At 32.9% G+C, this 72,089-nt stretch overlaps 3 protein-coding genes across 4 annotated transcripts; 2 read left to right on the top strand and 1 right to left on the bottom strand.

The window, feature by feature from the left end:
- The first annotated feature begins 17,691 nt into the window (after nt 1-17,691).
- LOC115883515 lies at nt 17,692-19,359 on the top strand. The gene is made up of 2 exons (XM_030901884.1): nt 17,692-18,648; nt 18,850-19,359. Exons 1-2 carry the CDS (start codon nt 18,437-18,439, stop codon nt 19,145-19,147), a joined length of 510 nt encoding a protein of 169 aa, XP_030757744.1. The 5' UTR covers nt 17,692-18,436; the 3' UTR covers nt 19,148-19,359.
- A 31,362-nt stretch (nt 19,360-50,721) lies between these two features.
- Nucleotides 50,722-51,878, top strand: LOC115883513. The gene is made up of 2 exons (XM_030901883.1): nt 50,722-50,897; nt 51,206-51,878. Exons 1-2 carry the CDS (start codon nt 50,859-50,861, stop codon nt 51,845-51,847), a joined length of 681 nt encoding a protein of 226 aa, XP_030757743.1. The 5' UTR covers nt 50,722-50,858; the 3' UTR covers nt 51,848-51,878.
- Nucleotides 51,879-51,910: 32 nt separating this feature from the next.
- LOC115883512 (putative nuclease HARBI1) lies at nt 51,911-53,520 on the bottom strand. Of its 2 annotated transcripts, XM_030901881.1 has the most exons (5): nt 53,071-53,520; nt 52,823-53,019; nt 52,622-52,769; nt 52,427-52,571; nt 51,911-52,369 (listed from the first exon to the last, which is right to left on the bottom strand). In XM_030901881.1, exons 1-5 carry the CDS (start codon nt 53,296-53,298, stop codon nt 51,939-51,941), a joined length of 1,149 nt encoding a protein of 382 aa, XP_030757741.1. In that variant the 5' UTR covers nt 53,299-53,520; the 3' UTR covers nt 51,911-51,938. The 2 variants fall into 2 exon arrangements, with proteins under 2 accessions (XP_030757741.1, XP_030757740.1); XM_030901880.1 differs by having other exon boundaries at nt 52,823-53,520.
- Between the last annotated feature and the right edge of the window lie 18,569 nt (nt 53,521-72,089).

The raw sequence follows: 72,089 nt of genomic DNA, 5'->3' as shown, positions 1-72,089 counted from the left end.
CATGAAGGGCACGGAAATAGGGGAGCAGATGAAATAGGTTCATGTGTGCTTAATTTTATAGAAAAATAAGTGCGGATTTCTGATAACGAAGCTGGACTGGAATTCGTTTTCTTTTCAGACAACTGTTACGGGCAACAAAAAAATAGATTTCTAGTTGCTATGTATATTTATGCTTTAGCTAAGTACCCTAAAATACTCTCAATAACCCATAAATATCTAATAAGTGGACATAGTCAAAATGAAGGAGATTCTGTCCATTCAACTGTGGAGAAGGCTGTAAAGAAAAGTTTGAAATCCGGACCTATCTACGTCCCTAGTCAGTATGCACAAATCATACGTACGGCAAAAAAGAAGAAAGAACCCTACCATGTCAATGAACTGAGTTATTTGGATATTTATTCACTCAAAACATTGAGTGACGACATAGGCATGACCGGCTTCAAATCTTTGAAGATTACGGAAGTGAAGATTCTGAAGTTAACTCGCGAAAATCTTACTACCCTTTATTATAAAACGTCCTATAAAGACGAAGAGTTTAGGTCAGTAAATTTATGTCGAAGAAAGAATACCATCCCAAACACTTTACAACGGGCGTATAAAAATGCGCTTACTATAAAAGAGAATAAGAAAAAGGACCTCCTGACTTTAGTAGAGAATAATCATATTTCTAGTTATTATTCAGCATTTTATAACTCTTTATAATAAAAACAATGTTTTTTTACTTTATTTATGTGTTGTTTGGTCCACCTGTCTGATCCGTAAGAGTGTTAATTTTTTGTTCCAAAAAAGTGTCACAACATCAACATTTTTTTCTTTTTTACGAAAAACCAGAGAAATTAAAATTTCTGAAAAAACTACAACGCTAATATCATTAAGCTGTAATGTTCACGTTTACAATAAAGTACAATGTTAATTCGTATTCTGTAACAGTAACGGCCAAATAAACGTTTCAAATAAATAAAATACTTTGGCATCAATTTTCTCACAACGATGTTTTTTGAGTTGTAACTCTTTTTTAGCTGGGGTGCGACATCATTATGAGATTTAAGTCATAGGTGCCCATTATATGAGTCGTGGTATTGACGGTTTTTTGTTATGACGAAAATGTTGTGTGATATGAAAAAGCAACAAAATATATTATCGATTGCAGCAACTATACCTAGTTTACATTCAGTATGTCCAATTAATATAGAACATTATAGCTATGCATGATTTTAAAAATTTGCTACCATTATATTTTGATAGTTGAGTTTTTAAAATTATTTGTTAGCTTCTTAAACAAAACAGACCCATAATAATTCAAATCTTTATCATCCAAGACTTCCAAGAATTATAAAGTAATCTCACGTGAAAATTTTTTAAAATTATTGCATGCCTTAAATGTTTGCAAAGTTAACAAAAATATGTTTTTGATTACCTGCAATTAATATATTTAGTCCAATTTATCAGTTCTGCATCATATCCGAAATTCAGATTGTGTGTGACACAACGAAGAGTCAACGTGCAACGTGAACGACAAGAAAATGGTAATTAAAAAAAATTGTAAAGTCTTAATTACTAATTACACAGTCGTTCTCTTGAGTTCTCCTGCCTAAAATCTATATTGCCTTCCCTAAGATTTTAAATATAAATGATTGAAACTCATACCAATTTACCACAATTCAAACTTAAGATAATTATTTAATTATTAAATCCATAATTATATTAAAATATAACACTTACGAAGTTACTAAATATTAACTATTTCTACTTAATCATTTAATAATTCTGATAAAAACACGCTTGATTATTTATTTTAGAAATCATACGTGCTATAATCATTAATATGACTTTATTAACAATACTTAAATCAAAATTTATTTGAAGGAATGCTACTGTATTACAATAATTGTAAAACAAGTATGTAATAATAACTCAGAATAATTACTAAAAACTGCTCATTTTGTTATAGATGTCGGCGTCTTGTCTCTATTATTTTATTAGCCGTTTAGCTATAGTTTGATTTCAGATAATGCAGATTTTAATGTGCCATTTGTGTTTTTTTATTGGAATTATTATTTTTAGCATATTTGGTATACTCTATGAAGTTATTTTTAAGTACTCCTGTCAATTTTTCAATTATTAAAGTGCCTTTAAATACAATTAAAATTAATTAATTGGTGTATAGTATTCGCATTATGGGTTTGTTTATTTTTTATGAAATGATTTTTTTTCCTATTAAAATAAGCATAGCTTACTAAATCACTAGCTAGCCATTTCTAAATACAGGATGTTAATTAAGTATCTGGCCAAACTTCAGGAGGTGATTCTTTGAGTGTTTTTAAGGTAAAAAGTTCATATAAACATGTGTCCGGAAATGTATAATTTTAAAGATACAGGGGTGTCAAGGTGTTTTCTAATAGCCCTTTTTTATTAATATCTCAAAAATCCGTTAGCCGATTTTGTTGAAATTTCGCCGTGTTGTGAAATTTAATAAGTCAGCACTAATTAAATGATAATTATTATTTACAACAATATTTAAACGATAAAAACTTATTCCAATAAATATTTTGCACCGCCTTGAATTCATTTGTTTTATGTTGGCGATGGAAACCATGCAAGCTTTTTCTTTGTCCTAAGTTGTTAATTAAAAAAATTATTATCATATAAAAAAATATAGGTCAGCAGATCCGATGAGACCCGAATTATTATATGTTTTGGAACTTAATGATTTAATTAATTATTCCCTTTAATGCATCGATTGTGCGCATTATCCTACGCGCCAAGAAAAAAGTTGCATTAGTCTAAATTTATTATTTATGTTATTCCGCTCTTTCACGTATAATTTGCCCCCTGCTTCTCATACGGAAAGAGTTAGATTAAAATAGCCCAACTGTACTTAACAACCATGCCTTGACGCATATTCTTTTTTATAATAATATCGGCTTTCAGAGACTAAACATCCATATCCATAAAATAGTTAGCCCACACTAATAAGACCTCATTTCAGCCCTCGGACGGCCTTGCCCTATTCACGACTTACGTGTTGACAAGTTGATTAGCCAGGTTATTGAACTCCATGTCGCCTCTAGCATGTCGTTTTTTCAAAGATGGGTCCCATATAAACGCGGCTAGAAGTATTTTCAATACTAACAAATTCTTAAGGAATGATTTGGTTTTTCAACTATTTCAATGTTATTCACCCATTCGGTTGGTACATTTACTTATAGCGCTTTTCATCAGTAGAGCAGTCGTGGATATTTCACTGGAGAAAATCTAACCAACAATAATAAATCTAAAATATATATTGGGCGCCAGGCATGAACAGAGAAAGAAAACACACTTGTATATTATTTAAAACTAATGACTATATTTATTCACGATGGACTCTGATGGTAAATAACATTGTAAAATTTTAATAATTATAGTGGTAATAATGTCCAGGAAAGTTATGTTAAAAATAATATTTATTAAATATGTTGAATGAAAATTACAGTATAAATAAAGCTATTGGAAATATAAAAAAGGTAGCATTACTTTAATCAATTTGTTATATTTTATACAATATTAAATCTGAGATTTTGCAAGCCGTAGCTCATTGGTTAGCCGTAGCCGTACCTCATTGGTTACTGGTTATTCATCTGTCAAAATGACACTTTTTATATATAGAAAGTAATACTATTACAAGATATGTTCGTAATGGAGCTAAAGATTTAAATCATATTTTAAATACGAAATCGACATAAATAAGTTCTTAACGATCTAACCATTAAACTTAGTCTGTACGATATTATTTAAGACTGAGATGTAAAATATGTTGTAAAGCATAAACTAAGACTTAAACTTAAAACTTAGCTGTTCGTTCTTTAGGCAATCCTCCTTCAAACAGTACAGCGTGAGGTGGGACTTGTATCTCTGCACTGTCTCTCGGCTTCCCTGTTGGCCAATACAATGAAAGGGGCTAGACTGAGGACACCATGAACCAATATAGCCGTAACTATCGACTAGGCTTAAAAATAGGAGCAAAGCAGCATGGGGCTTACGCTAATCCATACTATGGCAATCTATACATGAGTTAAACTATACATACAATGGACACTCGTCCATAGCACATCCCTACATAGGACACTGTCCGCACCTTGGACATCTGTCCATAGGACCCACGAAATACTTCCGAGGGCTTAATAATAAACAAATTCATATGCCCTTTCTTCCAGTCAACATTCTGAAAGGCAAAACGAAACCAACGTGTCAGCAAACATCAAATACAAGTTGAGTTGGGCCAATCCAAAACTCTACCCTGTTGCTTTGAAATAGCAGCTGATTCAGATGAAGCAGCAAGATTTAAATAATTACCATTTCTAAAAACCGGGTTGCTGATGGTGACAGAGCGGCAAACCAAAAGAGAGGTTATATCGCGGAGAGCTTGAAATTAAATGTCCACAGACACAGCTCAGGGTTGTCGACTTAAGAACGTTAAAACTACACCAAGCGTTTCAAATAAATTAATAAATCAGGCCTGAACGCTACAGAATCCGGTGACAATACGCCAGACATCCTATATCATATATAAAATACATGTAACGATCTAAAAACGTTACATACTTAACAAATTATATCATTTTTAACTAGATCATCTAAAGTATTTTTTAATAAAGGTTTGACAGTTTCTGGCACCCTACGGCAAGAGCTTACAAACGGTTTGACATCAGTTTTTAACAAAATTTTATACGAAAAAGGTATCTTACCAGTACCCTTAAAAACCTCAGTATTACTTTTAACAAAAACATTTTTATCATTAAATGTTTCAACCAAATTAACCTTCTGTATTAAATTTAATTTTGTACATGCATTTAACTCGAAAATCGAACAATTGGTATTTTCTACTACCAAGAATTTAATTTTAACATTTTCATTTTTAACTAAATAATTTAATACAACACTACCCAGGGTTTTTCAATTTGTGCCATATCATATGTGCCATATTGTGAGAATAATAATGATATTGTCTACCATTAATGTATCAATTACAGAATACTTTGTTTCAGACTCAGAATTTTATCTCATCAACTCTCTTTTTATTATTATTAGAGCCCCTATTAAAGTTTATATGACATTTTGTTTCTTAAACTTACACCCTACAGCGAAATGATTGTGCTTACCACAGTTTACACACACTTTACCATAAGGTGGACACATCTTTTTCCCATGTCTCTGGCCACATTTTAAGCACATGTAGGTTTCCTCATTTCCTGTTGTTGTTCCATTATTTTTTTCCTGTCCTCTATTAAAATTCGGTTTCTTTATGGCTCCAGTTTGGATGTTAACAAGGATGTGTACGCCTGCTTTGTGGACTATGAGAAAGCATTTGACAGAGTCCGTCATAAACAACTTATCAAAATTCTGAGAGAAAAGCAAATAGATATCACAGATGCCAGAATTATTGAAAACCTATATTACGACCAAACAGCAAACATCAAGATAGACAATAAATACACGGAAAACAGCAACATCAAACGTGGTGTACGACAGGGATGTATACTTTCCCCGCTATTGTTTAATATGTACTCGGAAGTCATCATGAGGGAGGCATTACACAATGAAGCAGCTGGAGTAGTAGTAAACGGAGTTCCTATAAACAATATACGATACGCAGATGATACCGTACTGCTAGCAGAAAGTATACAGGACCTGCAACGAATGGTCCAAAAAGTGTATGAAACAAGTAGCCATTATGGCTTGAATATGAACCTTAATAAAACAAAATTCATGATATTTACCAAAACACCAAATCAAAATACTCAACTGATCGTAAACCATCAGATAATAGAGCGAGTCTATAAATATAAATATCTAGGAACCCTGATCAACGACAACAATGATTACTCATCAGAATTAAAAACGAGAATTGAAATAGCAAGTAACACCTTTATTAAAATGAAGCAATTCTTTTGTTTCAAAACTTTAAGTAACCACCTTAAAATACGAATGCTAAGATGCTACATATTTACAATAATGCTCTATGGTATAGAAGCTGCCACTCTAACAAAATAAATGCTTAAAAAGATAGATGCCTTCGAGATGTGGCTTTACAGAAGGGTACTCCAGATATCATATGTTGACAGAATTACCAATGAAGAAGTCTTACGAAGAGTCTCAAAAGATCTAGAATTGTCCCAAGAGGTGAAAATCAGAAAACTCCAATATATGGGCCACGTAATGAGAGGTACAAGATACAAGCTACAACTAATTATCCAGGGTAAAATAATAGGGAAGAGAAGCATAGGAAGAAGACCGATGTCGTGGCTTCGAAATCTCAGAGAATGGTTCAACTGTACATCAAACGGCCTGTTCAGGGCAGCAGTCAACAAAATAAAATTAGTCATGATGGTCGCCAACCTTCGCAAGAAGTCGGCACCTTAAGAAGAAGAAGAAGAAGAAGATGGCTCCAGTCTTCTTAAACGTAACTGCATCTACTTCCTTTTCACTACTAATTTCCTTTACTTGAAATGAACTTGCTTCAGCAGCTCTACAATGCGCCTCAGCTGTTTTTAATGTTAGGTTGCTTTGTCTTAACAATCTCTCTTGCAATGATAAGTCTTTTATGCCAGTCACAATTTTATCTCTTATAAGTGAGTCTTCCAATGCCCCATAGTTACAGGTCGAAGCTAGCGCTAGCCCTTACATCATTTTTACATCTGTGATAAAATGGTCAAAGGATTCTTCCTCTTGTACACATGTGAAAAATTTGTATTTGTCATGTTTCATTCCGTAACACCTTAGAGTGCTTTTTAAACGCATTTATAACTTTCTTGTAGTGCTTCATATCGGTATCTAATAACTTAAAAGTTTGGACTTTCTTCTGTGCTTCTTCACCTGCTAGATTCAGTAATATAGCTACCTTTGTTTCATCATCCTTCGTATCTAACCCAGTGGCATTTAAATAAAAAATTAAACTTCTTGGGAAATCGTTCAAATGAATCTGAATCAAATGAATATGTACATTTCTATCAAACACCAGGCTTCTTGATGGTTTGAAGGTACCCTCCATTGCCATTTTTACTTGTATCTTATTACCGTCACTTCTCATAAACGAGAAACCACGTTGTTTCTTCTTAGCCTTGCCCTTCCCCGCCTTTTTACGTTTTTATTTTAGTGCTTACAGCTTACAGCACCCACAACACATTAAAATCCTGACACCATGTTTCATGTTACTAAGACAAGGTGTTGTGTATTTAGTATTTAGAATATGGAAAACAAATTTCTTGCAGTAGAGGTATATAATAAAATTATATAAGGATTCTTATATCTACTCGATTCTACTCGACTCTTCTTTCTATATTTTATAATTTGGCTTGCCTGAAAAAAGCCTTTTACCATCCTTTTACTATCGATAGTTGCGCCTCGGTGGTACGAAAGTACTACCATTGCACGCAGGCCGCTATCTCCCGTTCGGGAATTAATATCTAACCGATACTTTCCGACAAGTCGGAATTAACTATCTCTGCGCTGTGGTTGTCATTTTGTGGATCTCCCAAGCTCACCTGATGATGGAGTAGGGCTCCGAAACCGGTAGTGAGAGCAGGTTGATCCGCATTATGACAAACACAGCGTAGAATTAAATTTCTATATTAGCAGTTAAGTGGCAAGAATCCTTATATAATTTTATTATTTAGTATTTAGTTTATTAACATAAAAGTTACATTGAGCGCGTTCCTCCTCTCTAAACATAACCTAACCTAAGCTTACTTCATTACATTCAAATAGGGATGGACGACAGTGTCGATACAACTTTATCCTAAGGGTAATAACATAGTGGAGCGACGAGGTAAGAGACAAGATAAGCGACGCGACAGGAGACACGTACATAGTAAGGAGACAAAAGTTGCGATTTATTGCTCGACTTTCCAAATTCAAAGCAGTATGTACAATGTTCTTCGACAGTGAAGATGAGATTTTATTCGATAATGCGGCGCTTCACGGACTTATAGTAGTGGGGAAATTGGACAGAAACTACTCTGTACATCCCATTAATCAAGCACGCAAACAGTTTGGACAGTATCATACATTATATTTTGATGTGAAACAACATCCAGTGCTATTTTTTCAATATTTGAGAATGGAGATTGCCACTTTTGACTATATTTTGGAGAAAGTGTCGCCATATCTACGAAAAAATTGGACAAACTACAACAAACAGCCCATTTTCGACTGGAAGAAAGACTGGTGATTACTTTAAGGTAAGTTGAATAATATATAGTTAATATTCTTTAGAAAAATAGAGAATTTTTATTATCAAACTGAAACAGCCTCATTTAAAAAAATAAACTTAAACACTGCAGAAAATAAACTAAAAATGTAGGTAATCTATTTTAACAAAAATAAAGTTTGAAATATTCAAGTAATCAAATAAAGTTCATTGTGACGAAATAAAAATTCAGTAGAGGCTGCGGTTGTAAAATTATAAGGTTGCAGCCCTCCATGTCTTTCGTTATAGCCATAAGCATATCTCTGAACTAAGTCTTGAACGTCATTTCTAAATTGCATAATATTGCCGTCCGGAATTTTTCTAACGTATGGCAGTAAACTTTTAAAAAATGACAAATGATCATCATCTTTGGTTTCCTCCAGGTTGGCTTTCTTGTTTTTTCCAATTTCTGTTTCTCGATGGCCACTAAAACATCAACTTGGTTGTTTCTTTTACGGAGTCGGCTCTTTAAAACTGTTCGAGGTTCAGCAAAACTAGTTGATGGGTCTGTGGACGAGCCCTCAGAATTTTCTGAGGAAGCAGGACTAGGTGTCGCTGTTTTTATGCGTTTGTGCTTAGGCATAAAAGTGCTTTACTTTTGTGCCTAGTAACCTTTTTATTTTGCCAGTCACGTCACAAAAACAAAAACTGTTACTGTGACCTTTGAAAAAAAAAAACAAAAAAAATATTTTTAAGTTTTTTATTTTTTTTCAGATATTTGGCTACAGGGGAATCTTTTAAGAACTCATCATTTATCTTTCGCATGGGAGCTACCAACGATTGGAATAATTGTTAAAGAGACTGTTGACCTTATATGGAATATATTACAGCCTATACATTTGCCCGTTCTAACAGAGGATGATTTAAAAAAAATCAGTGCGGATGACATAGATATCTGGAATTTTCCCAACTGCTTAGGAGCGGGATGCAACTGGATGGGAAGCACGTTAAAATTAAATGTCCTAGCCTAGTTAAACCTAAAGTTACTACCACATACATATGTTACACTATCCACTAAGCTAACTTTAAAAAAAAAATTATTAATTTTTTAATCCATGTGATTTTAAGGTTGGTTAGTAAAATTGAAAATTTAAATTTATTTAAATAATGACATTAAAATAACACCTACTTGTAGTACTAGTTCTACATTCTGGATCATCAGTTTCTCTTAGACTACTTGGACCAGCAACTGGTTCCACAAGTAAAGGCGTTTCTAAGTAGGAAGAAATAGGTATATTAGTTTAAATTTTATTTGATATTAATTTCTTTTTTTTATAGTTATATAATCGGTGGTCTCTCGAAATAGTTTAAATTATGAACCGAAAGAATATTAACTGTGACTTCAAAAAATACGTTTTTCTATTATCACTTACTTGTCAATTGAACTATGCCATCTTCTCGACCATCTTCTTTTTGTCATTTCCTTGGACCAGCAATTGTCTGATCATTTAGTAACGTTATTAAATATAAAAAAAATTGATTAAATAAAAATAACTGTTTTAAAAACAAACCCTGCAGTTTGTATAAACTTTGCCTGGTAGAGATGAGCGAAACTGCGATTGCGATACTTGACAAGATATTAAAATATATAAAAAATTGTATATTTAAAATTAAGAAAATTATATTTTAATAATGAAATTCAAAAATGATATTCTAATAATTACAAAATTAATTACGTAATTCGTCAACAATAAGTAAATAATATAATAAATCTGGTCTGATTATCCGATGCAATTCTAAGCTTTGGCTCGTCCTTCTGGATGGTATGTGGACGTTAGGGGTGGGAGCTCATCGCCAATCTACCACAGCCTCGAACAGCCCCTTACAATACCACCAGACATGTGAAAATCAAACATGGATCATAGAGATCAGGCTCTCGTATCTCAAACCACCAATTACGACATATAACTCGCCATGTAATTGGACGCTAAAACCCTGGAAACGACACAACTTATGCACAAAATGCATTTTAGAAGTTTTAGAACTTACCTCACGATGGTGAGGGTTTACTCAAAAATTAAATTCATGACAGGACAACCAAAACCACGTTTAGAAAATCTGTAAAGAGATAAGGTTGAACCAAAAGAATAAAAATGTGATGAAGATCAAACTTACCACAAAAATACCCATGAAAACTAAAAATTTATTCCTTCCCCAAATGCCAGGAATCATTAGAACTACATTCCAAAGTTTAATAGAATAAAAAGGTTGAAACTTTTTCGGATGACTTCAGATAAGTATGGTTGATGTTTAAGCCACGAAATCTGAATCAAAAATGGTGATTTCCGATAGTCAAAAAGATGCTCTAGTTCTGCGCCGACAAGGGCAAGTAGATCAACAGAGTGTCCGAAATTAGTCAGAACTAATTCGGTAGGCTGTATGTTGGGTTGCCAATGGTATTTTTTACGTTACGTACGAGTTTATAACGTTTTATTAAAACGTTATAAACTCGCAAATAGAAGAAATCGCAAATCGCAACTATAGTAATATTTATTTCCTAAATTGAAACTCGCAAATAGAAACAAATCGTAGTCGCAGTTTCTTATGAGAGTCGAGCAGGTTACGATTGCGATTTTAAAATCGCTGCGATTAAATCGCAGTTTGCGATTTGTAGCTCGTCTCTATAGTTTGGTGTCATTTTTAAAAGGTTTTTATTGTCACATAGCAATATCCACCTTTGAAATCTTTCCGGGTATTTGCCCGGATTAGGAAAACGATGTTTTGAAGATCCTTGAAAGGAACAATTCTTTACACTGCAGTAAATTTCAACCATATTCCTAACGTAAAAAAACAAATTAATTAAGCTTTAATATTTACTACCTACTTTGAGAATATTCAGTTTTAAATTATAATGCACTGATAAATTGTATTTTAACATTAAAAACTTATTAAACGAAAGGTATCACCGCTTCGCACTAAAAACTATTTGGATGTTCTCAGCCTCGGTTCAATCCACTAGTTTTTAACAATTTTGATCGTTTTGAAGGTATCTCCAGTGGGTTTAATGGCTATTAAAATCGCCAGCATATAATCTCGGATGAGATTTTACCGGGAGTAAGTTATTTGGCTACTGGACTGCAGGAGGCTTATAGACATTTACTATAAATATTCCAGCTACATCAATAACTATCTATGGTGAAAATATAATTGTCTTCGGAAATGGACACAAGTTGGACATTTTCTAAGTTAACCCGAGTGTTTTAAAAAGACAAAAATACCGGACACAAACATAAAATGAAACTAGATTTAAATTTTGACAATTAATATCAAACACCGCGTGTATGTAGCTACGCCATAATAGGGGTTGTACGTCGCTCCAACCATTCTATGCCGTGAATTTTCCCTGTTTTCTGGAGCTGTAATTCGTCAGCAATATGTGATTCCTGTAGCACATCACTATTACGATCCGAAAGAAATTTCGAGAGATATTCACTCTTGGACCTACTAATGCTCTCGATATTAAGTTGGCGAGTTGGCCTCTCGGAAGAACTGCTCGAACAATGGCGAAGTAAAGTACTCCATGGAAAACATCTTCCTTCTATTGAAAATGAAGCTATGTAGAAAGAGGCATCAAGAGCATCAGTTTCAACGCTTAAGTTGCCTTTTTTAGCCGAAGCTATCCACCAAGTTGTCTCCACAAGAGCTTATAGAAAGAGAATTTTGAAGGAAAATATTGTAAATTTCAAAGCCGTATGTGTAACTAAGTAGATCCAGCCCCAAGTTTAGATCCAAGTTTAACCAACTAGATCTAGTTCCTATCTAGGTTTATAACCAGTAGATCTAGTTCCAAGTTTCCATTTCTCGATCATTTGCTTATTTGTTGTTCGGTACTAGTACCGAAGGCTTACTTTGACCCTCATATAGGATTGGCAAAATCATACATCAAAATCTTTGGGAAAATTCATCGGTCTCACAGATATTGTTCCTTATTATAAATACCAACCACCAAATATATGCGAAGACGAAGTCCGTCTCTATTGGTTGAAAAAAATACTGATCGACCAATTTCAAATAAAACCGCCATCTGGTTCTTAAAGGAAAACATTATTGATGGATTTCGGATCCCACTTCCAGGGAGTATACTGTAATATCGTTTGGGGTAGAATAACAGACACCATTCAATATTAATGAAGTTTTAATGTCAAGTTATTCGTATTACAGCCCAGATATTACTGCCTGAACATTTGCAATACTTGCGAACTTCTGCGCAAAACTGAACAATGCTAGTAGTATAGAGGGCGGGGTTCTGTGACACTCGATGGCCTGTCCATCCTTATCAAACCACTCTTCAGCTGTCTTGAGCGAAGAGTTTGGTTCTTCAGCATTGACCTTGGATTTACCAACTAAACCAAACCAAACCAAACCACTCTTCAGCTGTCTTGAGCGAAGAGTTTGGTTCTTCAGCATTGGCCTTGGATTTACCAACTAAACCAAACCAAACCAAACCACTCTTCAGCTGTCTTGAACGAAGAGTTTGGTTCTTCAGCATTGACCTTGGATTTACCAACTAAACCAAACCAAACCAAACCACTCTTCAGCTATCTTGAGCGAAGAGTTTGGTTCTTCAGCATTGACCTTGGATTTACCAGAGGCTGTTGAAATCGTATTTGGTGTGGTTTAAGGCGAGAGAGAGAGAGAGAGAGAGATAGAGCGCGCGAGAGTGAGAGTGAGTGTTAGTGTGTGTGTGAGAGAGAGAGGGAGAGAGAGAGGGAGAGAGAGAGGGAGAGAAAGAGAGACAGATAAGTATGTATGACATAAGATTTGGGGAATTTTGTTTCGACAAGCCTAGCCTCGCCTAGTGTGATCTGTAGAAGATTTTTTTTTTCTTGGCAATTTATTTTTAACATTTCTGTTTATTATGTTGAGATGGGTGTTTAGGAAAGAAAAATAAAACGAAAGGAAAGAAAAATAAAACAAATTAGATTGAAATCGATATATATATATATATATATATATATATATATATATATATATATATATATATATATATATATATATATATATATATATATATATATATATATATATATATATATATATATATATATTTTTTTTTTTTTCTAATATGCAAGTCTCACAACAGAAATAAAAGTTTAAACCAATTTAACATTATTGGGTATTGATATAATAACATTTTTGTTGAACTAATCAAAACACATACACTCGAACTAATTGTGAGGTCTTTTTGAATTTTGATTGTTGTTATAATATTTGCATCTGTTTATATCTTGCCATATTTCAAATTTTACTCTAGACCAGTAACTTCGAGTAACGGCATCATTTATGGTAGCCTGGGTATATTCCTCTTGCATTTCATTCCATCGATACATGTAGTCATAGCAAGCAGATATACAAAAATACTTTCTGTTGAGATTGTCCACACAATTGCTTACCAAATTCCTTTTAATTTCTAGAAGCTCTACACCAGTTGGTAGTCTTGGCTGTAAAATTTGTATGTTTTAAGACTTTGGTAGAGTTTCTGTGCAGTATAGTTTAGGTATTTTAGTACTGTGTGCCTTAATGGATACAGAAAAAGCAAAACATTTTGCTGCACGTACAGCAAAACTGTATACCATTAGATTTTAAACATATGGGGTTTTGAATTACTAATTTTGGCTGAATTCTTCGTCTGTTCTCTTTTGTTGTTGTTGTTGTTGTTGTGAGACTTGTTCTTGACTTATCTTTAAATACCGGTTCCCATTTTTGTAGAGATTATCAGTCTGTATAAAGACAAAACAAAAAAGCATTAGTTTAAATCATTAAAATATTTCTATGAATTTACCTCATAATTTTGATCAGCCCCCCATAAGTGAAAAGTACCATTAAGTAGATTGCTCGAAATTAATCGTTATAACCCCAGGGTAGTGTGTCTGTGTAAATATAATTTACTATTCTTTTATCATCGTATGGGCTAAGAGCTGTTTTACTTTGGACCATGGTAAATACATCATGTTTATCGGATCTTATATAATTTTGTGATACTTCAAGTATGCTATTGTTGAATACACATTCATAATAATCGTTAAAAGATATAAATTTTATAGCTGACGATCGAATTCCTTTAGCCTTTTGACAATTCCAAAATTTGAAAGAGCATTATTTAGATATTTCTTTTCAATACCCCATTGTCTTAAATCTTCAAGTTTTTAGTTTTATCTTTATTTGTTGTATGTAAAGTAAAACAGTACATTTTTTATCGTAATCCAATAAACTCTTTCATTATCTTTCCACTATTTTCATCTTTCATAAGACCTAACACTTTTTTATTTTTTTGCGATATTTCATATACATTATCGGATGGGTAATCTGAGGTGTCAAACAAATGGATATCTTCTTTTATATGTGTATAAATATCATCCACAAAAAACTGGTATATTAAACTGTCTGTATCTGTATACAACAATTTAGCGTTTGAGTTAAATTTTGCTTTAATATAGTTATAATGGAAATCATACAAGATAGTTTTAGAAATATCAAGTATACACATACCAACATAAATGGGTTTATTGAAATTTACTTTTAATCTTGTCATTTCAACTAGAATCATATCTTTGGAAAATATATATACACAACTGTGAAAATTAGGTTGAGAAATATAATAGTTTGCTCCAAATTTTCCCCACCATTTGCCAACCAACTTAACATCTCGGTATTTTTTTACATTCTCAATAGTTTTACCAAATACTGCGTTATTCATTAGTTTGAAAAAATTCTTTTCAAATTCATTTTTACTTTTCTTCCTCAATTCTGTATTTAGATCGATATATTTTTTCAACCAAGGTGACTGTTGAAATTTTAAACATCTATGAATTTTTCCAATTTTAATGCCTAATGCAGCAGCCTGTTTTAAGTTTTTATAGTGAATTACGTACTTTTTTTTATCGTAGAGTGTTGTCAATAATTTGGATGTAAGAGACGATGAAGTTGGTGGCACTAAGTGTTCAGGACATAGTGGTAGATCTTTATGAAGATTAAACAATTCTTTCGGATAGTAAATATCTACTTCTAAAATATATCCGTACTGACTATCGTTAGGTTGATTTAAAATATTTTCATTGTATATATCTATTTCAGATATCCATTGAAAACTTCCTGTAGGTAGAGAACAACTCATTGCAGCGCCATAGAGATTGTTTACATCAAGATACATGAGATAAGATGAAGCTTCGTCTGAGTTATACTCTGTTCCCATGTACTTATTATTGGCCTTACCGTAACGATTCGAACATTGTGAAATGCCACCTCTTATTCCCTTTTCAATAAATAAAATCATATCAACATCAGTAAAAAGTTCTAATTCAACTTGTGTAATTTTTAACATACTATCAAATGCAAGGCCAGGGGCTGTGTAATAATGTAAACTATCAAGTTTATAAGTATCTAAACATACTTTTCTAAAATTTTTGAATATATCTACCAACAGTAACACATCAGTTTTTAGATATAATTCAGCATATTCCCTGATGTTTTGTATATATCGAAAATTTTCCATACATTACACGCGTGTTCATAATCCTTTTGTGATATACCCGATTCATTGATTTTACTATAAAATTTTTCTAGTGGTGGTAAACATTGTTCTTGTAATTTTTCCCAACAGTCAATATAATCATAGGGAAACACTCCTTTCCGAATAACTAAATTAAATTCTGTTTCGTTAGTGTAATGTTTTCTGGTTACAACTTTTTGATCATTATCCAAATAAGAGGATAATTTTTCCAAGCTACTAGCCATAAATCTATACGAATCCAGAAATCTAAAATTGATATTTGTGTCTTGTATGTATTTTGTAAATGATATATATTTTTCTTTATTTACGGGTAACAAATTAATAACTCCAGCGATTTCAGTACAAAGGGCCTTAATCAGGAAATGACTGTCGTAACCAGATAAATTGTGAAATATTACGGGTATGGTATGAGAATTTTTATAATTTAAATTACAAGACTTATGAGCGGCACCTCTGAAACTTCCAGTAAAATGACAATGATCTCTGACTTTCACATCGTCTTCACCGCCAGAAAAAGGTCTATCACAAATGTGACACGTTTGGGAATGATAGAAATCTTGTTTTTCTTGTTCTGATAGTATCATAGGGTGATTCATTGAATATATTTTGTGTAATTTACGTGCAATTTTTTCCAATTTTTTCACAAACCATATTTCACAGTTTTTACCAGTGTATGTTTTAAAAAATGATAACGAGTCATCAAACGAACATTTTACATAGAAAGCTATACTAAAAGGTTCATGCTTTTGGTATTTTGTAGATTTACTTTGAAAATTTTTATCTGTATATTTGACAAGAATGCATTCAATGTCTGCGTAAATTACAAATGGACATGATATTTTATTTGAATAATTTTTAAAACGTAGAATCTTTTTATTTTCCCTTGGTAAAATTATTTTTGATTTATTAAGTATTCTACAGTCATCCCCATGTTTTTTCAAAATTTCTTCAGTTTTAAAATGATTAAGACAACGTTCACAAAACCATTTTTTGTTTTTAACATTTCCACTTTGATTTCCTACTAATCGTGCCAAATTTTTTATATATGCAAAATGAAATATGGGTTGTGTACTTAAATCATCTTCAATTTGATGATGATGATAATGATGATTCAACTCATTTCCATCAGAACAAGAAATAATTAATAAATTTATTTTCTGTGAAAAATCTGTTTTACTCAACATCAGAGGCAATATTTCATTTTTCTTTTCGTTTGAAATACAAAATACATTTATAGCTAAATGGTTCAGCGTTTCAAATTTTGGAATATCTTTTAAGTCTATAGGAAATTTGATACTGTCATATTTCAAAACTTGACTGAAATGGGGATAAGATGTGGTACGTCTAATATTTTTTTTATTATTTTGCGCTGGGTGTAAAGCAGCTACTATTGACCATAAAAAACAATATTCATCTTGGTTTTTAATATTTAAAACACTTTTTGTTTTTAAAATAAAATCTGGTAAATCAACATAAGTTGAAAAACCAACTGTAATGGGATTATATGAATTTATGTTAACTTTTAAAAACCATATTTCACATAAAGCCCAACCACTGTCCCTTTCTTGAAACTCTTCCAATTTAAACAATATTTTATCGAGTACATACATCTTATACCATTCAGTCAGATTTGTACCATAATCAATTAATGTATTTGGTGTATTAAAAGTTTTTACTGATGTTTCAACGGTTTGAGGTTTAATAAATAGGCCACAAAATGCAACATTCACTTTCAACAATGTATTCTGCAATTCTTTTTTAATTCTTATGAAAAAATACGATAAGCTTTTTGAAGAAATTCTTTGGGTTCTTTAAATTTAAAATTTACTGTGACACCAGTCTTAATCCTCCCCTTAAAACACGAATCACCATCTTGCCAAATAAGTTTTCGTTTTATTATACTTTTATTATTTTTAAGATTGAATTTAAATTTTTGAAGATAATATTGTAAAATAGACAGATTAGCTTCTACTTTGTTAAAACAATTTACACAGACCCTCTTTTTGATAGCCGTCTTTAAAATTAAAATAGTTTTTTTAAATGGGCAATATGATAACTATATTCATTTTTTGTTTTGAGCAATCTACTTACTTGTTCAATCTTCTCAACAGCTTCAGTTGACATGTTGTCTAATGTTTGGTTTGACATCTTGTAGTTTTGTGGTTGTATACTGTTGCGGTACTGCTAGGGAACTGATACGTTAAACGCGAATGTTTGTATTATTTATAGGGAGGCTCTGAATTGCAAGCGACGCAATATCTGTAATAGGTGTTAATGGGAAAATAGTAGGGGGGAAAACCGTGAGCAAATATGTTTACTTCAAATGCTAATTTATTTTGTTAATTAGAATAATAAATGTATGCAATTATTCATATAAAAAAAACTACCATTTTAGCATAATTCTAATAATTGTTAATCAAAGTTGTTTACTTAAAATGCTAATTTTATCTTTGTTACTTGGAATAATGATCATTGTATGCAATTTTATTTCTAAAAAACAATTTGCAAACAATGCAACCACAAGATGCACACGGCATTATTTTAACATAATTATAGTTATTATTGGCAAGTTGTTTACTTCAATTGCTAATTTATTGTTTGTTGGAATAATGATCAATGTATGTAATTATTTATAAAAAAAAATTGCGTCAAAGTCCAAGAACCACAAGACGCACACGGTACCATTTTAATATAATTATATGAAACGTATTTGCGCGCATTTTTTTTCCTTCTCCCCACAACTACTATTTAAACAGAATTCTGTGCAGTTCAACACATCAGTATCAAGTGTATCACACAACCAAACCAAACCAACCATGGCATCAACACCAACGACAATCGTAGTGCTAACGCAAGATAAAGTGAATTTTCCCATGAAATACGCGTATGTCGTGATGAACCAGTTATTTCAGTAAGTACCATTTATTTTTTGCATTGTATTTTTTTGCATTTTTTGCATTTAGAGAAGTAACATTTAAAGTATAAAAATTAAACCAAGATTTAAAAAACACACTTCAAGATTTTAAGATTTCAAGTATACAAGTTGGAAAAAAACTATTTTTGCACCACTACCACCACCACGGTTCTTATTGTTTTTTTTGTTTTGTTTTAGATACGGAGTTAAAGAAATTACCCAGAAGGACGATAAGATATTTATATCTTTGACTTACACCCCTAGAGCCACAACACTTAAAAAGAAATTTGGGAATCTACCCATAAGGTACATGAGAACGAGGGTCCAAAATACTGAAGATATTAAAATTTTAGAGAAAGTTGTAAAGAGGTACAAGTTTAACTTAATTGACGAAGATCGGGAAGACACGGAGCAGCGGCAACAAATTATACAAAAAAGGAAATTGCAAATTACGGATGTCTACACATCGGGAGAGGAAGAGGAAGAGGGAAACTAAGATGTAGATGAGGTGGATAAAGGTGTTATTGCTTGTGGTGGTTCTGGTGAAAGTCGTTCAAAGAAGTAAGAAATGAAGAAATTCAGATGTAATTATTCTAGTTATGGTAAATAAAAAAGTCTGTATTATACATTTTTAGTTTTTTTTATTTCATTTCTTACAATAAATGTACCAATAGTATAAGAAATATACATTTTCAACTGCACAATACATATTACTATTTAAATGTTTTAAACAATGGTAAGATTTGAATACATTTTTCAACTGATCAAAAGATGGACATCTTTCTTCATATAAATCAATTATTTCATTGTCGAGAAACTTTTCCAACCATTGCTTCTTTTCTAGCCCTTTAACAGCAACAACTTCTGAACACACATATTTTTTAATAAATCTTGAAATATCTTCATATGGTAAATATTTTCCTTCTTCTTCATGTAAAGCATCAAATTCTAAGCCATGTAAATTGGAAGTTACCCATTTCATATGATTTTTCACTTTTGAATTGTATTGGTTCAATTCAAATGGATAACTTATAAATTTATGTGCAGCCAAATTTCCGTTGTTGTTAACGTTGACTATTGCAAATTCCTTGCAAATAAAATTTCCCGGTCCATACTGAAAGCCTTGTACATCAATAATAAACATTTTGCTGATGGTCTGTTTGCTTGGACCGACTACGAGCGACTACGAGTATTTTTGCTTTTTAGAGTACTCTTATAGTACTGGTTAGTGGGTTGTACTTAACTAATTTATCATGTAAAATTAGACAATAGGCAGTAGTCTTGGCAGGTGTTGACTCGCCTGTTTCAAATTCGATACGAATATCGACTGCACCACCCTTTAAAATATCCTTTCCTTGTCGTGAACAATCAATGACCACTAGAGGGGCATTGTTCTTGAAATGAATGGGATAGTAGGTTGGTTCACTAAACGGTTTATAGTAGTATGATTTTTGGAACTGAGTGTACATTTCATATAGGACTGCATATCTATTAGTGAAATCCAAGTTTAAGTTGTCATAAGGATATACTTCTGAGTTTAAATATACTTTTAAATTGATCAAGTTACAGTGCTGAAATCGACTCATATTTTTTGCTATATTATTTTTTACATCTGTATGAAATCCAATAATAATATAACGAGGCTTTTCCAACTGATTGCTCGATTTAACAGCCCATGTATGGTTTTTAGTTTGTTGCAATTCTGGATATTCATGCAGTTCCCAACTCCTAAAGGCAATCGGTAAATCTCTATTGTTTTCAAAATTTTTTAGTAATCGTAACTTTTGACTATCATTAACTGATATATGGGGCATTTTCCACAACACTTTATTCAAAGTGACCTTATAGGTAGTGTCCTTAGATTTGACGATTGAATTGCATTCAAATCAGAATTGCTTCGTATGAGAACTAGTTCTTGTTTTACATTCATTACAATTTTATGATAGTCTTCAGCAAAACCCATCAACATTTTCAATGGTATACAGACATTAAAATTTCCATTACTATCGATTAATGATGGATTCTTCGTATCATGCCATCCAGCGTTATGTAATCCGTTAGCCTCTGTAGGAGTAAATGAAATATATCCTTTCATAGTTGATGTAACTCCAGGATTTCTAACTCTATCAACAATCACTCCACCCATTTCATAACGAATTTCATCAAACAGAAAAGCAACACCATTATTCACAAATTGTACATCAGCACTTGCTGTGTTGTCAGATTGTGTTAATTTTCCTTCAATATAGAGGTAACTTTGACTAGGTAGAGTATACAGATCTTGGGTTTGTATTGGGATTCTAATTTCATCGTTGTTGTTCAAGGTTGTAGATGAATAGGGTTGGTGAGTGTGATACTGATAGCTCACTATTGAATCATCTTGTGCAACACTTTCATTAACTTTTAAAATATTATAGCTCATCTTTAGTGGTATACTTACACATACAATATAACCATAAACTATTAAAACTGGTTCTGAAACGGAGTTTCAAGTTTACCCAAAATTTTCTAAATTTCTTAATGTTGCTGCTGCTTCTTCTTCTTCAGTTTAAATCCCAATGATAATAGAAACTCTTGATTGGTAGGTATTAATTCTTTCAACTTGTGTTTGCTACTGAGCCGTTTCAATAAAGGTCTGCTACTTATATGTACTTCATTAGATGGTAAGTATGAATTGTGATTATATATAAACACCATTTTTCTTTAAATGTAAACGTATCGTTACGAGTTCGTTTCTGAAATTAACCAGCTTTCCATTTTGATCGGTTATTTTAAGAATAATTTCATCAACATAGCGCATGCTTATTGGTAGATAAATTACATTCGATGGCTTTTCAACTATTTTAAAGCCTGGAGCGGTTGTAGGATAGAACATGTGGATGATATGAACCGGTTTTCCATTATTATATGAATTTGTGACAAGATTACATTCAATTGCTATACTATTAACTTTGAAAATATCAACAGGATTTTCCGAAGTGTACTTCTTGTTTGCCTCCAATATCTGATTGTTAAAGCCCAACAGACTTCCAATCGAGTTTTCCTTTGTAAAATCAACAGTTTTATTACACTTTAATTGACACTGTAAAGTATTATGATCAGCCTCTATACTAATATACACATGTTCATTCTCCTCCCCCTTGGCATGTTGAGTGGCAAAACCCCTGGCAAAACAACCATTTTGTTATCGCCATAATAAAAAATATTGTTGGAACTATCAATATTGGGAATGGAATTGTAACTTTCAAAGTTTATTAGCCCCAAAACGTATTCTTCACTCTCATCGAGAACGGTAGGGGGATATATCGTTGTCGAAAGTATTGATTCTCTGCCTGATAGAGTAAACGTGTACGACATTGTGGAAAGTTGAATGGATAATAAAACATAATTTTTAAATATTGCTATTTATTAAGAAATTTAAACACAAATGACCACAATTTACAGTATTATAAGTTTGATAAGATGTATGATTGTAAAATATGCTACAGGATCCGTTAGAATTAAAGTACTTTTTAAGTTCTAATGGTGGCGTTAAATTACCATAACTATCAAAATAATAAACATTTTTTATATTCTTCTTATAAGCAGTCCAATGAGTTCCAGGTCCTGACATATTGTCGAGATTAACTATTCCCGATTCAAATTTTCGAATTTTTCGCGGCAAACAGTCTTTCATAAATACACCTCGAAAATATGGAACTTTCATCTTCCGAGCAAACACTGTCAATTCGAAATTGTTAAGAGCATGTTTAGGTAATGTTAGGGTTGTTTTTTTGATTTGAAACCTTGGTGTAAAAAAGCCCTAATCCAGTCTTGTATGGTTTTAAATACATTCCTTTGCCCATTGCAATAGCTTCAATGGTTTTGTTGTGACGTTGGGCTTCATTGAGTTGTTCTTTTGCAGCCATTGTTTCCTTTACAGCTTTTACAACATTTGCTATTCCACCACTGAGGGCACCTAATGCACTTAGACCAGCAAAAATAGGTATTAATGGTAAAATACCTCCAGTTTTTGGGATTTTTATAACGCGAGGGGTTTTGATGGTTCCTCCTCCTCCTCCTCCTCCTCCACTAGTCCTTGCTGTTTTTAATCCTATTTTTAAAGCATTTTCAAGAGACTTTGGTTGTTTTTCCAGTATAGCCCCTTTAATTGCTCTCGTTACCGATTGAAATGATTTTTGCCGCAGTTTTGCTGCTTTGCCTTTTCTACATATTTGTTTTGGTTTCGTACAGTTAGCTTTCTTTGTTGTTGTTCTCTTTGCCGTCTCGCTGCTTCGATTAATCTAATTATACATTTGTTGTAATTTAAATATACTTGACTTTTTTTAAAGAACGATCATCAATGTCATCGTCATCATCATCATCATTATCGTCATGTGACCGTTTCAAACATGTTTTAACTCTTTTACTACAATTAGTAGAAAACTCATCATTTAAACGTCTTTTGGTCATGTATTGATTGTGGTGGTGGTGGTGGTGGTTGTGCTGATGATGATGATGATAATAAATTGTTTTCTATTTCATTGACAATTTTATGTTTAAAACCCAAATTGCCATCAAATGCCTTGTCGTCGTCGTTGTCATCGTTGTTGCTTTCCAACTTGCGTTTTGTACCCCTTTTCATTGATTTTATCAACTGTTGATCATTTTTGATAACCTTCTTCTTCTTCTTCATCATCTTCTCGCTTTTAGTCGTTTTATTATTTTTTTTTCACATTTTCAATATGTTGCTTACATTGTATATCCTCATCATCATCATAATCATCATCTTGAAGAGATTTTACAAGTCTTTGTTTTTTATTTTTGTTCAATTTTCTCAGCGGGGTTGTAGTGGTGATGGTGGTGGTGGCAGTTGTTTTTGGTAAGCTAGTCTTTTTTGAACAATTTTTACGTTTTTGCTGCTTGTTCACAGCCTCATCGTCGTCGTCGTCGTAGTCGTCGTTGTAGACTTTTCCCTTGGTTTTTCTTAGCTTATTCAGACTTTGACGACGACGACGAAGAAGACCTTGATCTTTCAATAATTCCATCTTTTTCAAATAACCTTGCATATATTTTATACTTTGTTCAATTATATTTAGCGTTTGTCGTCGTTGATGCTGAGACTCGAATAAACTCTTTTCATTTGTGTCTTCTAATTTATTGATTCCAATGCCAAACTTTAACTTTGTGTGCATTGCGGTGGAAACACCTAAAACCGCTAATTTTTCCTTCCACGCAGCATCACTTGACATGACTCTACTTAGGGCTTTTTTCAGTAACAATCTATCGGCTTGATGACGATTAGGTAAATATTTTTTGTTTGAATAGGCTATATCATGTTCCTTACATGCCTCATCTAACATATTAATACCTTTGTCACCGCGTTCTAAACGTTCGTTCAATTTGGTACCTGGCCCACAATAATTGTATCCTGGTAAGTGTAACTCAAATGGTAAATTGTTTATTACAGAGTTTAAAAGTCCATTTCCTATATGATTCTTTTGCTGTTGCTGCTGCTGCTGCTGCTGCCGCTGCTGCTGCTCAAGCTGCTTATTTATGTAATATTTCATGATTGCTTTCCAATCTAATACTAAGTATAAATTATACTATCTACAATTTTTATATTCATTTATCTGACAGTTTTATAACTATGAAGAAGGTTGTTAAACAAAAGACAACTTTAAAAGTTGATAATCATGATGCTACTACCAACAAACAACTTAAGCACAGTATTTTATTACCGTCAACTATGAGATGTGTTATAACGGGACCGTCCAACTGTGGTAAAACCAACATAATGATTAGTCTTTTAGAACATCCCAATGGTTTGAAATTTCAAAATGTTTACCTCTACTCCAAATCGCTTTATCAACCTAAATATGTGTACTTGGAGGGTCTATTGAAGCCAATCAAAGGAATTGGATATTATGCTTACTGTAGCAGCGCAAACATAATAGCACCTTCTGAAGCAAAACCAAATTCTGTTTTTATTTTCGATGATGTGGCCTGTGATAATCAAAATATTATGCGAGAATACTTCAGTATGGGAAGGCATAACAACATTGATTGTTTTTACTTGTGTCAAACATACACAAAAATACCAAAACACTTGATACGAGATAATGCTAATGTATTGATTATTTTCAAAAAATGCTAATGTATTGATTATTTTCAAAGATGACTTGAACCTTAAGCATGTATATACAGATCATGTTGGTAGTGACATGACTTTTGAAAATTTTAAACATTTATGTTGCTACTGTTGGAGGAAGCCTTATGGTTTTCTGTCTATTTTCAAGGATAACAGTGTCAATGGTGGTCGTTATCGATATTGTTTCGATAGTTATATATACGTTTAAATTAGCTCTAAACATTATTTCCATACAAAACATTGCCTAGAAACGATGTCTTCTCCTCCTACTCCTGCTGCTACACAAGGAAAAGCTATTAAGCAAAAGTTAATTAACAAGAGAAGGAAAATTAAAAAAATTAAATATATTGAAACATGGACAAACAGTGCATGAGAATCTATTTCAACCAATAACTAAGCATCTACAACAAATTGAAAATAAATTGGAACCTAGTGCAACTAAGGGGCTAGTGCAGCATCATCATCATCATCAACAACAGCAACAGACTCCATTTGCACATGTAGATGTTAAACAGGAAAATGTGAAGAAGAAGAAGAGGAAGATTGATAGACAAGAAAGTGAAGATTATTCCAGCGAAGTGTCTGTTGATGATTATGATGATGATGGTTATGATTATGATGAAGGAAAATCCATAGTATCTGAACCAATTCCAACTATATCTTCAACCCCCATACAAAATACCCCAAGAGGAGTAGCAGTAGTACCAGGAAATGCTATATCTATAAGTGTACCACGCATGCAGAAGAGAAAACTAAATTTTTCAGAGAGGGTGCAGCAGCAGCAGCAGCGGCAGCAACCGTACAACTTGCGTAAATTAATTGTTAATAATATTGAACAGGAAATGGATGAAGATGAGATTCAAAAGCAACAGAAATATGAAAAAGAATTAAATAAAACAATAAGAGACAGATCGTTAACCAACTATTATGATCAGTATCATTCATTACCACTAAAATATATAAAAAAATTTGTAAACGATCCAAACAGTGAGAAATCTGATGGAAAATTTCGAGTTAAATATGATAGAGACATTGAAAAGTTTTCAATTGGCAGTAAAAGAATCTATTTTGATGGGCCTGATTTAGTTATCGCGGGGAAAAAAATCAAAGGGACTCAAGGACTTTATGGTTTACTTTTTAATCAAAATGTAAGTTTACAGCAGTGAAGATGCTAGAAATTATGCTCAAATTCTATTTAAAACACATGCTATTAAGAAACATTTTAAACCAAATTCTCAAATGATTACTAGTAATAATAAGAAATTTAATAAAATTATAGAACCTCTTTTAACAAGCGAATATGAATATAATGATGATGATGATGATGATAATGATAAGGATGATATAAAAAAGGAAGTGGAATGAGTAAAGTAGTTTCAAATAATTCTATCGATTACGTTTACTCGGATGACCCAAATGAGCTGGTAGAAAGATTACAATTGTTACTTTCTTCTGAGACGGCTGGCAATACGGGTCACAGGAACGAAATTGTTTCCATCATTGAAGAACTACGAGAAGCGAATATTATTGAATAAAAAAAATGTTTGCTACTGAAGCAAAAAGACAAATTGTTAATGAAATTCATAAACCAGCACGAGTTAATTTTAAGCGTAGAAAAGTTATTATAAAATCTCTATTAGATTTAATGCAAGCTGATTTAGTGGACATGAAGGAATACGAAAACGAAAATAGAGGATATAAATATATTTTAGTGGTAATCAACTGTTTCTCCAAGTATGTCTGGACATTTCCCTTAAAATCAAAAACAGCAAAAGAAGTAGCTGAAAATCTTGAAAATGTTTTCAAAATTCAAACGCCAATTCTTCTGTGTACTGATTCAGGCGGTGAATTTACTGGTAAAGAAGTGCAAAAGTTAATGCAGAAATATAAAGTTGTCCACTATGTGGTATATAGTGAAAAAAAGGCTTCAATTTTTGAACGAGTTAATAGAACATTAAAAGGCATGATGTGGAAAGAGTTTAATATGCAGGGGACCTACAAATGGTTAGATGTTTTGAAAAACGTTGTGGACACTTATAACAATAAAAAACATAGAACAATTGGAATGAAACCAGCAGAAGTAACGGAAAAACATGAAAAACTTCTTTTAAAAACAGCTTTCAATTCTATTAAAATTACGTTTAAACCTAAATATCAAGTGGGTGAATATGTACGCATATCAAAGTTTCGAGGAGCATTTGATAAACAGTATAAACCAAATTGGTCAACTGAAATATTTACCATAAATAAAGTACAACTCACAAATCCAGTAACATATTTATTGAAAGATGTAAATGGTCAGGATATTAAAGGTGGATTTTATGAACTTCAGCTGCAAAAAGTGAAATATTCAGACATTTATCTAGTTGAAAAAGTGTTGAAACGCAAAGGAAATAAAGTTTTTGTAAAATGGTTAGGGTTTGATAATAAGCATAATAGCTGGATATCTAAGGATAATATTGCATAAATAAAACATATTTTATGAGTAATAGTATTTTTATTTACTACCTACACATTCTTCAAGCATTCCTCTTAAACTATTTACACCACATACAAAATAAACAAAACAATGATTACAACATTTTAACATTTTAGGTTTGTTTCTAAGTTTTGTAACTTTACAATTACAGTAAATACAAACGAATGTAACTTTATTTAATTCCATTTTTTTCCTATTCTTCGATTATTAACCAAAAAGTGTAACGTGTGCAATTTTCACAATACAGCATCCTTGATTTCCGTATCCTTCATCCAAATCCCGACAAGGGAATAAACTCTATATGCTGTGTTACTCTCCAGCATCCAGAGCAGATATATGTTATATACATTATTCTATCTGTTCAATCTTCTTAATAATTTGATAAAAGAAATGTCCCCCAATATATATGTTAAGAAAATGTCCCTCTGTAAATTGTTGGTATTTGTAGTGGTGGTGGTGGTGGTGGTGGTGGTGTGGAATTACATGTAGATAAAACAAAATGGATTCAATGGTAGGGTAATGTTTGCATTAAAATCATCAACCGATTTAAATTCTCTTTGTTGGAAAAGTATAGGTCGATCTAACTAAATCAGCCAAACTGAATCTGCCACAGTACATTTCATTAAATTCTCGTTGAGTAATTGGATAATAATTTTGGTATTCTCCTATAACCTGACCTATATAACCTCCATTCGAATTTTCAATAGGTGTATTGAAAGCAATTTTCCTATCCGAATAGAAAGCTGGATACTCTTGTAATACAACTTTATCTTCATATCGCTCAAATAAATAAAATGTTCCATTTTCTGCAACACATATATCTTCGTTTCCAACTTTAAAATTTCTTATACATTTATCAGCAGCAACAGCAGCAGCAGCAGCAGCAGCACCACCACCACCTTCTGGTTCTAACAGTACTAAAGTTGTCAAATTAACAACAGCAACAATAACAATAGGCAAACCTCTTGCAAATATTTTTTTTTTCTGTTCTTCAATTCAGTCTCTCTCTCTTTACAATATCAGCATTAACTAAAAAATACACTGCAAACCTTACACTTATATAGCCTAATGATAACAATTATCCCCTCTCCCGTTCTAAAATCCTTTTATCTATACAATATAAAGATTGTATTGTTTTGGTTCAACCTATATAAGCAAAACACTATGGTCAAAACAAGTATTCCACAAGAAGAATCCGACTTCGAGCGTAAGAAGTGCTCTTGTAAAGGAGTTCCTATGCTATATTTAGAAATTGGTAGAGTAGTGTCAGCCTATCAAGTAGTGTAGTATCATCAGAATGGTAAAAACAGATATTCCACAAGTCTTGTCCGATGAGATTCGCAAATGGCGTGAATTTAAAAGATGCCCAGCATTCAATTATGAATGTGGTAGACTACTATCAGCATTTAATAATTCTGGCCAATTAACAGGCACTGATTTGAAAAGGCTGATAGAAAAAACTGATATACCCGAATATATGAAAATTAAAGTGAAGGAAAGCATTGATTATCGTCAAGCTGAACATGAAAGAAACATACCGGGACATTTTTAATTTTCATATTTATAATGTAAATATGTAATATCTTAGATAAAAAAAATATATTTTGATTTCCAATCTAATTTGTTTTATTTTTCCTTCCTAAACACCCATCTCAACATAATAAACAGAAATATTAAAAAAAATAAATTGCCAAGAAAAAAAAATCTTCTACAGATCACACTAGGCGAGACTAGGCTTGTCGAAACAAAATTCCCCAAATCTTATGTCATACATACTTATCTGTCTCTCTCTCTCTCTCTCACACACACTAACACTCACTCTCACTCTCGCGCGCTCTATCTCTCTCTCTCTCTCGCCTTAAACCACACCAAATACGATTTCAACAGCCTCTGGTAAATCCAAGGTCAATGCTGAAGAACCAAACTCTTCGCTCAAGACAGCTGAAGAGTGGTTTGGTTTGGTTTGGTTTGGTTTAGTTGGTAAATCCAAGGTCAATGCTGAAGAACCAAACTCTTCGCTCAAGACAGCTGAAGAGTGGTTTGATAAGGATGGACAGGCCATCGAGTGTCACAGAACCCCGCCCTCTATACTACTAATGCTATGTTGTCGATATTTACATTATTTACAATAATATACTACACTTTTCCCCCTTACAATATAAAACTTAAAATTAAAAAGTGTTTAAATTTATCAAAAAAAACATTATAACCAGACATTTATTTTTTTTTCTAAATTAATATTACATCATTCGTACACAATATTTTTATTTAGATTTCTTCTACTTCTTCTCACTTCACAATCACCCTCTGTAAAATTTTTATCAGGTCAGTTCATTTGAGTTAAATTAATTATTTTTATATTCTCAGCCTGATCAAAATTTCCATTGAAAAATTATAATCTATAATTTCATTTATATGTCTACGCCACGTTTTTTTCAAAGATGGTATATTTACAAAGAAGTACTTAAACCAGTTTTTTCTTAACAATACCCTTAATCTAACTAGGCTTATTACTATCCCTATAATCCCTAACTGCTACGATTTCACCCAAATTATACTCTCCTCCTACCATAATTTTTAACTTGCCTTTCTTCTCCTCTAATAACCTTTTCTTGTATATTACAATCGTTATTTACAACATTCTCATTCTTATTTTTATGTACAAAATCTAACAATGATCTAGGATTCCTATTTAACAAGTGATTTAGCAGGTGACACCCCTGTTCTACAATGGGGAGTTATTCGAAAAGATAGCAAAAAATTATTTAAAATCATATTTAAAACTTTTAAATTTATTACTTTTAAAATTGCATTTTTAACTGTCCTAACTGAATTTTCAGCCTGTCCATTGGACTCAGGGTGAAATGAAGGTATTTCTTTAAAGTATATACAATTTTTGCTTAAAAATGTTTGAAATTCCTCAGATTTAAAATATGTTGCATTATCTATATTGACTAAACTATTAGGCAATCCAAAACGAGCAAAAATTTCTCTTAATATATTTATAGTATTGGACAATGACGTATTAGTTGTTATAATGGCTTCAACCCACTTACTATACGAATCTACCAATACCAAAATATAAAATTTTTGAAAAATAGGCCTAGCATAATCTATATGAATTCTGTGCTAAGGGTTAGAAGGAAATTCCCAATTTTTTAAAGGAAACTTAGGAGGTAAACTCTGAGTATTTATACAATATTTACAACTTTTAATCAATTGTTCAATATCTGCATTTATGTTAGGCCACCATAAAACATAGGACCGAGCCAAATTTTTGCACTTAACCATGCCCAAATGCGTTGCATGAAAATAGTCAAAAACTTAGCTCTAAGACGCTCTGGCATGACAATTTTGTGACCCAGCACCAAACAATCATCGTTAATTGAAACACAGTTTTAAATTTAAGATATGGCTTTAAATGCGATTTTAAGGATTTTCGCCAACCCAATCTTACAAATTTACAAATCCTGAATTTCTGAATCATTTTTGGATTCTTTTGAAATATTTTCCCAATTTATAGGTAAATCATTATTTGACACAATAAAATTTAAACAAGGATTATCACAATTATTTTCATTTACTACTTGATCTAATGGCAATCTTGAAATAAAATCAGCTGGATTGTTTTCTGACTTAACATATTCAATATCATAACTATAAGTGGATAGAAATAAGGCCCACCTTTGCAGTCTATGTGCTGCTAAAATTAGCAAACCCTTTTTCCCTCCAAAAATAGTTAATAAACATTTAGAATCAGTTCTTATTGTAAATTTACGCCCGTAAAGATATTGGAAAAATGTTTTAACACCCACAAATATGGCTAAACCTTCTTTTTCTACTTGTGAGTAGTTTTGTTGGGCTTTAGTTAAAGTTTGTGAAGCAAAAGCAATTGGTCTTTCATCGTTATCAGCATAACGATGAAAAATTACAGCTCCTATGCCAAAAAAAGAACTGTCTACTGTTAAAATTAGAGGTAGGGTTGGATCACAGTGCACTAACACTGGAGAAAAAGATAACACCCTTTTTACTTTATTAAAAGACTTGACAATTTTTACACCAATAAAATTTTACATTTTTCTTTAACAAATTATTTAAAGGTTGCAAAAGAATGGAAGCATTTTTAACATTGAAAATGTTTCTGTTATCCTATATAAGGGAGCCCAAATCGAATTAAAATGCTACATTTGCCACATCATGACGTCATATATACAAGGGTATAGGAAATCTCGGCGCAGCGGCGGCAGTCGGCCAGCGCGCGCAAAAACCATTACATCGCTAATTGTTTATTGATATATCTTTATTAGTTTAAAAGCAAAAAATAAGGGGTTTGCTTTGATACCTTGTCAAGACATAAGCGAAACTTTTAAATTGTTTCTTTTTTTTCATTTAGGCCTTCTGTTTTCGTTAAATGAAAGTTATATTAAAAAAATCTATTTTAAACCAAATTTTCGCATGATTGAAATGATTATGCAGGTTTAAAGTTTTTTTTGGTCATAAGCGCTAATGGAAATGTTTTTTTGTAAATAATTATCAAAAATTACTCCCTACGAAGACTTTATTGTGTACTGGATCAAAAAATAAGTATTTGTTTTCTCTATACGGTGGTATTAATATATCGATTTTTGATGATAGTGCCCTTTTACCCGGTCTAATTTTGTACTACTTTCGGAATAAGGGTCCCCATATCATGTACTGTACTGTATCATTCCATCCCTGAAAAATTTAGCTTGTGACACCGAAGTGAGAGGTAACGTCAAAATAAGCTTTAATCTACCTACATCATAGGTAGGTGTAGGTACTCTAGGTATATTCTACCTAGTAGCTGAACTAGCTGACAGTAGTAATTAATTTGTTATCCGATAAGTAGTTGTCATTATATAAGTTTAATCATCTTATACCTCCTATAACGGCAGGTTTTGGATTTTTCCTGATTGGTTTGTTAAACAAAAATATACTGGGCATATAAATGCCTGTTACAGGTTAATTCGTTAAAGAAATATGTTACACACATATTATTTTAATAATATTAGTATAATAGTAATCGCTATATTATGTTATAACACATACATATGTATTGAATGTACTTATTTTAACCAATGCATTGTTTTGTTTTTTTAATCTCACAAATAAGAAATATTTTATAGTTTTTATTATAAAAAACAGTGATTATACAATTTATTTACACCACTTACACTGTTTTCTGTAAGGGGTGTAACCAGGAGTATATTTCGTAACCTCTTACGATATAAGAGGGCCCCACAAAGTGTTTTATTACTTAATGCTTAAAATTTAATAATATATTTGTACATAAAATAAAATAGACTAGAAAGTCAATTAATTAATATTGACGTAATTACTAAATAAGTACAAGATTTTTTTTTCTAATTATTTTAGTGTATTTTTAGTCACCCAATTATAAAGGAGAGATATCCAACCATTGCATTATTTTACTCACAAATAAATGTTTTATGGTTTTTATTATAAAACAACGATTAATTTATTATACACTCCTTAACCCAAACACTCCAAGTAGGATATTTCTTGACCCCTTATTTAAAGTGGACAAGCTTTATTAGTCAATGTTTTAATTACCCAGCGTCTTTAATAAAAATCTAATGTAATTTTTCATAGAAATGATCTGACATAAAAAGCAAATTTTATCAAAAAACTTTTTGATTATCTACAAGGAGTAAACCGCTGACAAATGTCTGTATAATAATGCCAAAGTAATGCCAAAAATACAAATTAAATACCAAAATTTCATATATATGCCCCACAATCCATACATATATAAAAGCTCAAAGGGTTTTTTTGTTGCATCCATCCCGCCGAAACCGCTTTACCAATCTTGATGATTCTTTTTTTAACTGAAAGGTATATATGTGTAGATTTGTTATGAAGTATTTTTATAGTACTTAATGGCTATTTCTTTGTGTAAAACGACTAAATACTAAAACATACCTGAAAAACACCTACACACAATACCTCCAGAAATAAATTATTTGTGATTGTCAATGGTGTGTCAGTTAGATTATATATTAAGTCAATATTAAGTTTTTAGATATTTTAGAGTGAGTTCATGCCGCCAGCTTTAGATACATAAATATTAGCACAAAGGTTCGTTTAAACGACATTAGTGAATTAGCTACACAAAGCGATTTTAGGAAATTCATCCTCTTAGAGAGTAAAATTATCTCGGAACAGTTTGTTGTATGAAAATTCCTTACTATTTGGTCTAGAAGAATGAAATCCTACAAAAAAAATTAGAAGAAATTTTTGAAATTCATCAACCAAATGGGTAATGTTAGTAAAAAATTTATATAAAACTTGGTGACCTCTGGATTATACACACAAAAAATTGGCACAAAGGTAAAGCGAATTTATGAAATTTATACCCTTAGGGAGTAGAATAGGGAATGAAAGTTTGCTGTACGAAAATGCAATACTATAACATTATAAACCAGACAGTATAAAATTTTATACAAGGGTTTATTTAGTGACATCATAACGAAATATATCTTCCTCAATTATCTTTCAAAGAATAAAAAATAACCAATAAAGAGAGTATTAGTGCTCTTAATAAATAAAAAAAAGATGAAAAATAAAAAACATCTATGCTCACTAGCTCTCTATAAAGAAGTAAAAAATCATTTAAATCAATGCATAAACGATTCGAGGTGTAACGCGAACGTAGTCGCGAGAAAAAGCTAGTAATTTATTAAATTATTTTATTTAACTCATTAATTTTCATTGAAAAGGAATTTTTGTAATTCGCCACTATATTAGTTAAAAACTAAGAAACTCATATCAAATTTAAGTTTTGCGATTTTGACTTATACTTTTACAAAATCTGAACACATTTTAAAAAGAAAAAAGTTTTTCATAATATTTGTGTAGATCGACTACAAGTTGTATAACATAAATTTCTACGACCGGTCTACCTAGTGGTCTGCAGCATCGCCTTGTGGTGCAAACGTGGGCCTGTTAATCTGTGACGTGACGCACAACAGCCAAGAAAAACAGAAGCGTGGCTAAGAATTTAGTAATTTAAAAAAAAGTCTTTTAGATACAGTAGTAGGTATTAAAAAGTTTTGTGTTTAAATGGGGTTTGCCTTTGACAGTTAAAAAATTATATCGTAAAGTGTAAGTTTCCGTAAGAATTCTTTATCTGTCATTGATCATGATCTGTCATCATGTTAACCTGATGTTTTGTATGTTATTTTGTTTTTTTCAAAGTTTTTTTGCTAGCTTGTTGTACGGATAGGTGCGATCGCATAATTATTATTGAGAATGTTTTATTTAATTTTAACATTACTACTTTTTCAGTGAATCTGTAAATCTGTTGTCTTTTTTAAGTTCGTTATTTAAACATATGTATGTAATACACTCATATTAACACTAATCATATTTTTACCTTTTTATTCATCATTTTCAATGCCCCCCCGGCTGCATCTTTGTAAAAGACCTGTGAATTTTTATAAACTTATAATAAAAATTAACAAACCCCAAAAATGATTTTACTTGTTTTACATCTTGAGGAATTGGAGCTTCCAAAATGACCTTTATTTTATCTTCACATGATGTAACCCATGTTTATCAATTTTATACCCTAAATAAGTTACATACTCTTTAAAAGAATCACATTTATTTATAGAAATTGTCAACCCATTGTTTTCAAGTCTTTTTAAAACCTAATTTACTCTATTTATGTGCTTTTCTCTAGTTTTTCCTGTTATTAAAATGTCATCAATAAAATAAGCCACCCATTCTATGCCTGACAATATTTTTTCCATAATGCCCTGAAAAATAGCAGGAGCATTTGCAATGCCAAATGGAAGTCTATTATAAACAAATAACTGTGGTGTAATGTGGTGATTTAGTGTTTTTATTTTGCTGTGTAACACCAAAGGTTCCAACCCTCAACTGTAATAACAAATAACTCTTGGGAGTACTAAGAGTTATTAATAGTTTTGACTCCGAATTAAGTTTAACCTGTTGATAAGCATTTGATAAATCAATTTTTGTAAACTCCAATCCCCCTCTAAACTTACTAAATAATTCATTTGCCCATGCGCTGGAAGAATACTTCCTCCTTAATCGGTACTTGAAGGTGATTTTGGATTACCGGATTTTTAACATGGCTGCTGGCTAATCTAATGACCTTGTCAAAATCCAGGTCATCTTTTCGTCAAAAATTTTCTGCATGATCACTGGTTCGTCTAGGCCCATGATAAATTTATCTCGTAAAACCACGTCCAATTCCGCTCCAAATGCACATTTTTGCTGCCAACGATCTTACTCGTGTCGCCCATTGTTGTACCTTTTCGACCTTATTTTTCACTGCTCCATAAAATTTATAGCGTGCAGCAAAAGGACTAATGGTTGATTGAAAATGCTTGCTGCAAATTTGTATTAGTTCCTCATATTTCTTTTCATCCGGAGACTTGGGAAGACAAAGGCTATGTAGTAATCGGTATGCTTCTTCATTACAGGCATTCAGCAGGACCTCTCATTATATCTTTGTCAGTAATTTTCTTTGCTATGAAATACTGACCCAATCGTGCTTTAAAGATGCTCGAATCTGAATCTTGCAAAGAAAAGACGTGTACATTTCCCATCATGGAAGCCATTTTGTCTCGATGAGTCGAGGCACGTGCGGTACTTCCAGAAAATAACGGATTCTGACACTTACTAGGCACTCGCGATACCGGTTTATAACTGAAATCATTCGATTTTTCCTCGTCGCCAACTGTAATGTCTGTAATATCGTTTGGGGGTAGAATAAAAGACACAATTCAATATTAATGAAGTTTTAATGTCAAGTTATTCGTATTGCTGCCTGAACATTTGCAGTACTTGCTAACTCCTGCGCAAAACTTAACAATGCTATGTTGTCGATATTTACATTATTTACAATAATATACTACATATACAGAAGACCTATACGAAAAAAAAATACCTATCATTGAGTGCAGTCTCCACAAGGAACTGATTATATAATGTTAAGCCTTTCATTAACCCAGATATCTAAGATTTCTGCAGGATCTTTCAGAATAGAGTAATAAGCTCCAAGTTTTCTTAAATGGTAGTTAGCTATTTTTATATTATGACCTTTAAATAAATTAGAAGTCATGTGCGAGAGACCCTCAATATAATGCAATTTGCCATACTTGACATCCTCACCCACCACTATGTCAGAACTAGGCACTAAGTTATTGTTAGTGACAATAAGAGGATTGAAAGTCAATAGAGGCCGAGAGGTTATAAAAGAGATACAGGCGAAACATATTTTGAAACCTCGCTCAAATGTCTAGAATCTTTCAAGAAGTTATGTCAACAGTACGCGATTGGTGGTCTCTTCTACTTTCTTAAATATATTTATACTCAAATTTGTTAAAATAAAACAAACCATGTTCAACAATTTTTTTTTTCCTAAACATAAGCTAACAGTAAGTAAACATAAAATAGTTAAATATGTTTATCGCGTCCACAAATATTTCTTGTACATAAATATTTCTTCATTTTCTTTTCTGTGCAAACGAGTAGGAGTAGCGAAAGACACAGATTAACAATATTTTAAAGCATTGTGGCGATAGACGAACATTTTTTAAATTTTGTGTTTGGTATGTAAAAAAGAGGACTTTTTCAATATATCAGAGAAAAAAGGACAGTGAGATCATAAAGAGGACAGTCCTCTGGGATAGAGGACGGTTGGCAACCCTACTCATCTGACCACTCCAGTATCCAAGAAAGGAACTCCACGATCGTGCTTTTCTTTTACTGTAAAAGTTAGGTTCGGTTAGGTTAGGCTTTATCAAATTAATTAAAAACGTTGAGCGAGTTATTGACCTCTTCAGATGGTAAGGCAAGTAATAAATCGTCTACATATTAAAAATTGAAAGCAATATGGACGGTAATTTTATCAGTAATATAGTATAATAATTTATTAATGACGATTTCAGCTAGTATTGGAGAGCAAGCACCTCCCATTGGAAGTCCCTTTTTTGTCTTTAAAATCCGTTATTGAAAGTAAAAAATGTATTGCCTATTATATAAATATTCAATAATCTCTAAAAATATTTTTAGGAATTACGCTTTAATTAAATCCTATCAAGTGAAAATGCTCTTTTACAATGTTTAATATGAGTTTTAATGAAATATTCGTGAAAAGTGAAGTTACATCAAAAGATACCAAAACATAGATATTTATATAGGTATTTGGTTTGGAAGTTATTGATTTTTTCAGCAAACTCGAAAGTATCTTTGATTCTAAATTTGATAAATGATGCAAAAGACTGTTCCAAGATTCTAGATATATATTTCGCCAGTGGCTGTGTAGAGGAGCCACTACATGAGACAATAGGACGTAAAGGCAGATCTTTCTTATGGACTTTAGACGATCCATAATACTTTGGATAAATTTCATTATAAGTTGTAATTTCTTTCGCCGTAGCTTCATCTAGAACCTTACAATCTGGCAGTTTTTTTATCGACTTGTTACATGAAGTTTCAACCATGCTAGTGGGATCTTTGTTAATGTTTATGTATGTAATATTGTCTTTCAAAAGTTGATATGACTTCTCCAGATACGAAGCCCTGGACAAAGTGGCAGTGATATTGTCTTTATCTGATCTATTTTTTGCAATAATATTATTTTTAAGTAGTTTCCGTTGGATTAACGCCCAGCAGTATTTACAAAAAATAAGTATTTTATTTTGTAGATTTTCTTGCAGCGGCGAAATACCCATATAGGATTTTTCTGGAGGAATATTATTTTTTCCAAAAAAAGTATTTTTTTTGTAAGATACTGCCTTGTCCATTACTTTTGAAATTATATTTAACAACGCAATTGGTCTGTAATTGTTTACTGAGGTCAACTCTCCTATTTTATATATTGGTACCACACATGACGTTTTTAGAAATCATATCACTATCTTCGAAGTTAAAATTTATATCCTGCAGATTTCCTGAAACAATTTGCGCATGGTGGTCGGAACAATCTGCATGAATATTATCTATTAATATAGTTTCTAAATTAGTCACGACATAATTTAAGCCTGTATTAAATTAAATTTAATTAATTTAAACCCTGCCGGAATCATGATACTTTTCCCATTTAAATGACATGGGATTTTCTGACCTTTTGCATTTAATTTTTTATCTCCAAAGCAAACGAACCTACAGCTTCGACAAAGATATATTCTAAAACAAAATTTTACGCTCTCAAAAAAGTTCACTTTGGTGTTCTCCATAAAGGCATTCCTTTAAAAGTTATTCGGGATTAAAGTTATGTTCATCGTTTTTATCATAATCATTTAGGTTTTATTGAAGTTTTCTGTGATAAAATCATTAAACTCTTTTATAATTGCTGTAAAAAACAAGCTTATCAGTTACAATAACGGAAACAATGAATTACTACTTCTCTTACGATTGTGTTATTAGTTTTTTTTTTATCTTTTTTCAATCACGTTTCTTTGTTAAGCAACTTTTTGTAGCGTTGGGGTAAGTATCCTTGTATTCTTGTACAACTTGTAGTAAATACTGTTTTTGGTCTTCTTTAGTAGACAAAATGTTGATATAATCTTAAGTCAACTGAACTGCTCTTTCAGCTACGTCATTAACAACTTGCAGATTATTCACAACATTCAAACCTCCCAAGTAATCATTATTAGTTGACCATTTTTCAACATCTAACTCTAAAAAAATTTTGTTTATGTGAAATCGATCAAAAAAATTACTCGAATTGGAATTAATGAAAAAGTCAGTATCTTTTTTCTGTAAGCTAATAATTTCAGTGTCTGGGTTTATTACGACGTTTTTACTACGTAGCGTTTAGGGGAATCAAAATCCATATCTTCATGGCACTTTAATGTTTTAACCATTTTATGCTTTATGGAAAGTGGTACATTTGGACAAAAAAAGCCAATATAGCAGTTTTAAGTAGTAATACAATGATGCTCCTATGACAACTTACTGGCTTCAGAAAGAGGTTAAAGATGGCGGCCATTTCCAAGATGTTAAAGATGGTGGCCATTTCCTGAACTATCCAGATTCGGATTGCAAAGACCTCTAAGAAAATAATCCAGGATTTCGGCTGGTCCAGCCCAGTGTTGCCAAATTTATATTTTTTCTATTTTTTTTTTAAATATTTTTGCCCCCAGGGAATTCTGTGCCAAAAAAGCCTAAACAATGGGCCTGCGCAATGCGGCCTAACCAATTCCACCAAAAAATATACATAAATAATAATAAAAAAGCAAACATATTATTATAAGAATATTATTTGCTCACCCCGTATATCGAATATAATCTTACGCAACGCGCCCGCCCAGCCATTAAAAGTCACAAATCATTTAATTTCTGCGTCTCGTATGATAATTAAAAAGTGAAAGGCTACCGTTACTACCGTTTGCATAAGTAATTGGCGAATGTGATCATACGCAACGCACCCGCCCAGCCAACCACTTCAAGGTGTAGCAATACGTTGCTTTTCTTAGCGAACGACTGGTAGTAGGTACGATCTAGTCACTTACTTGTATTAATCGTTATAATAGGTCGTCGTCGTCGTTAGAGTTAACGCGATGTCTGTTTTAAAGTTTAAAAAGGTGTCATCGGATGCGTTCCAGAGCAACCCCATTATCAGCGGGATTGGATTTATTCAGTCCTCTCGATTGTACAATCGCCCCACAATCAAAATTATTAATAAATACGGGACTGCAAGTGGAAATTCCTGGAGGATTTTTTTTCAAGATTGAAGCTCGGTCAAGTTTGGCTTTGCACTATTCCATTCTTTGTGGAGGTAAATTTCGCCACTATTAAAATATTCATTATTTATTTATTTTGTTTTTTCTTCATTCCAGCTAGTGTTATTGATGAAGGCTATCGGGGCGAAGTTAAAATTTTTGGAGAACTGTACACTGTACAGCTGACGATTTCAAAAACTTTCCCATTGAATTTTTCCGTTATTATATCAACAGTTTGACATTATTAATTAAGCAATATAATGGACATTTATTTGTCGTTTTCGCATCACAGTTTCACAATGCACATCATTCCATGTTAGGATACAGTTTAAACAAAAAAAGTGTGAACATATATGTTTGATACACAAGTTTTATAACAATCGACTATGGCAAATAGCACATAAGAGTCGCTTAATTTCTCTTGTATTTTGATGTGTATATTGTTCACAGGTTATAAAAAGATTTCAAGTTAACGCCTCCTTTTTGCTGCCAGGGCGAATCTGGACGGGGCCGACTTTGTTTACGCGGAATCCGAACCGCGGTCCTCGACTATATCATGGTCAATGGCCTACCGACTTGGCAAGTGTCTAAATCGACTCTTACTCACGAGATATCCGATCTCGTCCGGCCTCGAACTGGCGTGAATGAGCAGTGTGTGTCAATAGATTTTACACTCTTGCCATGGAACAACACAAACTTTCCAGACGGTCACCCCTCCACATGCGCGCATCGTCTATCGTCGCTTACCTTGGACCGTTGCCTAGACTACTATAGTATATAACGTACATATTACCAAGGAATAATAATTTGTGTATCAATACAGGGAGACAGAAAAAAAACTGTAAATACTAAAATTGCTATCTTACTTGCTTATATTACTTCAGCGCACTGAGCAAGTGCAAACCCGTATACTTCTTATTTTATTTCTCTGTTTGAAAGTTTACACATAAGAATTGTTTCATTTCCTTATTTTACTTTTAGTTCCTGTTTAACACAATAAGTATAGATTGATGTTGATTTGTCGGTTGAGAAAAGGGTAGTATATTATTTTCTTCTGACTCACTCATTGTGGACTAATACTTATTCTGTGATGAAATATAGTGGAAATAAAAGGATGTGGGATAAGTTATTATTATATTATCGATATTTGTAAATGTTAATAATATAACGATATTAATATATTTTTGTTTTTATTCACTCATCTCTATAAGCGAAAAGTTCATACCAATAGATCCACCACCACTTTCTCTTTTGTTCACGTATAGCTTCCTCCTCTCAATTTATGAATTGCTACTCTTCGTTTCTTGTTGTTTTATATCCTCCTTCTCTGAATATATGGGGTTACCTTTTCCTCGGGAGGAGGAGGTTACCCTATATATTCACTACCAATGGTCTATTTACGGTTTATATTTTAAATGTGCGTACAGTGGCAAGTATAGCCTGTCCAACGACAAAATTCTTGACAGTGATAGATGTGTCTGTAGTTTTAATTTCAAAGTAGTATATTTTACAAAGAAATAAGTTGGTACAATTGAATACCTATATTTAAAATTTGAATGACAAGTGATTACTTCAAAATATTGTAAAAAAAACTTTATAAAACTGAAAAAATCTAATCGAGTTATTTAATTTAAAAAAAATACGGTATGTGTACAAGCAAAACATAATATGTGAAACAAACAAGGATGTATTTTACACAAAACACCACATACCAAAAATATATGTAAAAGAACTATTTACTTACTTTCAAGCTTCAAGGAACTTCCTGCATTTATTATTATATTTATCAACATAACTCATAAGCAAATAAAAAACATTCATATTGCACAGTAATAAATAAAACACAACTAACTTACTGAATTTTTTACCTTAAAAGCTGATCAATTAACTTTAATCTTTTTTTTTAAACCAGTACCCTTTGACATTGTTTCTGCAGTACTATAATCTATTATTTGCCTATTGTGTGATGTTATTTTACAGCTACTTCAGTTTTCAGTACAATATGCAAGATGGTATACAAACTTTACTGATTGTAACTTTATTTATGTATAAAACTCTCTGTCTGGGCGCCGAATATTAACTATAAACAGTTCTCTGGGTTTACAGTTTGTAGCGTTTTATTTTTCTTTTTATAAAATTCCAAATTTTAATATTGCTGGCGCCATCTATTCGCTAGATGTTAAACTTCATTCAGTACAGGTAGCGGTTCCTTTCCATAAAAACAAATTTCATTCAGTATAGACGATAGAGTTCACTTAATTGCCTTTGGTCATATGACCTGTCAATTCGAAGACTTCCGTTTTGCGAAAAGGAGGAAGGAGGCTTTTTCCGAGAGATTGAGATCAGAAAAAGACGCGTGGTTCAGCGTCCGACGAATCTCAGAGAAAAAGGGCTTTCTGAAACACTTTTCCTAACAGTAAAGGCACGGGTATCCAAAGGTGGAGATTTGAAATCCTGTAGAATATACTGTTCAGAGCCTAGTTCGTGTTTTTTTGGCCTTTTCCTGGAATAAGATCACAGTAAGTGTATCTACCATTTTGTATCGCCATGTCTAACTAAATTTTATTTCAGTTATTCCCGTTTTTTATTTATTTTGATAATGTTTGATTGTGCATTACTGGTTTGGATCAGCATATAGTTTGGCTATATTTTGGAATGTGTACAGCTGATTTTCAGACCGTAAGTTATTTTTTTTGGTATTCGGTGACTGTTCTGAGAGTTTTTTTTATATAGAGTAACTGGCGTATAAGAAATTGACGTATAAGTAATTGGCATATGAGTAACCACTTTTGAGACAGTATTTATGACTCTACATTTATTCTACTGATATCGAAGACTCCTGCTACTATCGAAGAGTCTACATCCACTTCCGTTAGTCTGGAGACTGCCTGCCTATCTGTTCACTACGTCATAAATTAAAAAAAAAATACAGATAAGTTCTAAGTTCAACACACAAGGTATTCCCTAAATTTTTTTTACTTTGAGATAATATTTTGAATATCTCTGTGAATTGTTGTCATTTATTCCATATATTATAGTCAAAATTTACCTTTTAGTTAACATTATAAGTCATGCTTTGTCCTTAACGGTACGTTTTACTTCAGTATGATCTTTTATGTGAGAATCGCTAACACGGATTCATTTTTGAAGGTTATTGTACACGATTTGTTTCGAAACATCATCGTATTGGTACTTACATAAATTTCACCTGTTTATATATTACGTAGTATAGTATACTGAAGAGAACTTTAACTAAATTTGAGTTTACTTAAAGCAACTAACGATTTCATTGGGATAATTGAAACTGGGTTTAAACTGATTGATAATTGTGTTCGTTTTTAAATAAATGTTCAACGTAGGATAGTTATATCTGATTTTATTCTTGATGAACATAATAGACCCTTATTGCTGTTGATTATTTTATTTTAGCTATTTCATGATCAAATTTTCTTACTGGTTTCTTACTTTACCTTTTCATACCCAAAGTAAGTGGCGCCCTTTTACTGTCTTTGACCATTACTATTTGAATACTTAACATCAATTTTAGAATCTTTGCAGCCTATACATTATTACTTTTATTTTATTATTTAACAACATTATTAAGTCACCACAGGTCACAAGCCTTACCTACGAACCCAGCTCTCCTCTAACCCTGAGCAACGGATACCTTTTTCTTTCTGTTTGAGTGATGACAGAAAAAGTCGTCACACAAATAGAAGAATAAAGAATATGACGCCCTGTCACGTGGGGCTTTACTTGGTTTAATTGGCTCGACTTAGTTTAATTGGCTCAATTTAATTTAATTTGCTTCACTTATTTGGTAGACTTTGTAAAATAATTTTTGTTAGGCTCAGATAAATTTTCTATAAGGCAAAGACTATAGTTTTGAAATTTTATTTTCATTATTTCTGTAATTAAATTCTAATAATTTCAGTTCAACAGCAATTTTTTTGTTTTATAAATTCTTGAGGGTGTTTGTTTATCTATTTAAAACCCAGATAAATAACTTAATACGTATTTCTGACTACATTTTTTATTGACGTTTCGATTTTGATTTAAATATACAGGTATGGTTATATTTTGAATATACAGAGTGGACATAATTTCAGTATACAGGGTAGCACTGTTAGTATTTCATAAAATTTTGGAATTTGTTTCGAATACTTGAATCTTTTTTGGTTTTGACATTGAACATATTTTCTTTCTGATAGTTTGCGCCGAATCATAACAGCTTTTTGTTAAAATTAGTAAGTTTTTCTGAATCATTTAGTCTTTAGTATTTCATATAGCTGAATTACAATGGAGAAAGAATCTTTTAAAGTTAATCATTTACGACAAGTAGAATTAGATTACGAACTTCTTATTAGGGGTATTAAAACATCTAAAAATGTTGACAGTAAACGTAAAATTTTGTCAGGTCTTTTAAGTAGAGAAGTAAATAACCCTTTTTGTTTAGTTAATATGGAAGATTATCCTGTTTCTTTTGATCAAGAAATTTCAGAAATTAAAGCAACTTTAGATTCAATTTCCTTGTCAATTTCTGAATTTGAGGGTGGAGTAAATGATTCAATGTTCAAAGTTATAAGATCTCGTCTTGCGCATTTGGCTGGTAGAATCAAGAGAATAATTTTAGATGAAAATCGTGCTGATGCAGAAACTATTCAAACTGATGTTTATACTAGTTGTTATCAACTTGAAGCTGACCTGCTTGTCAAAACTTCAGACATTAATGAAACTTTAAACGTTAGTTCTGTTCCTTCAGGACCAGTTATTAATGTACCGCCTCCTATTGTTACTTATGTTGCTAAACCTTGTCCAGTGTCAGACTGGCCTATTAAATTTAATGGTAATCCTCAAGATTTATTTTCATTTTTAGAAACTGTTACTGAGCTTTCTGAATCACGTAAAGTTAGTGAACAAGATTTATTTTCTTCTGCAGTAGAACTTTTTACTGGTAATGCTTTTATTTGGTATAGAAGTATTAAACAACATGTCGCAGATTGGAAATCTCTTGTAGAAAGATTAAAGAAAGACTTTTTACCACCAGATAATGATGATAATATTTGGTCACAAATTAAATCTTATAAACAGCGAAAAAATGAAAGTATTTTAATTTTTATAGCAACTTTAGAGAATCTTTTTAGTAGATTAAGTAAATGCCCTAGTGAGGTTACTAAAATAAAAATCATTAGACAAAATTTACTTCCTGAATACATTACTCAGTTAGCTTTAGTTGATGTTTTATCTGTGTCTGAACTGTCTAATTTGTGTAGAAAATTAGAAAATGCTAAACATCAGAATGAAAAACATTCTAGAAATTTAAATGTTTCTGAATTAAATACCACTCCTGATTCTAGCTCGTTTGATTCTCGTCGCGTACAGTTTAGTAAAAAATCTAAGAATGTAAATGCTCAGAACAAAAATAAAAATACTACTGCTAGGTCTCCTTGTTCTGCTGTAGCGTCGTCGTCTTCTGACCCTGATATGGTAAATACTTCGAGTATGCCCCGATCTGTAGAAAATTCAGGTAAGGAAACAGCTTCGCGTTTAGTTTGTTGGAATTGTTCTGGTCCGAATCATACGTTTCATGATTGTCGACAGAAACGTAGGGTTTTTTGTTTTAAATGTGGTAATTTAGGGGTTAAATCACCGGCGTGTCCAAAATGTTCAAAAAACTAATCGGACGAACTCGTGTTTCTGGTCATGTAGTTCAAAAAAAATTCAAACCCAGAAATTTATTTTCAGAATCTGATTGGAAAAAGTGGTTATTATGTGTTAAAAATTTTTATAGATCCACCACTACCAATCATAAAGTTTCTCCTCTTTTTTGTCCTAAGGTATCTGATAACAGACCTTATATTTTAGTAGAAATTCTTGGCGTTGAAATTTGTGGTCTTTTAGATTTTGGAAGTACATCTACAGTTATTGGAGCTGCTGGTATTCCTGTTATTGAGAATCTAAATTTGAATATTAGGGAACCAACTCATTTGTCAATTAGTACTGCAGACAATACTGAAAAGAAAATAGTTGGTGTAGTCGATCTACCTTTAGTCGTTGATGGTTCATGTCAAGTTATCAGTGCTATTGTAGTACCTTCATTGCCTCATAGTTTTATTTTTGGTTGTGATTTTATCTTGCGGTTTGATCTTATGGAAGATCTTAAGAAGAATTGGTGGGAAGTCAACTCTAGATCTCAGCCAAAGTTTTCTTCATTTCCCTATAACACTCATGCAGTAAATATGTTGTGTACCCTTGATGATTTAACACCAAATCAGAGAAAACCAGCTGAACTTCTTATTAACTCTTTTGACAGTATTAACAGTGATCATGGTCTTGGTCGTACCGATAAAATTACTATGTCAATTGACACTGGTGATGCCAAACCATTTCGTCAAAAACCTTTTTTAATGTCACCTTATATGTCAAAAATCTTAAATGAGGAATTAAATGATATGCTTAAACTTGGTGTTGTGGAACCTTCTAATAGTCCGTGGTGTTCCCCAGTGCTTTTAGTTAAAAAACCAACTGGTGAATTTCGTTTTTGTTTCGATGGTCGATCTTTAAATCAGGTTACAAAGTATGACTCCTACCCTATGCCAAATATAGATAGAATTTTAAACTCTCTTCGTGGAGCTACGTATATTTCGAGTATAGATTTGCGTAAAAGTTTCTGGCAAATTCCATTATCAGAGGATTCAAAACCAAAAACTGCTTTCAGTATAGTTGGTAGAGGTCAATTTCAATTCACTACGGTGCCATTTGGTTTGTGCAATGCCGCTCAGACACAACAAAGACTTGTTGATGCTATTTTTGGACCACGTTATGAACCACACATTTTTTGCTATTTGGATGATATAATCATATGTTCACCCAGTTTTGAGGAACATACCAAATTGCTTTCTGAAGTTAGAGACAAGTTAAAAGATGCTAACTTAACTATAAATATAAAGAAGTGTGAGTTTTTCAAGAAATCTTTAAAATTTCTTGGATATATTGTTGGCTCTAATTCATTAAGAACTGATCCAGAAAAAATTTCAGCAATGTTAAACTTTCCTCGCCCTACCACGACGACTGAAATTAAACGATTTATAGGTTTGTGTAGTTGGTACCGTCGTTTTATAAGAAATTTTTCGACATTAGTTTCACCCATTAATGATTTGTTAAAAGGTAAAAAGAAAGGTCAAGGAATTCAGTGGAGTCCTGCCGCTGAAGATTCTTTTTTGAAAATTAAACAACTTCTGGTTTCTGCTCCAATTTTGTCCCAGCCGGATTTTTCTAAACCCTTTATTATAGAAACAGATGCATCTAACACCGGTCTTGGTGGAGTTCTTCTACAAAAAATTAATGACGAAGACCGTGTAATTTCTTATGCTAGCAGATCTCTTACTAGATCCGAGCGGAATTATAGTGTAACTGAGCGAGAATGCTTAGCTGTTATTTTTAGTTTGGAAAAATTTCGTCCTTGGATTGATGGCGTACGTTTTACCGTTTGTACAGATCATTACTCTCTTTTGTGGCTTAATAAATTACAGAATCCTACTGGTCGTCTTGCTAGATGGGCTGTCAGACTTAGACAGTTTACTTTTGATTTAGTTCATCGTAAAGGTTACATATCGTAGTTCCTGATTTTCTTAGTAGAATACCTGGCGATGATTCTCCTTCAGATATTTCAGATAATGATTCCTTTGTATGTCCACAAATTTCTATTTTGAATATAGATTTAGATCATACTGATGCATGGTATGAGACAATGAAGCGAAAGATTTTAGCTTCGCCTAGTTCATTTCCACAGTGGAAAATTGAAGATGGTTTTCTTTTTATTCCGTTTATTAGTTAGTCACAAGTTAAGTTTACCTCGATTTTTCCTCCACTTAACTTCAAAAACACAAAACACATAACTAATAACACAAACCAAAATGCAAAAGCAATTTGAAATCGGTATTTGACATAATTTGACACAAAATTATAACCTATAATTTGGCAAGAGTTTGACAAGCCTCAAAAATCTTAAGTCGGGTTCATACGCATATGCGTACGTATATCGTTCATCGTTGCATCAATCCAATAATATTGAAATATGATCTGTCATTTTTGAAACAAACCAATAAAACTGGTTAAAAACAACAAGAGACGACGCACGACGGATTTATATATAAACAAATCCATAGTTAACTTAAAAAACATTAGAAACTTTTTTTAGTGAAGTAAATAGATTGGTATGGATCGTCATCTGCTTATTTTCTGTCATCATCTGTCGAAATCTTATCTGAGAAAAAAGTAGTACCAAAGTAGTAGTAAAAACAGAGTATGGTTCTTTTTCTATAGTACTGTATTTACATTCATATTCGTTTAACGTTCTTGAGGCATACGCCACTGGTTTGTCTGATCCAATATTACTGCTCCGATAATTAAATTTGATGCGTCTGTTGTAAGAGTGAATGTTTTAGTAAAATCAGGATAAAGTGTATAGAACCAGTATAGATGTTTTAAAAGAGTTTATGACATTTTCATCGTGTATTTTTTTACCTGTTTAAGGCAATAAGTTAGTGGTTTTGTTATTCTTGCCACATTGGGAATGAATTTTCTCTAGTAACTTACTAATCCTAAAAAACTTTTTATTTCTTTAGGTGTTTTGGGGATGGGAAATTTTTTAATTGCTCGTATTTTTCTGGGTTTGGTTTGACTCCTTGGGGTGTTATTATGTGTCCTAAATAGTTGGCTTCATTCTTAAAGAAATCTGACTTATCTAATTGTACTTTTATAATTTGCTTCTTTTAACTTTTCAAATATTTGTTTTAGTCTAGTCACGTGTTCTTGTAGTGAGGTTCAAAAACATACTATATCGTCTAAGTACACTAAACATATCTCATTTTGTAGTTCTTTGAATATGTTATCCATTAGTCGCTGGAAAGTCGACGGTGCATTTTTAAATCCGAATGGCATTCGCTTGAATTCATAATGTCCATTTTCTGTAGATGGCTTTGGCATATCGTCTTGATGCATTTCTATCTGATGATTGTCGCTAGCTAAATATAAAGTTGTGAAATATTGACTTTTCCCGAGTTTATATAAGATTTCCGTTATGTTGGATAGTAGACACTTGTCATTTAATGCCTTCGTTTAGTTTTCTAGAGTCTATTACTACTCTCCATTTTTTTGGGTACGGTCCATATGGGACTTGACCATGGTGATGTCGATTTTTATTATTCCGTTGTCTGACGTTTTCCTTATTTGATCTTTAACTTCATATTTATAGATTTCAGGGTCTCTATATCATTATACAAAAATAGGGGTTTCGTCTGTTGTATTAATTTTATGCTTCACTTGATTCGTAAACGTTAAAGGAATTTCTTTTGAGTAAAAAATATCTCGATGTTTATTGAATAATTTTCTTATAGTGTCTTTTTCTTCTTTGTTAGAATGATCTAAATTAATATTTTTTAAATTGGATTTTAATAGATTGTCTTTAATTTTCTCGAATGGTACATCTCTGTCTATGTCCATTCTTTCTAGGAAATTTATTTCTTCAGTGTTTATAATTTCTATAGCAAAATAAAACACTAAATCACGACAATACACCAAAATACTTTTACTTTTGCGCTGCAGGCGTGTTTCGCTAACCATGTTAGCACCATCAGCAGATGATTAAAACTAAACTAATATCTACAATTTGAGCGTTTATATACTCGCCCAGTGGGCTACGAGTAGGCGAGACAAAAAACTAGCCATGCGAGTCAAAACCGACCGAGCGTAACAATTAATTACAGAAAACTAGAGCAGTAGGAACAGAGAATTGGAGGGAATTGGGTCATTGTCTCTGTTCATACTGTCTTTACATTTAATAATTTTGACACTCTCATATGCATCTGATTGCCTGTAATTTGAGACTTGTTTAATTAATTTTAAATTACTAATATCTGTACAATGTTCTTTATCAACAATATGTTCAGCAACGCAAGATTTATCCGGTCTACCATATCTTATCTGACCCATATGTTTTTTAAATCTAGTTAATACTGATCTTTTAATTTTTTATTTTTGTTAACCATATATTGATATAATTAATTATTACCATAAGATATTCCCTTCTCTAACAATTACTTATTGTAAGAAATATAAGTTCTAAAAATTAAAAAAAAAATTTAATTTTTAGAACTTTAGAAAACTTTAGAAAATATATTTTTTATATTTTTACATATTTACTAATAAATGATTAACATAAACTCTGAGTTTATAACTGACTACTGAATATATATTGTAAAGAATAATTTATAACTAATAGAATGAATATGATATATTGGTAACACCTAAATAATAATAAAAAAATACTTAATAATACTAACAGTAGAACACTACGATTTATTAGAACTCAATTCAATAAGGGCATTGGCAAATTTATCTTGAGGTTCTTCTACAGGGGGTCAATTTTTGGAATTGATCGTTTGCATGCGAACGCGCAACTTTGCGAGTGTTAGAAAACGAATGCGTTTTAAAAATTCAATTTTTCAGCCATCTTCGCATCTTAATTTGCGATAGTCGTGAGCGTACGCAAAATTACGAGCCGGAGTTGTGGCAACGTCGACAAACCACAGTGAAAAAACTAAATTCTTTCCAGTTTAACCGTATTTTTACTGTTTATTTACTTTTCATTACTTGTTGTCGATACTCGAGGTTTGTTGGTCAAGTGGGTTAATATGGAAAAAAACGTGGAACTAATATTACAGAAAAGCAAAAAGCAACATTAATAGAATTTGTAAAGAAGAGGCCGCTTTTAATTAGTGGAAAGCAAACTAGCCATTACACTGCAAAAGATGCAGCAAAGGACTGGCAGGATATTTCAGCTATTTTAAATAGTATGCCGGGAGCCGAGAAAGATTGGAAAAGTTGGCGAAAAGTAAGTACCTACTGCCTGTTTTAAATAATTTCTCGGTTATTGATACAGCTTATACCAGAGTTGACTTGAAACATGAAAATTGGAGAAATATGAGGGGTATTTTGAAAGTTTTTTTTTTTATCTTGAAAACGATAAGCAATTTAGTGCAATTTAGTAGCGGTGGGCATAGAAGGAAGGAAAAAGTTGTGTTCTACGGAAATTCAAATAAACGAAATATAGTCTAAAGTCTGAAATCTAATAAGATAAATGCCCCTCCTCATCGATTCTTCTTTTTTTCTAGAGTAATACATATTCATTCATATTTTTAGGCTTGGCAAGACCTCCGAAGTCGCACGAAAAGTAAGCAAGCCAAGAACCAAATGTATGCAAATGGAACAGGGGGTGGCAAGAAAATTGACGATTCCTTAACCAGTGTAGAGGAGGAAGTTCTCGCTATAATAAAGAAGGTTTCAGTCGAGGGGCATGATGTCGCAGAGTCAACAGTTACAAATTTTATCGTTAACGAACAAGAACGTATAAAAAATGTCACCAGTAATGAGCAAGCACAAAACCATGTATTTGAAGAAATGAAGACCCATACTACAAATGCTTATACAACATCTACAGATATAGAGAGTGAAACAGATAGGGAACTGTTGTCGCCCTTAGCAAATATATCTGAATTACAACCACAAAAACAACTTCCGGAGAAGAAAGAAAATGAAAAAGGCAAATTACCAAAAAAACTTGATAACCTCATAAACTCAGCAGTGGCGGCCACCACTTTTGAATCAAATTTAAAACAGAAGATCACTTTAAAGCAAGAGTATTATGCTGAAAAACTGGCAATACTGAGAAGAATGGCCGAGGCTGAAGAAAGGAAAGCAGATTCATTGCAAAGGATCGCTACAGCTATTGAAGGAAAGCAAGGAATGCTTGCAGACCTACCCAGATATCTTAATTTAGATTAATTTAGTAAATTTTCATTTAGTTTTGTTTCAGTATCTTTATTTGTATAAATTGTTAATGCATTACTTAAAAAATAGGAAACATAAAAATAAATTATAATTGATTTGGTCTTTGAAAACTTCTTGCAACTGTGATTCTAGCTCTTTGCCCATCAGCTAGTTCAGGATTAATTGATCTCGCTACATGCAGGTCTTGGTCTTCTATTATATCATTTATGATTCCAAAATCGACTTCTATGCCCTTGCCTTCATCAGGATCCTCAGGCGGCAAGGGTACATTATACTCGATGCATATATTGTGCAGAACAACACATGCATTAATAATTTCGCAGGCCTTCCTTGGTTTATAATGAAGCACTCTGTGCTTTAATAAACAACGGAATCTGGCTTTTAAAACTCCATTACAACATTCTATTTTGACACGTGTGTGTTTATGTCTCTCGTTATAAGAGCTTTCAATGGTATTGGGTTCCACATTTTGAAAGGGGATTAGTAACCATGTACGAAGCGGGTATCCAGAATCTCCTAAAAAAACATTTTTATTAAAAATAATTTACAAAATTATTATGAACAAATACTTACCCAAAAGGAAGTAGTCAGTGTGACCTGCTGCATGTAAGTCTCTCAAAAATGGTAGTACATTTGATCTACTCCATATGTAAGCATCGTTCGTGCTTCCTGGGTACTTTGCATTCACATGTAAAATCTTGAGATTTGCGTCACATATCTAAAACAAATTTGTTACTTGTTAGTAAACCAATGACACATAAACATTACCAATTGGACATTTATCGAATGATAATGCTTTCGGTTAACGTAAATATGTTCTGGATACTCGGGATCCTCGATGTTTGGTGGTACAATGGCAACATGTGTACAATCTACACATCCTATCACTCCCGGGAACCTATGTATTCGAAAAAATCTACAATGATAATACGTAATTATGCAATAAATACCCGTATTGCAAAACCATACTGTTCTCTAATTCTGTTGAGTTTTTCAAAATTATTTGGAAATTCAACCCATTGATCGAATATCTCTGGATGGTTTAGAGCGTTGGTAACTTCATCAATTGAATGAGAAACCGAGGCTTGGCACATATCGATGTATTTATTTAAAGCAACATCCGGCTGATAACAACCACTTCCGTAAAATTTCAAAGCAGCTAAAATCTGAAATTTAATGTTACTTAATAGATATACAATAAGAGAGAAAAATGTTACCCGGCTTTGCACATCCAAATCAGTCTCTCTTCTTTGTGGTCGCATGTACGGCTCAAGTAACTGAATTAAAAAACGGCACAAATCTTTAGATAACCGAAATATTTTAATAAATTGCCTTTCACTCAGTTCTATGAACGCATTCCCCGGATTGCGCAAAACATTACGGCGGTATTGCAATTCTGCATTTTCTAGGTTTCGAATGGCCAAAACGTTCATTAAGTCATCCATTACTATTATTTTTACACCTAAACCCAACTACAAACTTGGAACTATCAAATCTACTATGCGCACTTAAAAAACATATACTTACACGATGCTGTCGATCCGCTCGCAAGACAACGCAGGGAAATTTGCTAATACGCAAAAATGCGAACACTTAAAAATTGGATTTTAGTGTTGATCGAAAAGTTGCGAACAATATGCAAGGAAACGAATGGTCAAAAATTGCCCCCCAGGTCTATTATAAAAACTAAAGAAGGTGTTCGAGGCAGGAGTCCAACCTGCTGTATTTTTAATTATCTCTATATTTACGCCTGCTTTATCACAGCCGAAGTTGTAGCGTGAAGTACACTATGGGCTGAAAAAATGGACGTATCTACGCCAAGTTTAAAGTATTTTTAATCCACCCACTTAATGTCTGAGAAGATGATGAACGATGTGGTTTTTTATGGGTAAGAATTAGTTTTTCTTCGGTATTGCGTATTGGTTTCGTTCTTTTAATGTAGGTCGCAATGGTGGACGCAACGCAAAGTTCATGTTTACTCTTAAAAACGGAAAAACTAATAGTGGTTGGAATCGGCCTGGAGCGGATGTTTTTACCTTATCTGATATTTTAATCTCAACTCTGTCTACCGATATATTAATGTTTTGAACTTTAATTAGAGAAAGAGTCTGAGCTTTGCTGGCTGATGTCAGTGCCATAAGAGTGACTAGTTTATAAGTTGCGTATTCTAAATCTAACGTCTCTAGAGGATATAATGTACCTAGGTATTTTAATAGAGGGTCTGGATCCCAAGTAATCTTATATTTAGACTCTGGTCACAAAACGATTAATTATTTTTTCATCATTATTACTTATAGGACTAAATATCAAATTAAGAGATGATCTATAAGAATTGACTACAGAAAATGAAAGACCTTTTTTAAGGCATCGGATAAAAAATCCAAATATGTTTATTATGTTATTACTGTCAGCACAAAATTGCCAGAATTTTTTATAACAATATGTGTACTGTTTAAGCGTTTCTCTTGTTATATATACCTCCATTATTTCTATTGCTGTCCCTGGAACCCCTTTCTTATATAAACCTGCAGGATAATTTCCCTAGTACCAGGGAAATCTCCTCGTGTAGTGGGATTGGTTTGGTTTTTTGGGTTGGCTCCAAAAAATTCTTTATGGGTATTTCGCCACTGCACTGCAAGAAAATCTTTAAAATAAAATAGCCTAATACTAATACTATAATAATAATCTACTAAAATAAAATAACCTAAACGGACACTGCTTGTCAGAAGTTTTGTTTACAGTTATACAAATTTGCCTAACAAAGAAAAAATGCTTAACGTTTCGGAAACTCTATCTCTTTCCGTCGTCGGAAGCAAAAAAAATACAAAGAATAAAGAAAAAACTTTTTAAAATAAATATTTTTTTTTTCTTTGTTAGGCAAATTTGTATACCACACCTAACTTAACCTACCCTAACTGTAAACAAAACTTCTGACAAGCAGTGTCCGTTTAGGTTTAACGCATAAGTGTTTACAAAAAATAACTATTTTATTTTGTAGATTTTCTTGCAGTGCGGTGGCGAAATACTTATAAAGAATTTTTTTGGAGAGATGAATCCGCCACATAGGTATAGACATTTTTTAAGTAAAAATTTGTTTACTTTTAAATAAATAGGTTTTCCTGTCTCTCAGGGAATATCGCACGATATCCCTGCCTAAATTTCTCCTTGTTATCTGACAACTCTTCACTAAGCTAAAAAGGATAAAAAAATCTACCTGATGTTGAAAAAACTTCAGAAGATGATTCAGTAGAATCATAAATCTTATTTAAATGTTCTTAAATAAATAGGTTTTCCTGTCTCTCAGGGAATAGCGCACGATATCTCTGCCTAAATTTCTCCTTGTTATCTGACAACTCTTCACTAAGCTAAAAAGGATAAAAAAATCTACCTGATGTTGAAAAAACTTCAGAAGATGATTCAGTAGAATCATAAATCTTATTTAAATGTTCTTAAATAAATAGGTTTTCCTGTCTCTCAGGGAATATCGCACGATATCTCTGCCTAAATTTCTCCTTGTTATCTGGCAACTCTTCACTAAGCTAAAAAGGATAAAAAAATCTACCTGATGTTGAAAAAACTTCAGAAGATGATTCAGTAGAATCATAAATCTTATTTAAATGTTCTTGCATTTCTCTAAATTGCTTTTTTAATCTCATTATTTCACCGTATTTGTCCCGGTCCTTGTCTTTAACTGGTCTTTTCGGCATTTTTCTTTTTAATTTTCGATACACGCGACACTAGCCATTTGTTTACAGTCGTCGTTGATGAGCACGAAAACGGAATGACAACACAGGCAGCGATCGGACCGAGCCACAGATCAAAAGCTCCAAATATGTTCGTGCTGATGAGTAGGTTTATTCGGAAACTACATGGTAATTATATCAAGGACAAGCGAAGGAAAATTGTAGTAATTTATTATTAGCACTATATACCAGTTTATAATTGACATTCTTAAAAATTCTTTTTAAACCACAGGATAACTGTTTATCAAACGGTATTGGAAAATATTTTGATGTATCTATCTACACTTGAAAAGACGAATTTTCAGAAATCGTAATATTATACATACGTTTTCTTATTATTTTATCAACCAATAAAGAAGCATATCCATTACACTCTTTGGAATTACACTCTGGTTGGTAAGTAGAATGTTATTTATTGTATAACATCATATTTCATATCTTTTGTTGGTAAGTACTTTAGACTAAGAAATTTAAACTAGCCATCTTATATTCACTATGACATAACTCATTAGAAATATATCTCTATGTAGTGGTATTTTTTCTATAGATATCAAATTCCAGGCAATTAGTAGTATTTCTAATAACTAATACATTTAGAAATGGTAATCTATCGTTCTCAATTTCATATGTAAATTTGATGGAAGGAAAACGATTATTTAATTTAGAAATATAATTATCTATGGTGTCAAAATATGTGTCAAAAACAGCGAGAATGTCATTCACATATCTAAACCACATTCTTGTAAAATACTCAAGTAGAGGGAGATGGGGGTTTCTACGCCAGGCGGAGGCGGAGGGAGTGACATTATCAACGACGTCATCAGCTAAGAATACGTAAAATAGGCTAATAAACAAGAATAAACAGGTTAAAACCGCTTTGAACCGATTTTGAACTGTTTTGAATCGCTTTTAGCTTAAAACAACAGACCTGTTCATTTTTTGTCCAAACCTGTTTATTTCTATTTTAAAGTGGTTCTAAGCGGTGCAAACCTGTTTATTTTTGTTTATTAGCCTATTTTACATGTTCTTAGCTGATGACGTCACTCCCTCCGCCTCCGCCTGGCGTAGAAACCCCCATCTCCCTCTACTTACTCAAACTGATTTTTAGCCTCAACTTCAAACCTGACAATTAGCTAAAAATGGAGACAATAGATTACCCATTGCCGTACCACTAGTCATGGGTAACACTCTAATTTTTCGTGTGTTGATACAGTAACACTGACACCTTTTCCGGTATCAACACAGAGTATCAGCACGATTGTGTCATATGGCACAGTAGTGAATCAGCGTTATTTCAGTTAAACACACACAGGGTTTCGTGTTTGCCACTGTTTGCGGTTTCTTGCGCTCACTGTCGAGAGGCCCGACGGTTGACGCGGTACTGCATGTTGCCAAATGATGGAAAATTGCGTACCTACTTTGAAATACAATAAAAATTAAACACACTTTTTTGATAATTTAAGGGTAGTTTCATATACAATGTTATCTAATATAGGAGTACAGGTATTCTCTTAAGCATCTTGAAGAGCTAAAGTAGTCTTTTAAATTCGAAAATTAGAGCACGCATACTCAATGAAAGGATGATTGGTTTGCCAAAGTAGTCGTTACGCAAAATCGGAGATCGGTAATTCCCATAGCACTAAGCACACCACGTGTTTTGTTTTAGTTTTGTTTAGTTTACAGTATTCGTATGCATAACCGATTAGCCTCTTGAATATTTTCCTATAATTATTCTCCCCCTACTACTAATGTTAGTAACAATGCGCCGCGACGATGTGTTGCCTAAACAAAACCGAAACTGAAAGGCACTAAATCAAATCCATATTGTAAGAAAACCACTCTTTTATCAACAAAATATATATTTTCTCCACGATAAGAAACAAAAAATTCATTAATATTTACTATCAATCTTTTATTACAATAACAATCGAGAAGATGTAAACGCGAGTCTACGTCAGATTTAGCTCTACATCTTCCCACGAACCATGAACCATTTATTTGAGACGTCGGTAATATTTATTTCATAAACAGTAACAAATTTATCGTAGATTTCCACTAATACTGGGTCTGCAAAACTGCAAGCAATTATCGATGCTCGTTTGCATATAAAAAGAAATCGAATCACACTGGCCCAGCAGGACACAATAAAACTGTTTTATTGTATCATGTATCATGCTGGCATAGCCAACCTAACGAAATGGCACCGCGGCCACGTCTCGATACGATACTCCGTGCGGAAAGCTTGCGGCCTTATATTAACAGTGTCAGTGTCAAAAAATTCATTGACGCTGATTCAACACCATGGCATAGCGAACCCAACGAAACTGCACCGCGCCCGCGTCTCGATACGATACTCCGTGCGGAAAGCTTGCAGCGTTATGTTAAAAGTGTTAGTGTCAAAAAATTCATTGACGCTGTTTCATCACCCATGACACACTGAAAGGTGTCACAAAAGTGCCATATAACACAGTGTGCTACGTACCACCTTCACGTTGTCCAATTTTTTTTTAATTGAAAACAATTTTGTTTCATACATAGCGATGTAAGCTCAATATATTCAATCACAGTTTTGTTGTCAAGACCATTTCCGTTCAGTTATTCTATTTCTCGTTCTATTTGGTGATTGATTCTGATAATTTATTGGTCTATTAGATTGATTATTAGGAATGAATCTCAAAGGTGCTGGTTTGTATGTTTAACGAATTATTTCTACTTTGACAATAAATATATTTTCTTCCTCTATTAGTAATGCCAACGCATTTTCTAATGTAGCAGGGTTTCTTAGTCTAATGTTATTCTCTAATTGGCCTGTTAATCCGCGTATGTAAGTTTTTAATGTGAGCTGCTCTATATTATAGATTCTCAATACTCTTTCATCATGACTTCGATTAATCGAATTTAATTTAGACAAAATTATACGATAATTCGTTTTTATTAGGTTTTAAAATTATTAGATCCTGTTCCAAATAATTTAAATTTATTTGATCACCAAAGTTCGATTGGAGTGCATTTTTTAAATCTAGCCAGGATTTTAGTTCTTGGCTTCGCGTGCCTACCAAACTTAAAGCTCTACCAACTAATTTGCCAATATTCGCTATTGTTAAAAAACTGTTTATTACCTGATAATTCTTTTTTAAAAGGAAATTTGTACAATTATCCAAAAATATTGAAAGGGTATGTGGGTTATCATCCATACGTGGGAATCGTACCTACATAAAGTCTCAACAATTGGAAGTTAACATTTAGTCCGCCATATTTGAATTAGAATTATTGTTATTATTAGAATTTCCAGAATTTAGATTACTTGGAGATTGGTTTGAAATTTTAGCTTTTTTAAGGAGAGCATTTATTATATACAAAAAAATTAAGCGCGAAAATCAATTTATTAAATTAATACTAATAACATACCGAACATATACTGCCCCCATTTTTGTTAAATGAAAATTTAACAATAATAAAAAAATAAAAAATGTGTCAAATTAGGAAAATTAAGTATTAATGAAAACTAACGAAAAATTATATCAAAAATATAAGAAAAAATATATACATAATTATATTAATTTAAGAAATAATTCTGATTAGGTAAAGGACATAATTTTACAAGTGGCCGTACATAGAGCCCTTGAGATGTCTGTACTTCAGCAACCCGTACTACATTATCCTTTCCAAGGAATACCTTTCTCACACGGCCTATTTTCCATGTTATGGGTGGAGTGTTTTCATTTTTAATAAGTGCTAAACTGTTTGCGAATGTAATTAATAAATGATATTTATTAACTAAACATAGAGCATATCGTCGTTATTTTGGCTATTGGTCGTATCTCAAATTTACAATAATATCCAGGAGACGCATAATAAGATTTTTCGTAGAATGAAACACTTATTACCGACAAATGTTTAAGTAAATTGGTTTGTTTCCTCTGGTTTTCTGTTGTATTTTGATTAATCTATGAGCTATATTGCATGAGGAATATTGCAGTTTCTGCGGTACGATATAAAGACGTTTTTTACAAGTTTATTGGAGTTACGACCATTAGCCAAAAAATGAAAACAGCATAAATGATTAATTACGACTCACAGTCAGAAAAGAAGCATTATATTTAGAAATTTAAATATACATTTATTTTAACATTTATTAGTAATTAACAACAATTGTAACTGCTTAATCAACATTATATATAACACAACAATATTATTAATTAATATTAATAAAAAATCAATAATTAGTTTCGAAAAGGCAAATTTTGAAAAAACATTTTGTGTTCTAAATTTCTTATAACCGGCATGTCTGATGTACAAAATGAATTTAAGTCCCTATATTTTTCTGCAGATACTTTATTTGGACTAGTATTGAGAGATTGATGTTAAGGGGATATCTGACAAAAAGATATTTCGTTTTAAAGTTAAAGATCTGTATGTGTCGGTATTATGACAACTTTATTGTAAATTTTGTTTTGATATTTTCACTTCTTTTATTTTTGTCCAATTATTTTTTTCTTTTTGGTCATCAGTCGTTATATTTAGTATTCTAATCTTCTGTGATAATTTCTTAAAATTTTTAGTCAAAATAGTTAAGCTGGTTCACAGTATAAGGGTGTTTCCTTCTTGCCAGGCGAATTATGGGTATGAGTTGAGACGGCGTGAAATTTTCTCCACATTATTTTAAGGCATAAGATGTCGCACTGTGGGCAGAATCCCCTTCATTCTTCTCATGGTATGGCTCAAAAAGGTTTGCAACTTTATTCGAAGTCTTATTCGCTTCTCTAGAGGGAGAAACTTTTGATCTTTTGTAGGGTTCCACACAATACCTAAATACTATAGCTCTTGAACCGGAGCAAGGATTGATTTTTTGAAGTTTATCTCCCACTCCAGGAAGGTAAGGATTTTTACTGCTCGAATGATCTGAAGTTTTAACAGAACTGGATCCTGATTGACTATGAGACAGTCGTATAGATATATGACTACTCGAAAGCCCTCAATGTCCTTAAGTAACTTGTTATCCAATTGGTCAGCTTTGAAAATACTTCCGGGGTCGAAGATAGACCGAATGGAAGGCAAGTCATACAAAAGACCTTGTTTTTGTAACAAAGAGCCAGAAACCTTTGATGCGATTCCCTTATAGGAACGTGGAAATATGCTTGTAACAAATATAATTTCGTGAGATAATCCCCTCTTTGAAGGAAATTTGGTATCTTGAAGTGACTCATAAGATAAAACTTTTTGGGGGAAAGGAACCGGTTCAATTTTTTGAGGTCGAAGACAGGCCTGTAAGAATCATCTCCTTTCGGAACTAAAAACATGTTGGAAAGGAACCAAACTCTTTTTTGGTTCTTTTGGTTTTAGTTCCCTCAGGACGCATGTCTCTAGCATGATTTTCAGCTCCCTGTCCATTCTTATAGAGGGTTTTATTTTAAAGCGAAGCCGTATCTTTTCCGAAAAACATGTTAGGGGTGGAACCTTGACGAACGGAAGTCTGGACCCTGATATTATTTTTATAATGGAAGAAGATGCACCTAGTACCGTCCAATGATCGCGAAAGTCTTTGACCTCACCTGAATGGAAGGGTGCTTGTTCGGGGGGTAGATAGTCAATATTTCGGTGTTCTCTCCTTGGCCGCAAAAGATCTTTTGTTACCACGAAAGGACCTTCTTTGTTACCACGAAAAGTTCTTTAAGTTTCCCCTTCTCGGGTACTTGACGTCTTTGAAAATACTTCGGTGGTTGGAAAGGAGCCGTAGGTAATTTCTTTATCTTTGGTTCGTCAGAATATCCTCGAAATGGAAATTTCCGCTTTAAGGATTGGTCTGACGCCGTGATCTTTGCGGAAATTTTCAAATTTTTCCTCTTCAAATAAGTAGGTCGAAGAAGGCGGAATCTTTTGGAGCAATGGCGAGGAGCCCGCCGATGCATGGTACTTCCTACGCAGAGCAATTAACTCCGCTTGTTTTCCGCAAGTCCATTGTAATATGTCATCACAACATTCTTTAAACTTCGCGTCTCTGCCCGAAAATAAAGATAATGCTTCTTTCTCAATACTCGGATGTTTAGCAATCACAAAAATAAAAAAGGAAGACATGGCGTCTTGAAAAAAACTGTCTCTGTTTCAGAACAATATGACAACGCGTTCCATATGATGAATCGGATTTTAACTCGCTGCATGGAGAAGTAGAGGAACTTAAACCACTATTAACCAACAGTTGAGAAAATACAGGATGGCTACCTGGTACTTTTTCTACACATCTAAATACCGAATATTATTTCAAGAAAGTTGGCTCAAACACTGACATTCTTCATTTTTTGCCATGGTAGGATCTGCCCGGGGTATGGATGGTTCCCGCTCCTTTGTATGAGGAGTAAAATCAAATGTATTATGCGATATGATACTACTTGTTGGGAGTAATGAAGGAGGCTGCCAGCTTGGGCGCTGTAAATCTAAATCTTCCACGTCTTCCAAATCCTATTCAATTTCCGCATTATTGTTTTCTGAGTCGTCGGTAAGTTTCTTAGCCACCTCATTACGCGGCGTAAATAAATGCTTCATAGGACCAATTGATTCCTTCAAGAGCTGGTGCTGAAGGTAACCTCATATTTTTATTGATAAAGAAGAAAGGCTATAAATTAGACCTCTGCAAAAAGGCCAAGCTAACATCTTCAATTTCATCTCCTTGTACTTTTTCTCATGCAGGGTGCATTCCCATAGTGGGGAGCGCAAAACGCAATTTGTTGAAAGTTTTAGAATCAATGATTACCTTATCCGGAGAAAAGGTCCAGTTTTTCCAACCTTCAGGTAGAGTGTTCTGTACTAAACTCTAAAATAAAAACAACTCTTTAGAGAACATGATTCCCTAAAAATAAGCAGCAACCTACTTTTAGTTGTTTAAGCACTTCCTCATCCTCCTCCTGATCATAAAGCTCACCCAAGGTAGTAATGAAAGTATTTATCGTAATCTACAACGGGAGAAATAGAAAAGCGAATTGAACCCAGCTATCTAATAAGTGGATCAAATTTTAACTATTCTGTGCTTTTCTGAACAATTTGAACTTTTCCGTTCCAGCCGTGAGCTTTTCCGTTCGATCTCGGACGTTTCCGTTCACGCTTTGAACCACTCTGTTCAGGTTTTCAGCCATTCTGCTCAAAATTTTGGGCCCCTGGAGCGCCAGAAATCGAGCTCTAGGGTAGTTTTAGAATACCACCCTAGTAAGGAAACCATTTCCAGCGGGTGAAGTACATAATCACCGCCAAACTTCTACTTAATACGGTATACATGACTTATAGATAATAAACTAAAAATAACCAAACGGAATAATATGTACACCTACCTAAATTTTTCGTATTATTTGCTCCAATTGATTTGTGATATAGAATTTTAAACTCTGATTTGAGTTTCTTTTTTATTTTTTTTATCTGCAATAAAACTTACATATATGTTTTTAACATACGCAATTACACGTCTCGTTATATTTCGTAAATGATAAAAATTATACAGATCATACTGTGAATAGTTCTGACTGACAACGAAATCCATTAGCAAGCAACAGGGATGTCACTGTTAGTCGGGAACTATTGTGAACTCCCTCTCCCTCTCCCTCTCCCTCTCCCTCTCCCTCTCCCTCTCCCTCTCCCTCTCCTCTCCCTCTCCTCTCTCTCTCCCTCCTCTCCCTCTCCCTCTCCCTCTCCCTCTCCCTCTCCCTCTCCTCTCCTCTCCCTCTCCCTCTCCCTCTCCCTCTCCCTCTCCCTCTCCCTCTCCCTCTCCCTCTCCCTCTCCCTCTCCCTCTCCTCTCCCTCTCCCTCTCCCTCTCCCTCTCCTCTCCCTCTCCTCTCCCTCCCTCTCCCTCTCCTCTCCCTCTCCCTCTCCTCTCCCTCTCCCTCTCCCTCTCCCTCTCCCTCTCCCTCTCCCTCTCCTCTCCCTCTCCCTCCCTCCCTCTCCCTCTCCCTCTCCCTCTCCCTCTCCTCTCCCTCTCCCTCTCCCTCTCCCTCTCCCTCTCCCTCTCCCTCTCCTCTCTCCCTCTCCCTCCCTCCCTCTCCTCTCCCTCTCCCTCTCCCTCTCCCTCTCTCTCTCCTCCTCTCTCCCTCTCCTCTCTCTCTCTCTCTCCCTCCCTCTCCCTCCCTCTCTCTCTCTCTCTCACCATCTGAATGCAATGTATCTTTTAATAATTTTATTTCTTAAATCATGACAATCGGGAACATTCAGGACTAAATCATCATACATTTTTTGGAAAAAGAACTCTTAAATTTATACTTTGCTGTGAAGCAATTAAGAAATACTCCCGAAATGTATGGTCCATGTCAAATATTATTATATAATATGTGTTCCATGTTAAAAATATATTATATAATATGTGTTCAATACAGATAAAAGGCATTTTTCCCTAAGCATTGAAAATTTGTCAAAACTATTATATAAAGGCGTTTTGCCACCGGCTGCTTTGATACAAATAGCACAGGTCTTTGTTGTTTTTTAATGCTTTGTAGAATATACCCACAAATGTTATTAAGTGAATTAAGCTCATTATAATTTGAATTTAATGTTGGAGTTGGAACTTCAGTGATAAGCTGAATATCATCATGCCTTTCTTCTGATACTTGGATAGTATCTAGAAATCCAGAAACAAATTGCCTCCCATCTTTATAAGAACTGCTAGAACTTGGTTTTTTTAAATACTGAGATACAGAAATTAGCTTCAGGTTATTCTTCACTTGCACAGCACTTGGGATTACTTGTTTACTTCATAGAACACAAAACATATTTTTCAGTCTAGAGAAACTCCTTCCTTTCATTAAATAAGTAATCTTGCAGATCCAACATAGATTGGGTCCACTCTTGCCATAGAACAACAGCACTTGTATGTACATAAACCCTAATTAGGCATTCAACTTACGCGCAGGTTCCTCGGCATTCTCCAAATCCAACACTTTCATGGAGCTTTCCGCTATGGATAGAAATGTATAGGTCTGCAATAGTTTTGCGTTACAGTCCTCACACGTCATGGCCGGAATTCGCCTATTCAGGTGAAAAATAAACTGTCAAAACACTACAACAAAAGAAATACAATAAATTACAACTTTTTTTTGTAACTTTCTCGTACGTAGCCACCAGCGTTGCGTCCATCCTTTTTAGAATAAAATCATTGGTGTGGGGGTGGCGGCAAGTTATGCACTTAATAGTAACTTCTTTATTTATTTCCTGTAAAAATTATGAATTGAAGATCCAATCACATACAAAACGTTAAGGGTTAGTATAAAAAATGCAGAATTAAATAAAAATTGCAATTTAGTTTTTGGAAATTCGATGATTTTTAATGTAGTTTTTTACATGTTTGCATTTTATAATAAAATCTTATTCAATTATTTAACTCATAAAACTATTTGTAAATGAGACTAAGTGTCAACTAAATTCGAAAGTTAACAGAATTTAATTTAGTTCTTAGAAGGCAGTAAATTATTTTTGGAATTTCATTTTTGATTATTGTAGTATATACTGAAATGTACCATACATATAAGTAGTAATATTACTACATAATAATCTAATAAAATATTTTTATAAACCTAACTAATTGTAATAAATGACCAGCAATAGACTTACTGGCCAATTTTTTTGAAGCACTCTTATATTCCTTTGAACTGATTTTTAATTTGAATACAATGTATCTTTTATTAATTTTATTTCTTAAATCATGACAATCGGGAACATTCAGGACTAAATCGTCACACATTTTTTGGAAAAAGAACTCTTAAATTTATACTTTGCTGTGAAACAATTAAGAAATACTTTCGAAATAATGTCCATACCATGTCAAATATTATTATATAATATGTGTTCCATGTCAAAAATATATTATATAATATGTGTTCAATACAGATAAAAGGAATTTTTCGCTATATCTTTTAAGCATTGAAAATTTGTCAAAACTATTATATAAAGGCGTTTTGCCACCTGCTGCTTTGATACAAATAGCACAGGTCTTTGTTGTTTTTTAATGCTTTGTAGAATATACCCACAAATGTTATTAAGTGAATTAAGTTCATTATAATTTGAATTGAATGTTGGAGTTGGAACTTCAGTGACAAGCTGAATATCATCATGCCTTTCTTCTAATACTTGGATAGTATCTAGAAATCCAGAAACAAATTGCCTCCCATCTTTATAAGAACTGCTAGAGCTTCTTTTTTTTAAAAAACTGAGATACAGAAATTAGCTTCAGGTTATTCTTCACTTGCACAGCACTTGGGATTACTTGTTTACTTCATAGAACACAAAACATATTTTTCAGTCTAGAGAAACTCCTTCCTTTCATTAAATAAGTAATCTTGCAGATCCAACATAGATTGTGTGCACTCTTGCCATAGAACAACAGCACTTGTATGTACAGAAACCCTAATTATGTATTCAACTTACGCGCAGGTTCCTCGGCATTCTCCAAATCCAACACTCTCATGGAGCTTTCCGCTATGGATAGAAATGTATAGGTCTGCAATAGTTTTGCGTTACAGTCCTCACATGTCATGGCCGGAATTCGCCTATTCAGGTGAAAAATAAACTGTCAAAACACTACAACAAAAGAAATACAATAAATTACAACTTTTTTTTGTAACTTTCTCGTACGTAGCCACCAGCGTTGCGTCCATCCTTTTTAGAATAAAATCATTGGTGTGGGGGTGGCGGCAAGTTATGCACTTAAGAGTAACTTATTTATTTATTTCCTGTAAAAATTATGAATTGAAGATCCAATCACATACAAAACGTTAAGGATTAGTATAAAAATGCAGAATTAAATAAAAATTGCAATTTAGTTTTTGGAAATTCGATGATTTTTAATGTAGTTTTTTACATGTTTGGCTTTTTATAATAAAATCTTATTCAATTATTTAACTCACAAAACTATTTGTAAATGAGACTAGGTGTCGACTGAATTCGAAAGTTAACAGAATTTAATTTAGTTCTTACAAGGCAGTAAATTATTTTTGGAATTTCATTTTTGATTATTGTAGTACATACTGAAATGTACCACAGTGGCGGATACAGAAGGGGGGTCCATGGGGCCCGCCCCCCCCCCTAAAATCTTTAAATTTTGTTAAATATTAGGCTTTTTTGTTAAAAATGGCGCCCTAAAAAGCATATTATACAGTACTTTTTATTTTGACCCCCCCCTAAAATAAATTCCTGTATCCGCCCCTGATGTACCATACATATAAGTAGTAATATTACTACATAATAATCTAATAAAATATTTTCATAAACCTAACTAATTGTAATAAATGACCAGCGATAGACTTACTGGCTAATTTTTTTAAAGCACTCTTATATTTCTTTGAACTGATTTTTAATCTGAATACAATGTATCTTTTAATAATTTTATTTCTTAAATCATGACAATCGGGAACATTCTGGACTAAATCGTCACACATTTTTTGGAAAAAGAACTCTTAAATTTATACTTTGCTGTGATACAATTAAGAAATACTTTCGAAATATTATATATGTTCAATACAGAAAAAAGGCATTTTTCCCTATATCTTTTAAGCATTGAAAATTTGTCGAAACTATTATATAAAGGTGTTTTGCCACCAGCTGCTTTGATACAAATAGCACAGGTCTTTGTTGTTTTTTAATGCTTTGTAGAATATACCCACAAATGTTATTAAGTGAATTAAGCTCATTATAATTTGAATTGAATGTTGGAGTTGGAACTTCAGTGATAAGCTGAATATCATAATGCCTTTCGTCTGATACTTGGATAGTATCTAGAAATCCAGAAACCAATTGCCTCCCATCTTTATAAGAACTGCTAGAGCTTGGTTTTTTTAAATACTGAGATACAGAAATTAGCTTCAGGTTATTCTTCACTTGCACAGCACTTGGGATTACTTGTTTACTTCATAGAACACAAAACAGGTTTTTCAGTCTAGAGAAACTCCTTCCTTTCATTAAATAAGTAATCTTGCAGATCCAACATAGATTGGGTACACTCTTGCCATAGAACAACAGCACTTGTATGTACAGAAACCCTAATTATGCATTCAACTTACGCGCAGGTTCCTCGGCATTCTCCAAATCCAACACTCTCATGGAGCTTTCCGCCATGGATAGAAATGTATAGGTCTGCAATAGTTTTGCGTTACAGTCCTCACACGTCATGGCCGGAATTCGCCTATTCAGTTGAAAAATAAACTGTCCAAACACTACAACAAAAGAAATACAATAAATTACAACTTTTTTTTGTAACTTTTTCATACATAGCCACCAGCGTTGCGTCCATCCTTTTTAGAATAAAATCATTGGTGTGGGGGTGGCGGCAAGTTATGCACTTAATAGTAACTTCTTTATTTATTTCCTGTAAAAATTATGAATTGAAGATCCAATCACATACAAAACGTTAAGGGTTAGTATAAAAATGCAGAATTAAATAAAAATTGCAATTTAGTTTTTGGAAATTCGATGATATTTAATGTAGTTTTTTACATGTTTGCCTTTTATAATAAAATCTTATTCAATTATTTAACTCACAAAACTATTTGTAAATGAGACTAAGTGTCGACTGAATTCGAAAGTTAACAGAATTTAATTTAGTTCTTACAAGGCAGTAAATTATTTTTGGAATTTCATTTTTGATTATTGTAGTACATACTGAAATGTACCACAGTGGCGGATACAGCGGGGGCCCCCCCCCTAAAATCTTTAAATTTTGTTAAATATTAGGCTTTTTTGTTAAAAATGGCGCCCTAAAAAGCATATTCTACAGTACTTTTTATTTTGACCCCCCCCTAAAATAAATTCCTGTATCCGCCCCTGATGTACCATACATATAAGTAGTAATATTACTACATAATAATCTAATAAAATGTTTTCACAAACCTAACTAATTGTAATAAATGACCAGCAATAGACTTACTGGCTAATTTTTTTAAAGCACTCTTATATTTCTTTGAACTGATTTTTAATCTGAATACAATGTATCTTTTAATAATTTTATTTCTTAAATCATGACAATCGGGAACATTCAGGACTAAATCGTCACACATTTTTTGGAAAAAGAACTCTTAAATTTATACTTTGCTGTGAAACAATTAAGAAATACTTTCGAAATATATGGTCCATGTCAAATATTATTATATAATATGTGTTCCATGTCAAAAATATATTATATAATATGTGTTCAATACAGATAAAAGGCACTTTTCCCTATATCTTTTAAACATTGAAAATTTGTCAAAACTATTATATAAAGGCGTTTTGCCACCGGCTGCTTTGATACAAATAGCACAGGTCTTTGTTGTTTTTTAATGCTTTGTAGAATATACCCACAAATGTTATTAGGTGAATTAAGCTCATTATAATTTGAATTGAATGTTGGAGTTGGAACTTCAGTGATAAGCTGAATATCATCATGCCTTTCTTCTGATACTTGGATCGTATCTAGAAATCCAGAAACAAATTGCCTCTCATCTTTATAAAAACTGCTAGAGCTTGGTTTTTTTAAATACTGAGATACAGAAATTAGCTTCAGGTTATTCTTCACTTGCACAGCACTTGGGATTACTTGTTTCCTTCATAGAACACAAAACAGATTTTTCAGTCTACGAGTAGAGAAACTCCGCTTGTAGAAAGTATAGTTCCTTTCATTAAATAAGTAATCTTGCAGATCCAACATAGATTGGGTACACTCTTGCCATAGAACAACAGCACTTGTATGTACAGAAACCCTAATTATGCATTCAACTTACGCGCAGGTTCCTCGGCATTCTCCAAATCCAACACTCTCATGGAGCTTTCCGCTATGGATAGAAATGTATAGGTCTGCAATAGTTTTGCGTTACAGTCCTCACACGTTATGGCCGGAATTCGCCTATTCAGGTGAAAAATAAACTGACAATATATATATCCGATCTCATCCGGCCGACGTGAATGACCAGTAGAGTTTACACATGGTTTACACTCTTGCCATAGAACAACAGCACTTGTATATACAGAAACCCTAATTATGCCTTCGTGCATTCAACTTACGCGCAGGTTCCTCGGCATTCTCCAAATCCAACACTCTCATGGAGCTTTCCGCTATGGATAGAAATGTATAGGTCTGCAATAGTTTTGCGTTACAGTCCTCACACGTTATGGCCGGAATTCGCCTATTCAGCTGAAAAATAAACTGACAAAACACTACAACAAAAGAAATACAATAAATTACAACTTTTTTTGTAACTTTCTTATACATAGCCACCAGCGTCCTTCGGAAACTTCAGCCCTCTTCCCACGACACTACAGCTTGAGCGCATTCTTCGCTAGTAAATTTCGACTTTTGACGAAGAAATACAAAGTAAAGGCAGGAGGTGCTTTAGAAATACTGAGAACTAATTCATTTCTGATACCTTACTACTTGTTTGTGAATTCTTTTAAAAAAAAGTTAATAAAAAATTGGCACATATCGGGCAAAAACTATACAAAATATAAACTAAAGGTAGGAATTCCTCTCTGGCAGAAAATATACCGGGTCTGTTTTAAAAACAAAACCTGTTTGAAACATCAAATTATCTTAGAATTTCAAAGTGGTGCGTTAATTTTTGGACGAAGTGTATTTCATAATATGAAACCCGTTTTTTGTAGAATTACTGCAATTTCTGCTCCATAACAATTCACTCCATAACATACAAATCTTAATCATACAGTATACATATACAACTCGTATGTATTTCAAGCTTCTTTCTAAGTTACTTTTAACTTAATTGCATGCATAATTACATACCTAAAATACCTAAACTACCTGAAGTAATACTGATTGAAACGATCTTTCTCTCAAAATATTAATATATTTTAAATATAGCATGTATATTTTATATCAATTTAATTATCACATTTATTTGTTCCCACCATGGTTCAAAATTTTGCCGGATTTCAAATTTAAGTTTGTAGTTTATTTCTAGATTGTTCCACAGACTTTTGTTAGATCATGCTTATTGGCCAAAACTAAGTACGGCATACCTGGTATAGGCAAAGTTTACTTATGGTGAACAATTTTTTTGTTGTTCCAAAAGTATTTTTCATCCAAGTGTTTTTTTTTCTATTTTTCGTCCATTTTGTCTTTTTTTGCCTGCTGTATTAATATATGAAAGACATAGATCACATTGATCTTTTTTGGGGTGATAAAAGCCTATGCTGAAATGGGTAGTTATTACAAGTGCAGGTACATTATAAAGGCAGTACTTCCCAAACTTCAGCTAAATGTTGACCATTTTCATATTGCTCACTCCGTATATTACACTCCTTTACAAAAACTTCACACTGACGTATTTCCCGAAAACTGACGAATTAAATTATTCTGGGTGGCTGGCCACAGCGACATCCAAGGCAACGAAAAAGCCGATGAACTAACAGGGCGAGGATCATCGGCATCCTATCTTAGTCCAGAGCCAGTACTGGGAAAACACAAATGTATGGCTCCTACAGTGCACTAAAACTTGGATCAGGGAAAAGCAGAATGTCCATTGGAGACACAGACAGGGGCACAGACAGGAGCACAGACAGGTTGTACAGCAAGGCCTTTATCCAAGGACCTAGCTCTAAAACCACAAAAGAACTGTTAATGTTTAGCAGGAATTAAGTACGGAAATTAAGCAGGAATTAAGTGCGGATTACAACAGGCTTCTTGACAGGACACATGGCTGTCAAGTATTACCTGAACAAGCTTAACCTGTATGAAGGAAGTCTTTGCTGCAGACTCTGCGATAAAGGTCCTGAAACAACGGAGCACATAATATGTCACTGCGAGGCTCTGAATCGCAAGCGACACTTTTTATTTGGGAAAGCAAGGCTAGGACCGAAGAAACTATGCTCCCATCCTATCAAGGACCTGCATAAGTTAGTGCAGGGTACAGGGATAGTAGAATGGGTACAGATATAGAAAGGGGACAAACACAATAGGACTCACAGATTGCAGTGTTTCCGACAAAGGACGGCCCCTTGTCCTTGAGGAAAGAATTCCCAAACAAGATGTAGATTCAAAAACACGACTCTGTTTGTGCAAGACTTTTATTTCTGATTTAAAGTTTGTTTTTGTTCAGGAGTAACATCTTTAAAAGAGAGCTGTTGCTTAAGCTTCCTTAATTGACATTTATTAAACTTTGCAAGAAAAACATCATTTAAAATTTTTGTATCATGTAAAAAACCTGTTTTGAAATGAAAGCATGTCAAACCTGTTTGAAACGTAATTTGTCCGAGGAAGTATTTTCTTTCAGCAAGAGTATAATGACTGGTGACAGTAGGTAGTGACATTATGAGTTTCTTTACTTTAGAAATATCGTCATATCCTATTTTCTTTGCTAGTTCAACCTTCTCTCTTTGATCCGTAGTAACAGTTCCAGTAGTTTTGTCAAGTACGATTCGAACCTTTGGAAGATTTCATGAATATTACAAAAAGCAGTACGACAAACTTTACAGGTAGAGAAATATTTTCTTTACATTTTTCCCAAGTTTTATTAATTGATTGTGCAATATCTACCCA

Source organism: Sitophilus oryzae, unplaced genomic scaffold (assembly GCF_002938485.1).
Source record: "Sitophilus oryzae breed Bouriz unplaced genomic scaffold, Soryzae_2.0 scaffold_1931_pilon_pilon, whole genome shotgun sequence".
Taxonomy (NCBI): domain Eukaryota; kingdom Metazoa; phylum Arthropoda; class Insecta; order Coleoptera; family Curculionidae; genus Sitophilus; species Sitophilus oryzae.
The sequence above is the reverse complement of the archived record's forward strand: the minus strand, read 5'-3'. Positions and strand labels throughout refer to the sequence as shown.

What these genes read in the sequence shown, in the direction of transcription:
- LOC115883512 (XM_030901880.1), bottom strand. Translation starts at nt 53,298, where the DNA reads ATGGATGACTTAATGAACGTTTTGGCCATTCGAAACCTAGAAAATGCA. An exon ending in ATTCGATAAATGTCCAATTG is followed by an intron (nt 52,572 to 52,621) that starts GTAATGTTTATG and finishes AATTTGTTTTAG; the next exon opens with ATATGTGACGCAAATCTCAA. An exon ending in CACTGACTACTTCCTTTTGG is followed by an intron (nt 52,370 to 52,426) that starts GTAAGTATTTGT and finishes ATGTTTTTTTAG; the next exon opens with GAGATTCTGGATACCCGCTT.
- LOC115883513 (XM_030901883.1), top strand. Translation starts at nt 50,859, where the DNA reads ATGCCGGGAGCCGAGAAAGATTGGAAAAGTTGGCGAAAA. An exon ending in ATTGGAAAAGTTGGCGAAAA is followed by an intron (nt 50,898 to 51,205) that starts GTAAGTACCTAC and finishes TCATATTTTTAG; the next exon opens with GCTTGGCAAGACCTCCGAAG.
- LOC115883515 (XM_030901884.1), top strand. Translation starts at nt 18,437, where the DNA reads ATGAAACGTATTTGCGCGCATTTTTTTTCCTTCTCCCCACAACTACTA. An exon ending in GTGATGAACCAGTTATTTCA is followed by an intron (nt 18,649 to 18,849) that starts GTAAGTACCATT and finishes GTTTTGTTTTAG; the next exon opens with ATACGGAGTTAAAGAAATTA.